The sequence below is a fragment of the Meles meles genome, chromosome 9 (genome assembly GCF_922984935.1).
Source record: "Meles meles chromosome 9, mMelMel3.1 paternal haplotype, whole genome shotgun sequence".
NCBI classification, from domain to species: Eukaryota; Metazoa; Chordata; class Mammalia; order Carnivora; family Mustelidae; genus Meles; species Meles meles.
In genome coordinates, this window is record NC_060074.1 from 112,003,426 (window position 1) to 112,073,482 (window position 70,057).

The 70,057-nt window shown below is 56.2% G+C and overlaps 1 protein-coding gene across 16 annotated transcripts; it reads right to left on the bottom strand.

Moving 5' to 3' along the window:
• Positions 1-2,095: 2,095 nt before the first annotated feature.
• On the bottom strand, positions 2,096-57,297 carry BIN1 (bridging integrator 1). 16 transcript variants are annotated; one of them, XM_046018740.1, is made up of 19 exons: positions 56,936-57,297; positions 30,137-30,217; positions 23,970-24,024; positions 23,617-23,711; positions 23,167-23,262; positions 22,199-22,306; positions 21,289-21,381; positions 17,520-17,605; positions 17,243-17,318; positions 15,805-15,887; positions 12,394-12,541; positions 10,978-11,106; positions 7,708-7,815; positions 7,174-7,197; positions 6,097-6,204; positions 5,112-5,201; positions 4,747-4,857; positions 4,345-4,446; positions 2,096-2,736 (listed from the first exon to the last, which is right to left on the bottom strand). In XM_046018740.1, the coding sequence occupies exons 1-19, from the start codon at positions 57,017-57,019 to the stop codon at positions 2,629-2,631; spliced, it is 1,785 nt and encodes a 594-aa protein (XP_045874696.1). In that variant the 5' UTR covers positions 57,020-57,297; the 3' UTR covers positions 2,096-2,628. The 16 variants fall into 16 exon arrangements, with proteins under 16 accessions (XP_045874696.1, XP_045874697.1, XP_045874701.1 ...); XM_046018741.1 differs by lacking the exon at positions 56,936-57,297 and adding an exon at positions 35,616-35,671; XM_046018745.1 differs by lacking the exon at positions 56,936-57,297 and adding an exon at positions 34,856-34,907.
• Between the last annotated feature and the right edge of the window lie 12,760 nt (positions 57,298-70,057).

Genomic DNA, 70,057 nt, shown 5'->3' on the forward strand with positions numbered 1-70,057 from the left:
CCAAGCTACAGCCCGAGTGCCCACTTACTTTAGATGCCAAGAATGCCCAGCCAAGACTTGCTGAGCAAATGAACCCTAAGTTTGGTCACAGTGTCCCCGTTCAGACCTGGTATTTGGGAATGGGTGACACTGGGAGTGTGAATACTTAAATTCCCAGAGGCAAAAACCACAGGTGATGTCAGGGCTGGCGGGACCAAGAGAAGCACTGCCAGTGTGGTCTCCAAATCCAACCGAGGATGAGGAACAAGAGGCCAGCCAGAGCTGACCAGTGTCTGAGTCGCTGTGGAAGAGCTTGGGAGCTGGCAGGAGGGAGGGGAGACCAGGGGGACCTCCCGGGATGGTCACTGTTTGTGCAGAGTCTGTGGCCTTGGGCAAGGAGAGGGATCATTAGCCGTGACAAGGCATGTGCTGTTCGCCTCTAAATTTTGAATTTCTCTCAGACAGACACAAACCTGGTAGTGTCCCAGCTCCCAGACACTCGGCCGGCTCAGGCTGCAGGCCGACTGCCTACCATTTGGGCAGGGGTACCGCACCCAGGCTCCCTCCCTCTGGGAGCTTTCTGTGCAGGGTCCGCTTCCTCCACTGCCTACACAGAGCTCCCTGCAGGCGCCACTCCTGGGAGCCGGAGCAGGGCTTTTCCTGCTGAATGCAGCCCCACCGCCAGGGGCAGGACCTCCTTGAGGGTCAGGGGGTGAAGCTCAAAGCCACCATTTGATACATCCATGAATCTCATACTGAGACAAACCGGAGGCAAATGTTTTGTCCTGCGCGATGTGTTTAAATTTCTTCTCATCATGAAATAAAAGGGAAGCTTCTCAAGGCACACCCCACACCGCAGATTCTGAAGCACAGCGGAGCGGACCAAGCCTGAACTTCAAGCCCACCTCTGCCAGCATGAGCGGTCAACGTGGGAGGAATGGACAAATGAATGAAAAGCTAAAGCTTCCGAAGCAGGGGTCACTGGAAATGAGCTCGGTGTGCCCCCCGCCCCCCACCGTGCTCACGGAAACCATGGTGGGCAGAGCCAGCACGGTCAGCCACAGACAAGGAAAGGCCACTGCAGTGATATATCCCCCGAAGCAAAGCTCAGGGGTTTTACCCAAAAATCAATCTAAGACTCTGACATTCATCTCCTTCACTGGCTTTTCTCCACCATCCAAAGTTACATAGAGAGACGCCCCTTCCACCTGGAAGTCCAGCGGGTCCCCAGGCCCGTGAGCACAGCTCCGGACCCAGGCCACCGCTGTGTGTGACACAGGCTTGTTCGCAGCGGCCCAAGCTCGCTGGAAACTGAAGAACTGGGCCGCATGCGGTGGAGACCTGAGCGCTGGAAAGCGAGGCAGGTGGTGTGAAGAGGGAGAGGCTGGGCCGCTGTGCTTTTCCTTCCTGGCACCAGGCTCAGGCCTTTCCCATGTCCCTGAGGCCAGTTGTGCAGATTCACAATCCTGTCCCACTCACCAGCTAGCCACCCACCCTCCTCCACTTCCACATCCGGGAAATGGAGTCCTAGCACCTGAGCCCAGAGTTCTCACATATATTAAATAATGTCACTTAGGGCGGCACCTTGGCTCTTCAGGCCCCTTCCCTGCCTGTCTCTTGGCTCCCATCACCCACACCCCAACCGATCACCAGTCTAACGGCCGGGGGCAGGGGCTGAAGCATTGGGTGGGGCCCAGAGCAACTCCATAGGCGATGGCGAGCACACCGCAGCTGGTGGGGCGGCTGGGAGAACGGAGGCTCTTGACCAGCAGCACCTGCCCGGGCAGGGGGTCAGGGGGGCCGACTGCCTTGGTAGAAAACCCACTGATAGGGACGCCTGGGTGGCTCAGTTGGTTAAGCAGCTGCCTTCGGCTCAGGTCATGATCCCAGCGTCCTGGGATCGAGTCCCACATCGGGCTCCATGCTCAGCGGGGAGCCTGCTTCTCCCTCTGACTCTGCCTGCCTCTCTGTCTGCCTGTGATCCCTCTCTCTCTCACTCTCTGACAAATAAAAAATAAAATCTTTAAAAAAAAAAACCCACTGATAATCACGGTGTGGTCACGCTGTAGACAGGAAGGGAGTGAGGACAAATAAATGAACACAAGTTTTCTGCGTGTCGTTGTCAGTTGGTTTCCTTTTGTTTGGAACACTAAGATTTATTTTCAAACAGCACACAGACGGTCTGCAGGGCAGGGCCAGGCCAGGCCGATGTCTGGGCCCTGAGGTCTCTAGAGAGACCCGACCCCACCCACAGCAGCTGCCAGGAAAAAGAGGACCCTTGCCCGGGCTGCTCAGCCGAAGCTTCAGGCAGGCGTGGTGGCTCGGCAGCCCCCAGGCCCCGCCCTGCGGCCAGACACACATGCGGGCACAGTGTGGGGGCGAGGGAGACCGGGCTGGCCGGGAACCTAACTAGGGGACACAGCAGCTTCAGGAACACTGGTGATTCCACTGGACTTGCCGAAAACAGGCTCTTTGGAAAACAACCTAATCTTTGGGAGAGCACCTCTTGACGTAGGTCTCTCCTCTCAATTTCCCTTTTCTTTTCAAAAGTTTAAAAACAAAATCAGGAAAAAAAAAAAAAAAAAGCCCACACATTTTTCGGGAAAAGGTGTTCTTCACACGCCCAGAGAGCTGCACCAGCTGCTGCCCTCACTGAACCCGCTCGGTGAAGTTCTCGGGAAAGACGCCCCGGCATTTCTCCAGCTCCTTGTGCTGGTTCCAGTCACTCTCCTTCACGCCCATGAGCCAGCCTTCATCCTGAGAGTGAAGCGGAGCACCCAGGTCACACAGGGAAGGGGACAGAGGGCACTCAAACCCTGCAGGGCATGGGTCACACTGGAGACGTGCTGGGAGGATATCCGCTCACTCTTCCTGATCATTTCCTCCAGCCTATCACACCCACCTGAAAGAATGCCTCCTCCAGGCAGCATTCCCTGCTACCCCAGACTCAAACCAGCCCAAGCTAGGAGCCATCTGCCTTTTAGCAGGTGGATTTAACTCTGGCATTGGGGCAAGTCCTCCTCTCTCTAGAAAGGCAGCCTAACTGCTGCTCTGGTCTGAATGTATCTGAACACCCTCAATCCCAGCCAGGAGCTTCCCACTGTCTGGTGCCCACAGAGCACATCAGCTGTCCTTCCAGACTTCTACAGACAACACCAGAAATTTCTGGTGAGCATTGACCAGTTAAAGTTTCTCAAGTGACTCAAGGCCACCCCCTCAAGCCCTCTACCACACACCTGGCCTTTGCTTTCAAACGGACCCCTCACAGGGACCACCTACCCAACCCCTGACAAGGTCCCTAGCCCCAGACCCTGACCCCTGGGCCTACAGGAGCCATATATCCCTGCCCATGGTGGAGGCCATCACTGACCCCACTAAGCCAGGGATCTCCCTCGGTCTTCGTTATGTCATGGCCTACCTGTCTATGTATGTTCTCTCTCAACAGAGCCTATGTATGTTCTCTGACCCATGTCCACCCACCCACATGACTCCCACTACGGGCTGGGGGCCAGGATTCTGCTTCTTAAAATCCCACCCAGTCCAGGGCTGGCCCTGGGAGGACATGAGTGGAGAGCTGGGGGTTGAGGGGAATTGGCAGGTTTAGCACTTGGGCCCAGGAAATCCTTGTTACTCAAACCTCCTAGCCCTTGTGGCCTCAGTCGATACCTACTACCCTCAAGTCTCAGCACCCACAGTGAGCTCCTGCTAAGAACCCACAGTTACCCAGAGCAAGCAGCCTGTGGGAATTTAGGAGGGCAGTCCCTACTCTGTGCCAGCCCCAGGCTCTACCAGGAGCTTACTCTGACATGGACTAACGAGGAGAAGCCACCGCAGGGAAAGGTATTGGCCTGGGAAGCAGCTGGGGACACAACTGGGGGTGTTTGGGGGTCCTGCAGGAAACCACACACTGTCCCTGTGGGCAGGGGGCAAGGCCAGCCTGGAAGACGCAGCCCAACATGAGGCTGATGAGAGGACACCTCACCAGCTCACTGCTGGGCCAAAGGTTTCGCGGAGAGGTGGCCAGGGATCCTGTCCTAGGAGGGGAAGGAGACTTTGAAACGTAGGGGAGGAGGAGGGGAGAAAGACACCTAGATGCAAAAACCTGAGAGAATGGCAGAGCCAAGGAAGGGAGGAAGCCAGAAAGAAAGCTGACAGCCCGAGGAAATGGACAGAGGGGACATGGAGACCCAGGGAATGTGACAGAACGGGAGGAGACACCAAAGGGAAGGGAGAGACAAGGGAGAGAGGTGAAGGGAGGGGGAAATGAGCGAGGGGAGGAGAGAAAACGAAAGAGGAGAAGGAGGGGTGAGCAGCTGCGCACCGGTGGGTCTCTGCTGCCGCCTGCTGGCCACTCCTGCCCCTTACCTGCTCCTCAGGGTTCTGGAAGGGGATCACCAGCACCACGTCACCAGCCTTGAGCTGCAGCTCATCCGTGTCGGTGGCCACATAGTCGTGCTGGGCCTGCACCTGCAGAGGTTGGGGGAGAGCTCAACACCCCATCCTCCGAGGCCTCTGGTCCCACCTGCAACCTAGCACGGTGCACCAGTCCTTGTGGTGGCTTCAGTGTGCCCTGGAAACATGGTGACTGGAAGCACGGGAAAGCAACAGGACCAGGGCTCAGGATGCCACCCTGGGTAGCAGGGGTAGTGGGGCAGGGGAACTTTGAGCAAACCCACGTAGTGTCCTAGCTCAGTGCCCTCATCTGTTAAAGGGCACTGTCGGGTCAGATGATGGCAGAGGCTGTGGGGTCGGCTGGCCAAGGCTTACCTTGAACATGAACCCCGGGGGCAGGTCCAAGCGTCCCGCCCCGCTGCCACCCTCCACGGTGCCATTCACAGTTGCTGAGAAGGTCTCTACCACCACCGCAGGGAGAGAGCTCTGAGGGGAGGAAGCATAGTCAGCATGGGCAGGAAGCTGGTCCCAAGAGGGCAGGGGCCACAGGGGCAAGGGAAGGGGAGGGTCTCTGTGACTGATGCCAGACTGGTCTGCCTCCGGGTTCCTCGATAGGAACTGTAACCTGGACCAGCACAGAGCAAGGAGCATAGGCAAGACACAGGGCTGGGGAGCCACAAACGGGAGGGCAGGTGGACAGCAGGAAAGAAAAGACAGGGCCTTGGCCCCTGTCGTCTTACGGAGGCCGCTTCACTTGCTGCTGTCTCCCCGGGCTCCTGGGCTCCAGCCGCAGGTTGGGTCCCACCCGCCACCTCCGAGGCCTCCGCTGGCTGCAACATAAATGCCGGCATGGGGTCAGACACAGGACAGACGCTGTAACCAGGACCAGGAAGGGGGCCATGGAGGGCAGTACCCCAAGTGGTGTCTAGAGCTCGCCAATGCTGCTGTGTGGTACAGGGAGCCCCTGGAGGAAAGGCCAGCTTCCTGCCACGGGAAACAGCCGGAGAAGCAGCTGGAGAAGGTGCTGGCAGCACAGAGATGCCAAGTGACCTGCCACTTGGGTGCCACCAAGACCCTCCCCCACAGGCCCTGCCCTCTATGCCCAAGACCTGGCCAACTCTCAGCTTCTTCCCACCTGCCTGGCCTGGTGGTTGAGCCAGGAGGCCCCACACTCGGGGACAACAGTAAGCCCCTGTCCCAGCCCCAACAACCCAGGGCAGGCCAAGCAAACCCCAAGAAGGGGGCAGCACAGAGCTGGGCACCATGGTGGGGGCCCAGCCAAGGCAGAGTGGACACTGCCCAGCCTCGGTCAGGCTGACCTGGGCCAACACTCACACTCAGCCAGTTCCAAGCTCTGGGAGCAATCACTCAAGCTTCCTAGCCCCCACCTTCCTCATCTGTAAAAGGAGGAAATGTCTAGGTTAGGGAGAAAATTAAATGAGAAAATTCTGGCAAGGGCCTGCCATAGGTCAGTAGATGCCCCCTCCATATGCGGGAGGACTAAGGTGGGAGGCTGGGGCTGGCAAGGAGAAGAAGGGCCCATCTGGCCTGAATCACTGCAACCAGGAGTGACAAGCCCCGTCCTGGGGCCTCCTGGCTCATGGCCCTGGCCTCACCCTCAGGCCCAGAGGCCTCGTCCATCCTGTGCCCCCTCCTCGGGGCTCTTCCTCACTGCTACACCCCCAGAGACTGGGGACAGGTGGAGGCTGGCAGGTGCACACTTACTTGGGCAGGCCCCGGCTCGGCTGTCTGGCTGGGCCAGGCCACAGCAAAGGTGCCCTCGGCAGCGCTGGGCTCCCTGGAAGGCAGGCTGCCAGCTGGACTCTCTGTGGGCTAGTGACGGGCCACCAGGGAGAACAGGGTGGGGGGGGGAGCGGGGAGACCAGGGAGGAGAGGTTTTGGGCAAGGGCACGAGACAAGAGAAGAAAGTCGTGAGCAGCCCGGTGTTGGCAGAAGGGAGACCGGGTACCTGTGGCAGGCAGCCTGGCCCAGCGGGGCACAGACATGGACCCATGAAGAGAAAACCACGCCCACTTCCTTGCTCCTAGCACTGCCAACGGGACGAGCAGATGCAAACGAGCCGCACTCAGCTCAGCGCCCACCAAAACCCACTTATCAAGGTGGCTGCCCACAGCAGGCTTTCTCTGGCCTCCCCCAGAGTGAGGTTATGTGGAGCCTTGGAGCTGGCGAGACTGTGCTACCAGCACTTCCACACCAGCTGCCCCGATCCTGCAGAAGCCACACCGTGTTTGCTGATGATGTCCCCTTCCCTCCCTGAGCCGCATGCCCGAGCCGCCCAGCGATGACGACGCCCCCCAGCAGACCTGCTCACACGAGGACACCTGGCCTCACCCTGTTCGTCCTGTATCTCAAGCCACCCTCCCTCTCCCCCTGTCCCAGCAGCTCCCTGATGCCACTGCCCTGTAGGGCCCCCACAGATAGACAACTCCTCAAGGACAAACACCCTCCATCCCAAGGCCCCCCTCACAGGCCTCAGCCCAGCAGGAGGACACCACACGCCTCCCAGGCAACTGCTCACAGATGCTGACTACGGAGCTGAACCACGGAGGACCCTCTTCTCCAGCTAAGCTGAGGAGCCCCTTCCCCACAGGGCTTGGCTGAGAGGAGCTTCTCCACAGACGGGAAGCCGTGGGACAGCTGGAGACAAGCAGTGACGGCCCGCTCCCTGTGCGCACAAGCGCTCGCCTGTGCATGTACCTGTGAAAAGGCCAGGGCGGGACCCGACACACATAGAGAACGGCCCCTCCCCCCCGGGGTGGGCACAGAGCAAACACCGCTTACCTCCCAGAGGTCCCATGGAATTGACTAAACGCAGCAGAGAGGGAGAAGGAGAGAGTTAGTACAGAGGTTAGTTGGGGAGAGGGGGGAAGCTGTCCCCAGTGACCCCCAACCCAGGTCCCTACAGCTCAGCAGGGACAGGGCAGCATGGAACCAGGCTCCCGAGTCTCCAGAGGGTCGAGTCCGATGCCAGCCAGGGGGACGGAGACCCCAGGCCAGCGAGCACCCAGACGTGGGCCTGCTACAAGGAGAGGGGAAGGATGCCGACAGGGGCCCTAAGTTACCGAGTGAGTATTCAGTTGACCCTCCTCTTGAGGGCCTTCTCCCTGACCTGAGTGTGCTCTTACCCTCCTCCTGCTCAAGGCTGGAGGAGAAGACAAGAGCTGTGGGCCGGGGGAAGGGCAGTGAGTGTCAGATCCTGCTGACCCCACGACCCCAAAGGCCTGGCTCAGATGGGCACACATGGCCAGACCTGAGCCCATGACCCAGCGCCCCAGAGACCCATGGGCCCACAGGTGCTGGTGGACTCAGACCAACCTGACCAGAGGGTGTGGGTGCCTTCACAGGGCTCGCCACAGGTGGGAGGGGGTCAAAGTCCAGGTCCAGCAGACTGGCCTGCTCCGAGAAAGGCCCCGGGGCCTCAAACTTGGCAGCAGTAGCAGAGGAGAAAGGCAGTTAGTGACCAGCTGGAGCATTCTGTGGGGCACACACGGTAGGTGCACACACTCACAGACACCTCCACCTCACACACAAAGGAGCACGACCTGTGCACAACCCCGGCGTGAGCTCCTCGCGCACAAAAGCAGCCCCCACCACCCACCTCAGACACCAGCAACAGACCCACCGGGGCAGTCACCCGCCAGCATCAGCCCCGACTCTGTCCTGCACCGAGATGGTCTCCCAGCGCCTGCTCCTCCTCTCTGCTCCCCACATCTTCAGGCTCTCCCAGCCTCCCCACCCCCACCCCAGAAGCAGCACAGTCCACGACCCCGGGCTGGACAAGACCACACACACTCCCTCTAACTGAGAAGGGGCCCCAGGACAGACCCTGGCCAAGCCTCGCTACCCCTAGACAGACAGGTCATCTGCAGGGACACCCAGCTGCCCGCCAGCTCCTCAGAGGGAGGACAGGGCTGAGCCAGAGCACACTGACTAGGAGCCCAATCTTAAGTGTGGGTTCCCCAACACTGGGGCCACCTGTGCTCAAACTACAGGTCCTACCCCCAGCCACCCCCAGAGACTCCCATTCAGGGGGCCTGAGTGCAGCCTAGGAATATGCTTGTAAGAGGAGACGGTGTTCACACTGAGAAGCTGGGTCAGACAATGGAGGGAGAGCTACCCTTGAGGAGGTTAGGCTGGGTCAGGCGGGGCCTGCTCAGGGGCACCTCCCATTCACGCACAGGGTTGCCCTTTGGGGGTCAGAGAACACTTTGCCTGAGAGAAAAGGGCCCTGGCTTGGCCCTGGGTCCTCCTGCCCTCCTTCATGCGGTGCCAGGAGGGCCAGCCCAGCTTCCCATGTCTCCTCGCTCTTGATGGCACCCAGTGCCGAGAGGAGACCTTTCCCGCCTGTGTCCTCCTGAAGTCTTCCATCAACAAGGACCCAAGGCTTTGGTCCTAGGGAGACGGTCTCCCCAAAAAGGCCTTCACACCTGAGCTGTGGCCTACCAGGAGAGACCCAAGACTCTCAATTCTGAGAACCCAAAGTACCAGCTGTCCCATGGCTCGGAAGATAAGGCATCCACTGTGGGCCAAGCCACAGACCTCAGAGAGCCCAGGCCAAGTGGTCTCGCTTCCTCAACATGGGTCCCGATCTTCGAGCCTCTGCCCTAGGCTCACCCCCAGCCACTAACTTTCCTTAGGTTGGTCCTTGTCTAATGGGCCAGGGCTGCGGCGGGAGGGGGAGGGGGTGTCGCTGCTCTGACCCCCAAACCCTGCCCTCTCTAAGCGAGAGAGTGCTCAAGACTCCATGAGTACATGGTTTTAGGTGGCCTCCCACTTGTTGGCGGCAGCATTTCCCTCCCCCAACGAGCCCCAGCACCAGCCCCTCGTCAGAAGTCCATCAAGCCCAGACAGCTGCCCTCTCATGCTCCAAGGGGACAAGGTCACCAGGCCAAAGGCAGACCACATTCTCCTGCCCTACCTCCCAGCTGGCCAGCTTCCCCCTCATGGAGGATCAGAACTGTCCTTTGGTGCAGGGACACAGGCTACTCACCTGAGCCCTGCAAAGCAGCCCTGTTAGCACAGCCTCGCCAACAGCCCACCCCAGCCCCAGGCAACAGCACCCACAGGGTACGCATCCCTCCCCGGGGACAAAGATCTGGCCCCTGGAGTGGGCAGATAGGGCAGCAAGGCAGGCAAGCAGCGAGTGTGAGAACAGAGAGGCCGACACACTCGGTGCAGGCAGTCTGGCTGCAGGGTGGGCCCGTGGGTTCCTCACCTGTTAAATGGGGACAACGACCCCCTCCTGGAGTGTAGATGAAAACCCAACAAGCTCGCATAGATAAATGGCTGGCGCCATTCCCCGCTGAGTGTTTACTAGCGCTCCGCATCCTCCTGTCTCCCCAGAGCACAGCGCCAGGGTGAAGACCTACTCCAGCGTTCCAGCAGCACATTGCCCGAGACACTGTGCCGCCAGGTTTCCTCATGGCTCAGGAGCGCCCCTGGAACAGCGCAGGCCACCATCTACAGAGGGGAGCTCGCCTGCCTCCCAGGGCCCTGAGCCAGGGTGTCACCCACCTGCCCACTAGCCACACTGTATTGGAAGTTCCTAGTCCTAACTTGGAGTCTTCCTGCTGGGGCTTAAGTAAGGCCCACTCTCCCCAGGCCCCTCTGAACAAAGACCACTGTCCTCGGTTGCCAACTGGCTCTCCCTCCACACTTACACTCTCTGGCCCTGCCCCTCCCCTCCAGGAATCTGAGCTTGGGCAAGGGAGCCTTCAGGGGCAGAGCACAGAGGCCGTGAGCAGAGAACTCTGTGGCAGTGCTCCAGAGCAGGGGACCACAACCTGGGATTAGCCAGCCTGCACCACAAGTGAGCACCCTAGTGGGAAGGGCCTTGGCTGCAAGGCCGAGAGACAAGACTCGGAGGGCCCAGTGTGGCCTCCGCGAGCTGATCTGACATGTGCAGCCCACTCCCGTCCACCTCCCCAGTGACCTTCTGTCCATCTGGGGACAGGCATGACATACCTTCTCGGGGCACTTACCAGCAGCAGCCCTGCTCTAGGGCCCAAGCACCATCCCACCTCCAAAGCCAGTGAGCAGCTGTGGGAGCTAAAGTCTAGGTGCCTTGGCCAGACATACCAGGGTCTTCCCAACTATGTTCTCACTGCCTCCTCTGACTGCCACACTGCAGCACTCTGCAGACACACTGAACTCCCAGAACCATGTCTTACCCCTCCTGGCCTACACACATGCTGCTTTCTCTAGGTAAAGCAATGAGTCTGCTTACAGCCACCTGGCAATGTCCCCTGCTCCAGGAAGCCTTCCTTGATGGCCCGAGTCCTCCCCCATCTCCCGCTCTGCCCTTTGGCCATCGCATCAGTGGAGGTACGAAGCCACTACTGAGCTGACCGGCTCCACAAGAACCACCCACCTGTGTCCCTGTATCTGGCCACAGTACATGCTCAGAGATGGATGAGGGAGGATGGATGGAGGGATGGATGAATGAGCAAGGGGGAGGCTCTGGGCCATCCTCTAGGGCCAGATTCTGGCTCTTGAGGCAGAGGCGCAGGGCATGGGATGACGGAAGAAGGCCATGCACACCCCGAGAGAGCAAGAGAGAGCTGGGCCGCGGTGGCCGCGGCTGACCTGGGAGGGGGTGGTCACGCTGATCTCAGGGACAAACGTGTCATCAAACAGGCTGAGGATCTGCTCCTGCTTGACCTCCTTGGACGGAGTGTGTTTGGGAGGCGGAGGGACTGGTGGCCCTTTCCGGAGCTGTGGGTCCGCGGGTGAGGGGCCGCACGGGGAGGCCCAGCAGAGCATGGGGGGCAGGGCGGGGCAGACAGACAGACAGAGACAAAGCCACAGTTAGTCACACTGCAGGCAGTGGCCCCACCCAGGCAACTGAAGAAGACGAAGCCAGAGGAACCACTGCCGCCCAAGGCACAGACACCAGAATTACAGGACCACCCCCAGAGGGAGACTGAAGCAAGAGGTCCAGAAACAATGTACAGAGAGAGAGGAGGAGAGGAGGGGACCGAGGGGGAGGAAGTGAAAAGAGAAAGACAGGGAGAGGAGAGGATAGAAAGGAAAGGAGAGAAAAGGGAGAGGGTGCAGGCTGCCTAGCGGCCCCTGGAGAAAAACTAGGCTGACACCCAGCTGGGTGAGAGACGCCGTAGAGAGGAGCAGATAAGAAAGCCTCCCTCCCAGCCTGGGCTCTCCACCCTCCCTGGACCCTCCCTGCACCTCCGGCCCAAGGAGCTTTGACTCGCCTGTCCCCTGTGGCGGAGCAGGAGCCAGAGGGGGGACCTCAGGCAGGTCAGGAAACCCCCAAGCCTCGGTTTCCTCAGATGCTGAGCTGGGCTGGGCCTCACAGAGTGGTCATGAGGATTGAATGGATGAAAATGTAGAACGCAAGGGCACAGTGTCGGGCCCAGAGCAAGTGCTATTCAAGTGTGGGCTCTTGTCACACTCTTCACGTGGTTATCCTAATCAGCTGCAGGGCGGGCAAGGGCCCCCCACCAAGAGGGCTGCTGCCAGGAACTGATGGTAGGGGAAGGCTGACAGCTCAGAGCTGCTGGCCAGCTCCTGGAGACATGGCTAAAACCTGGAAAAATTGGCAGGGGTGGGGGCCAGGCTAGGCTCGGTGGGGGCCTTCTGGAAGCTCACGGCCAGTCCCTTTGGCTACTGCACATTCCCCTCACTGAGCCCATTCCCTTGCTGGCCCTGTAAAGGTCCTGCGTGGCCCCTAGAGAGAAGAGGGTGAGGAGGAGGGAAAGCAGCCACCTCTACAGATCTCGGTGCCCTGGGGCTGAGGGCCCTGGGTGCCCATCAGGAAAGGAGGAGGAGGAAGTCAGCAGCGCCAAGGGTTAGGGAGAAAGGGAAGGAGAGGGTGCTGTGGGGGTAGAGGGAGAGACACAGTCACAGGTGCCCCTGAGAGAAGGCAGGGCTCCCTCACTGAGGGGAGCCCAGTCAGTGTTGGGGATGGAAGACTGGGAAGGAGGGGGACACCGGGAATGCAGGAGGAGGATGAGGAGGGGGAGGAGGGGACAGGGTGCCTACCTGAGATGGGGACTTGGGGAGGGATGCCCCGGCTGTGGCCGAGCTAGGCAGCTCGGGCTCGTGGTTGACTCTGATCTCTGGGGTGGCAGCCGGGGAGCCATCTGGCGGAGGCGAAGGGCTCTTGTTCCCTTTTGCAGGGGCGTTGTCACTGTGGAGGTAAGACCAGAGAGGAAGCCTGATGGAGGGAGGTCACCACTTACAAGAGGCAATGTGGGACTCCACAGGTGTGCATGGGTTGGGATGTGTACCCCAGGAATCCCTGTGTGAAAACATGTGTCCATGTGGGTATGTGTGTCCACCAATGTGTGAAAAGGAGGGGGTATGTGTGTCCACATAGATTTGCTGTGAAAATATCATGTCCACGTGTGCATGAGTGTGTGTCCCCATGCTTGCATGTGAGAAATGCATGTGCACGTGTATCAGAGTGGGGGGAAATGAAGGGGTGCAGGCACAGGGCCTGCCTCAAAGACAGTGACAGCCCCAGGCGGAACTCCAAGCTGGAGGTCATCGGTCCCTAGGGAAGCCACCCCACAGGCCGCTGCCAGGCTCCACCAGGGAGCCCTGCTCCACAGCACAAGAAAGCCAAACATCCTAGAGGCAAATGAGTTTCATCCCACACGTCACGCAGCAGCCTCAGTGCCCAGCCTGGGCCCCACTCCTCAGCCAGCTCCCCAAGGCCTCAGCAGGCCTCCCTGCCTGTCCACCCACTCACACCAGGACACCAACCACTGCCCCGTTCCCAGGGTCCACACTGCCCACCCACTCCGCACCCACACCGCCGTCACCATCTCCACACCTTTGCCCCTCCCCCAGGCCCTTTGGGGGAAAACGGAAGAAGCCAACCAGAGGCACAGCCAGAGTGGCTGCTGGGGATGAGAAGGGGAGGGCTCCCAGCCACACGGTCAGTACAGAACCGAGAACAAGGTCCCCCAGCCACACGGTCAGTACAGAACCGAGAACAAGGTCCCCCAGCCACATGGTCAGTACGGAACCGAGAACAAGGTCCCCCAGCCACACGGTCAGTACGGAACCGAGAACAAGGTCCCCCAGCCACACGGTCAGTACGGAACCGAGAACAAGGGCAAACGGTGTGCGTCACCAGCCACTCGGGTACAAGGGGGCAGAAAATAAAAACATGTATTTGTCCTTGCATCAGGAAGCTCTAGACCGGCCCTGATGAGCCACCCACCACAGGCAGCTGTTTGAATTCATATTCAACTTAAGTAAAATTAACAGTTCAGTGCGCAGTGGCCCTGGCCACATTTCAAGTGCTCCCCAGCCTCTTGAGGCGAATGTCGTACAGGGCAGCTCTGGAAGGCTACAAAGAAGCTAGCGACCACATCACCTGGGGAGCAGGGTGATGATGGGACAGGTGACCGGTGTGAGGGACATCATGGTCTCACCTCATCTCTAGTCGATTTGTGTTTCATGGGAATGTGTTTGCCTCCTTAGAGCATGTATAGTAACACAGTACACACACACACACACACACACACACACTTTTTAAAAACCCCACCTGCTACCAGAGCCCTTCCCTGGAGGCTCACCAGGCCTCCTTTCTGGCTACATTCCCCCATTAACCTCCTGGTCTGGGCCACAGTCTGGTGAACACACTGTGGTACAGAGAGGAATAGACTCAACTGAGCTCCAGCCACATGCCCTCCTTGCTCCCACCCAACAGACCCCAAGCCCTCTACCCCCACAACACACACAGGACACAGCGCAGCCTGCCGCCCTGCCGGCCCCCTCCCACCAGCAGTCCCGCCCATAGCACGGCACACGGGAGGACAGGTTAGGGGTTAGTGGTACCCTTCGAGAAGGGCCTAGGCGCATGCACGGGGCCGGACGGCCGGGGTGCTGGCCTCGGACACCCCCACAAGACAGCACTCGGTGCTGGTACCTGTTCTTCTTTCTGAGCAGCCGGGAGAGCAGTTTAGTTTTCTTTCTGTGGGAACGGACGGGACGCAGAGGCCTTCATTTCGGGCATGAATCATGCCTGATTCGAGGCTGGCTGGCCTGTTCCCTTCCCTCATCAGCAACCCCTGTGCTCAGAGGAGTGCCACAGAGCCAAGCTTCCCCTAATATTCAAAGACCATGAAGAGGGCCTGACCTTGCCCTCAGAACCCCATCGCCCGGTCCTGGGGACCCCACTGGCCTCGGCCTGCTGCCAGGTGCCCTGGGATGGAGCTGAAAAAATGAGCAAAAGGAGCAGCCCCAAAACAGAGCTGGAGAAGACTGCTGGCAGCAGCCCCAAAATAGAGCTGGAGGAGACTGCCAGCCACCCACCCAGCCTATGGCTCAGCACACAGGGGCTCTGGGGGCCCACAGTGCCAGGAGGGAGCGGGCAGGGTGGGGCGGGTGAGAGGAGGCAACCAGGCACAAAATGGGCCGCCGTGGTCAAGGAGTTTCGCGAAGTGCCCCACACTCCCATCAGCTCAGACCAGGCTTCTCCCACAGGAAGCACAGATGTGGCCGCCCAGGCCAGCTGCTGCTTGCCACCCTCCTCACCCATCCTGACCCTCCCACCATTACCCAGAGGCCAGGCAGGAGCAGCGCAGGGACCTGGGAAATGGCCTTCTGGCCTTTATCCCCACCCGGGCCTGGCCCGGAGGCACTCCTCGGCCTCACGGCCCCCTCAGTCACACGTGTCCGGTCTTATTTTCAGGGAGAAGAGAGCAAGAGAGCAGCAACACCCACTCCCTTCTCAGTCCTGGGGGATGCCCCAGCGACCCCAGGCACAGACAAATGCACCAGTTTTATGGACAGGACAGCGAGGTTCGTCCACGCTCACCACACTGTGCCGCCACAGGTGCAAGCCAGAAAGGAAGGAAAACCCCAGACTCGCTATTGTTTCCCCTGAGCCAGGGCCAGAGGGCAAGGCACTTCCCCGCTCCCTCCTCCCTCGTGGCTTCCCCTCAGGAAGCAGGAATCTCCTGGCCACTGGAGGGGCCCTGAGAGGTGGGGCCAGCCTGAAGACAGCAACCGGGATGCTTTTGTGGGTATGCAGAATGCCCCTCTCCAGGGACTCGCCCTCTCCCAGGAGCCGGAGAGAGGGAAGGTGTGGCACTGCCTCCCCGGGGCTCTGCACCAGCACTGAATCACCTCGTTCCTGGGCCGCCCCTCCAGAGGCGCACAGTGTCCCTGGCTACTCCCACTCCACCGATGGGAGAGGCAGGCCCAGGCTCAGGGCATACACAGACTGCCCACAGTGCTCTTTCCCAGTGGGACACACCGGAGGGACGGGGCATGCAAGCCTCGCCCTGGTCTGGCAGGAAGGAGCCACCCAGGACCACACCCCCCCACCACCCCACACACCCCCACACACCCCCCCACCCCCACCCACCCCCCACACCCCCCCACACCCCCCCCACCCCCGCCATATGCAGCCAGACTGCAGTGCGCGTCACACACCTGGGCTGGGCCTTGACTGGGAAGGTGTTGCTCCCGTGCTGCTTCTCCAGGCTGACCAGCACCTCGTTGAGGCTCTCGTTGAGCTGCAGGAGGAACAGCAGGCATGTGAGCGGCGCCTCTGGGGCCACCAAACAGCCCCGCTGTCCCCAGTCACATCCCTGCTTCTCCCACACGCTAGCCCCTTCCTGGCACCCCGGCCCTAACCAGGAATAAGCTTTCCTTACTGTATCAGTCGGAACTGGGAACCGCACACCAGACCCAGAAAACCAAAGGGGAAAAATGGAGGAGATGGGTTCCACTGCTAAATCGTTACTGTTTTGGAGGACTGTCTTTTCTCTGGACTCGTAGACATTTCCTAAAATGCCTCCCACAGCATGTACTGTTTTTAAAAGTTTTTCATTGTTTCTGCAAACTAACTTCGGATTCTAACTGTTAAGGTCATTTTGCCAAGATGTTTCCAGGCCACATTCCGACTGCCAGAGATTTCACCAAAAGCACAGGCAAGACAAGAGGTGTATCCTGTGTATAAAGAACATTCTCACGACTGAGAAAATTTCCTTCTTTTGCTTTGGCCACCAGGAAACTCAGAACTAAATTTTCTTCCTACTTTATGTAAATGTTTCCTTTCCCCAAATGCCTTTTTCTGTTTGTTTGTTTGTTTGTTTGTTTTAACTTTTCATAAGTTGTCTCAAATCTTTAAAGGGAGGAAGGAAAAGAAAGGGAAGACCTAAAAGGCAGGAATCCATGGTCAGGGTGGTGACTCAGGAGAGGCCCCAAGCTGCTTTTTCTCCTCCACCCTGGGCTTGGAATCAGCTACCATCACTTTGTTCCTCTGGGGCCAAGAGACAGAGGCAGAACGGCCGACAGCACAGAGGGAAAGGCTGCCAGCACTGGGTTTCTCCACCTCTGCTTTGCCAGTTTAATTGCCAGTTAAGTCAAAATGAACATAACACAACATAAGAATTTAAGCTAATCAGACCCCTTCTTACACCAGATTCTGGCAGATAAAACGGACATGTTTCAATGTCTTAAGAAAGATGAGAGAAAATTCCAGTACTTCATTATTTGCCTATGAACTAGGAGAGGGTGCCACCATTCTGTCTCTGAGCTCGCTGGGTCACCACTGACAGCTGGAGAGTGGCTGGCTCTGTCCAGGCAGGAGGACTGGACTGGGGACTGGAAGGAGACAGGGGCTGGGCCTAGGGGTCCTGCTCATAAGCCTCTCCAGCACTTCTGCTGGGCCTGGATCCTCTAAGAATGGAGAGCTCCTGGAGGGCAGGGCTGGGTGGCTCCTCGCCAGGGCCCAGAGATGGCACTGTGTACCAAGCCCCAGCCAGAAAGCGGGCACTTGACCGGCCCCTTGTATGTCTCTGCCCCTGGCCCTTGGCACCAGAGCACAGCCCAAGGCCTGAAGTGCGCAGGGGTCACCAGGACCTACCTTACTCATCTCCTTGTGGAAGTTCTCCTCCAGGCCCGCAATGCTCTGAAACGTGTTCACGTAGAAACCCACACGGCTGCAGGAGGGAGGAAGGGAAGCAAAAGGGCGAAGTGAACACACAGATCAGTGCAGACAGCCCAGAAGAGCCCCACTTCCACCCGCCCCAGAGACCCAAACCATGGGAAGGCATGGGGCCCAGTGGACAAACACAGGAAGCCACCGCCTGAAGCCTCAGGAGGGAGGCCAAGGCTCAGCCCCAGGACCTCCTGGGACTTACCTGTTCCACAGGGACGGCAGCTCTTCCTGCAGGTCCACGTTCATCTCCTCAAACACTTTCTGGGCTTTGATGAGCTCCTCCTCTGCCTGAGGGGCGGGACTGGTCATTCCCCCCTGCTGGGCCTCAGTCCCAGCCAGCCCAGGCCAGGCCAAGCCCACCCCCAAGACCTGCTTCCCCTAACCTCCCACCCAACACATTAGGACCAGGGCTCTGGGCAAGATGGGTTGAACCAGATGAGGACACTCAAGGGGACTTCCCCATGCGGCCCCTCTCGGGGCACCTGCCTCCAGGTCTGCTCCAGGAAGGGGAAAGGAGAGAAGCCCGTTAGCCCCGCATGGGCCAGGAGAGAGGTGAGAAGTGAACAGGGCACTCCGAGAAAGCTCAAGACAAGGGGCTCAGGGGCTGGGGCCCAGGAAGGAGGCAGAGGCAGACCCCAGATCAAGCCCAGCAGGGATTCTGCCCACTTACCTGTAACCCCCTCTCAGGCTAAGCATCAACCTGCTGCCCAGCTCCCTTGGCCTTGTCCTTGCTGTCCCTGCCTGACTGTCCCTTTCTCAAAGCAGGTCCTACTCTGCCTCCGCTACCTCCCTGTAGGATGTGGCAGCAGTATTTCCTATCCCTACTCCTCTCTCCTCTGTGACCTGTCCCCACCAGCGGGAGGCCAGAGGCAGCAGCTCAGGCACATCCAGGAAAGGCAGGGAAGAGGGCAGGGCCAGGGAGGAGGGAGCTAGGCTGCTGGGCAGGATGCCTGCGCTCACCCCCAAAGCCTTCACCCTTCCCAGGGCAGGCCCAGCGCCCTCCAGGCCTGCTCACGCTCACCATCAGGTGGCGCTAAGGCCCCATCCCACAGCCAAAGACTGTAGGGACTAAGGCAGCGGGCTGAAGCTGAGGGAAGGGTAGGGGTGAGTCACAGACCCTGGGCAGAGAAGGAGCTCTGCTAGCTCATTTGGAAGGGGCTGCTGGAAACAGTGACTCAAGGGGGTGACTTGGATTCAGGGTCTGAGTCACAACCCAGGAACGTGGCAGGCCCCTCCCCGGAGAACACTTCCCGCCAGCAGCCTTCCATTCTCAGGCCCTCTGGCAAAGGCAAGCCAACTGGCCAGAACGCCAAACTGCCACAAAGCACAAGATTTCCCCGGCCCACCCAGCTGTCCCATCCAGCTTCAGGCACCAGCCCCAGTCAGCCCAGCCTCAGTGACGTGGGTGGGTGGGGCTGGAGGAGAGAGACGCCACCTTCCTCCTGCCTACAATTACCTTCATTATCAGAACTTGCTAGAAGGAACATAAGCTCCACGCCTAACTTTTTAAAATCTAATTTAAAATCTAATTTAAAAATTAAAGGTAGAGGAGGGGGAAGGAAGAAAAGAAATGTCTGTTTGAACATGCATGCCTGGTGCAGCCCCCACAGAGGATCGGAGCCAAAGGGCCTTCCCCGCCCTACCCCACGGGGCATGCTGGTACCTGAGAGGAGGCCACTAACACGGGTCTACACCCCGAGAATGAGGGACTCGCACAGGGCACCCAGTGCGGGCACTGTCACACACCCCTCCGACCCAGCTGCCAACGGTCTGGCTCAAGGCCCATGTTCCCCAGGAACCTGCCTTGGTCTGGCTCCCGCACCCCCAGAGACCACCTCAACTTGGGGATTCAGCCGCCTCCCCCAATGCTGGTCATAGGCCTCAGAGGAACATCCACGACAATGGTGACGACTGTGGCACAGCAGCCCACGTGGGTAGCCCAAGCCCTGTTCACACGCCCAGCGATGCTGCAAAGACCGGGCTGCCTCTGTTTTAGTGTTCCTGGGACTCAGGGCCTGTGTCTGTTATTCCCTTTGGGGCCCATTCCTCATATTCGGGCTGTTTGAGAAGCACCTGGGGTGGCAGGAAGTGGGGGGAGAGCTGTCCGTTGTTGGGGAGGCTTTGCAGCCGCAATGGCTCAACTAAATGCAGACGGACATGCGGAGCAGCCACAACAGGCCACTGACCAGGCTGCGGGGCACCGGGGTCCTGCAGGCAGGTTTGAGGGGACTGTGGCCAGTGTGGAGAGCAGCTCAGAACGAGCCCACGGGGTATGTGGTGCTGGTCAGCTTGAGAGAGCACAGCTTCATCAGGTCACACTCCCTCCCCAAAGTCAAGTTAACCAGCAGGACCGTCTCAGGACCCCAGTGCCCCAGCTCACAGCCAGCCAGCTGTCCATGGGAACGCGGAAGGCTCTCCTGCTTCCAGCCAGGCGTGAGGCAGGGTTGGGGCAGAAAGAGGATATGCTCAAATAAAAATTGGGTCCAAATGGGAAAGCCAATTTGGCCGAAAGGCCAAACATCTGCAGTCCCACATCCAAAAATGAGATCACATGCGTTAGCTCCCTAGTGGCTCCCCTGAGGTAGGGGTGTGGGGCCCTCCCAGCAGGATCCCCCATCCACACGCATCTCAGGAGCCCAAAATCAAACCATAGGCACTACCCCCAAGCCCCTACTGTCCCTGTCTCTGAGGGACAACAAAAATTTTCAGCTGGTCTCCCACCAAACCCATTTTAGGGAAAATTATGCAGACACCCTGGCGCTGGGTCAGTGGCCCCTTCTCCCTCCAGCCAGAAGTCCTGGACTCTACAGGTCAGGCTGGTGCTCCAGCCCCAACTCTTCTCCACTTCCCACGGACCATCTCCCCCAGACTTTGGAGATCTAGGTTACCCCAGCCTCAGGGTGGGACTGTCACCAACTCCAAAGTCAGCCCATAACTTTGGCCTAAAAGAAATCAGGCAGCAAGTCAGGTAAGAAATTGGTCTGTGATCCCATGCTGAGCCCAGAGCTCTCCACATCACGGGCATTCAACACATGTGGGTTGAAGATGATGAAATCAGGAGATGGTCCAGAAAACATGGGGCAGCTGCCCAAAGAGAAACCCAGCCTTGTGGGTCAGGGCTCTGTTGGCCCATCCCCACCTCAGGACCATGAAGGGGTGCTGGAGTCCTGTCAGTTTCACTGGAGAGGAAACCATGAGGCAACCTCTCCCAGGGTGTATATAGTGGTCCTCCAACACACTGAGCTCACCCAGACCCCAGCCCGTCCCAAGGGCAGAGAGCTGAGAAGAATAAAGTACTGTCAGAGTATTAGGACCAGTCAGGAGTTTTGTACAAAGACCCTCCTCCGAGAAGCCCACCAGAACCACTGTGGTACATAGTTTGCCCTTTATGGAACTCCTAACGGGCAGACCATTCAGGTCCCAGGTCTCAGCATCCCAACCACACTTGAAGAGCTCTGCCAGGGCTCCCCATCCAGGAGCATCATGAGGGTCCCCAGGTCCCAAGGGTCCCTTTGAGCTGGGGATTTTGCCTCTCTGGACAGATTTGTCTCTTTGGTAAATTCTGGATAGCCTCCCAGCTTTTATGAGGCTCGAAGGACCATACATGTCAGGACAGGAGCCCTCAGAGAGGACAAATGGCTCAGAGGCTTTCCTGTGTTCCCAGAGGCTAGGATTTCACAGAGTCCCACGACTACCAGAGACCTGGGCACGAAGCACTTGACTGGGGCCCAACCCAGGTTAACCAGCGCCCCAAGCCTCTCTCATCACCTCCCCCGCCACATTTGACCTCAGGTCTCATCTAAATCAGGTGCTCTCTCAGCAGAGGCATTTGAAAACGGCCCTGCCCCCCAACCCAGGAGAGTGACCGAGCCCTCCCCCCGCCTGGGCAGCGCAAGACCGGCGCCCAGCGCCAAGGACAGGACAACAGACCAGAAGGCGCCAGCACGTGCAAGGTTAGAAGCCGGTGTCACCTGATTTCGGAGCAGGTTAGTTTGAGCTACGAGATGAGCCTGCAGTTTGCCTTGGCACCACTGGGGGGCAGCTTTCTCAAGCAGCGAGACAGGCTGGGGGTGGGGAGGGGAGGTCAAGGCAAAGGAGAGTGGAGAAACAGGAGGGAGATGGGGAGAGAGAAACAGAGACACAGATATTAAACACCAAGTCCAAACGTCCCAAATGCAGTGACAGACAAGCCGGCCACCCCTCCAGGGGTCCAGCCCCCCAGCAGGTAAGATCCCTTGAGGCTAAAAGAATTAAGGGGAGCCCTGGGGAAGGGGCAGAGAAAGGGGTGAACTCCAACTGCAAAGCAAAATGTGAGAATCGTTAGTGGGAGCTCAGCAAGCTTGGTCCTGCCCCAGGGTGGACTGGGGAGGGGGATCCACCCTCCGCCCCTCACTTGTGGACAGTGTGACCAGCTTAAGCCCTGTGCCCTCCGGCTTGTTCCAGCGGAGACAGGGTCACGTCGGCTCCCATGACAGAATTCCACTCGGAGCACGCGAGGTCGGGAGGGGCCGCTCCAGTGAAACCCAAGCCAGGCCTGTTCTCATCCTGGAAAGTGGCCTCAGAAAGTGGTAAGGGCAGAGGGCCCAGGACCCAGGGCAAGCACCATCGGATGGGCAGGGTGGGCCCTCTCCCAGGTGCCCACAAGTGCTTTTCCCTCACCTGCCGTAGGCCCAGCAGCATCCCCTACCCCGCTCTCTACCTGGGACTAGTCACCAGCTGTAAACCCATCTGTGAGTGGGGTTGATGATTCCTGCCCCAGGGGAGCAGTGAGACCCAACAGTGCAAAGGGGTGCGGTGAATACGGCCCAGGAAGAAGGCCCCTCCAGGGTACCTGGGTACCCACCTCTAGTTTCTCCCCCAGCCCCGCCCTCCAGCCCTTACCTTGGCAATTTTGGCTTCATCCTTCTTTTTGGCGGTTTGGAGGGACTCGTAATGGTGCCGGGCACTGTCATAGTCCACCAGCTTCCGCCCTCGCTTGGCAATGCGTGACTGGAGGACAGACGGAGGTTGGGTGGGGGGAGGGTTGCTGAACAGGGCCTGGCACCCACGCTGGGATGCCGACCCAGGCTGGGCTCAGAGAAACTGGGCTGTGGGCACTGGGAACTGGATGAAGCCGAAAGGCGCAGGGCAATCGACCCCAGGCTCAAAAGTGCATCTAATGCATGCTTGACTCGCTTGCTCCAACATTTCTGGAGACAAAGAGCTCACCCCTTCACAAGGCAGCCTATGGCCTTGGGGACCGCCCTTATCCAGAGGTCAAACCACTGCCTTCAATATCCAGACACTTTTGCCAGCAACGTGTCCACAAGCGTCCTCCCTGCGGGACCCCAGGCTTCTGTACTCCCAGGCTGGCACCGCTGCCTCCCTCCTGCCCTCCCCATAAGGATCTCGAGGAGCCCAAAGCATCTGCATTGGGTGCCATGGGCGCCCACATGGAGCCCAACCCCCAGGGGATTAGGTCTAGCACAACCACCACCAAATGGCCTCAACGCCTCTGCTTCCACGTCTGCAGCGCCCAGGGCCCATCGGCCACAGGGGAGGGCACCTATCAGGCACTCGTGCTCAGGTCTCACCTCCCCTTACATACTTCCTACAACCCTATAGTTGCTCCACAGTGACACGGTCAAACAGACACACGTGCATCATGGGGTCTCTTCCCGTAGTCTGGAGACCCAAAGGCCTCAGCTCAGAAAGGCCCAGGTCTGGGGGCCGGTGGCTGGCCTCAGAGGGAGGGATGAATTGCCTGGTGAGAGAGGTGCCCGCCTTCAGGCAGGGTCACCTCAGCGCCTGCCTCCCCTGCACAGGCTACCGGGCCAGAGCAGGACAGACCTACAAAGGGTGCCTCTCACCTTGATGTCAGGGAACTGGCCCAGGTAGGTGTCCATGGTCAGCAGCGCCTGGTCCACCAGCTTCTGGTGGTAATCCAGCCAGAGGAGGTCATTGTTCTGAAGGAGGTGAGGGCTCATAAGAATATGGCCAGGGGAGCTGGGCTATGCTCAGTCCCCCGCTCTCTCCTCCCAGAAACCTGGGGTTCACAACCCAGAAGCTTCTCAGAACCTCAAGTAAAACAGAGGTAGTAACTCCTGCCCAATAGCCTCTTCCAGGGCCACTGTAAGGAACAGATAAACCCGGGGCTGGGAGGGTCGGGGAGGGGAGGGGATTTGCCCAAGGGCACACAGCATGTGAATGCCCAAAGACCAGAAGGGCTTGACCCAGAGCACAAGGCAGGGCGGGATGGGTCTGGGGCTGAAAGCAGAGGGCCCTCTGGGAAGGACGGAGGTCACCTGCCTCACGCTCACCTCAGCGATCTTGTTGGCTTCATCCCTGCCAGGCCAGTCGGGCTCGTACACCTCCTGCAGACATTCATTCAGTTTCTTGGAGGCCTCGTGCATGGCTGTGGGGCAGAAGGGCCATGCTGCAGCCAGGGCCATGGGGGGACGAAGATGGGGGCAGGGACGGGACAGGGAGGGTCGCCCTTGCCCCCAACTCGAAAGGCCCAGGAGGTATGTGGGTCCCCACTGCCAGCGCTTACCCCTCCACCACAAACCCTGGTCCCCATCCCAGCTCTGCCCCCATCAGCTTCATGTGGCAAAGGCCCCTCAGTGTCCCATGAAGCCCACCTACTCAGACCAGGTCCTCTCCTGCCCCTTACCCTTGACTGAGGCCAGGTAGGTCCGGAGATCCTTCTGCAGTCGAGTGCCCTCGGTCTGCAAAGAGAAAGATAAGGCCAGGGTGAGGGCCTGGGGCACACGCTGTGCCTGACTCTGTTCTTCCTACACTCCCATGTGGAGAAACGCAGGCTGCACCTGATGGCCGCCCCAGATCGGCTGCACTCATCGGGGCACTGGCCGGACTGGGGAAGACAAGACCTGTGCAATGGTTCCTGGGCACGACCTGGTCCAGAGCACCCCTTGGAGCATGGCAGCTCCTTCCTCTCTGGATGCAAATGTGTATGGAGCATCCCATGCTCCTCATCGCCACCCCTGCCTTGGAGCCCTGAGCGCCATGGGATATTCCTCCTGGCGTGGCAGCACCTATCTCTTCCCGGCAATCTTCTCTGTCCTGTAAGGAAGGCAGGAAAGTGGAGACCCCGCCACCCCAGATAAGGCACAGACTGAATGATACAAATGACACAGCACCCATGTATAGTGGGACTGGCGCATGTCCCAGGCATGCCCTCAGACAACCACGGAGCAGGGGACCAATGAGCACAGAACAGGGGAGTGGAACACCCAACACCTTGCCCCAAAAGCTTAGGCCAGCAGGCTCCCACTGCCTCATGCCAGGGACGGAGGATGGCCCTGGAGGTAGACTCTAAAAGGTGGAAGGGAATGGCTTAGCCAGGCTGCACAGAAGTGGGGGGTGGGGGTCATGCCCATGACTCTCAGGACACTGGCCCAGCCAAGGGAGGATATGGGATATAAGAGGAAAAGATGGGCCAGGAGACTGGGCCAGACGAGGAAGGCCCTGAGCTGGGGAGGCAGCACCAGGGACTTGCTGAGACAGCAGGACAAGCAGAGACGTCACACCCATAGGCAAAACCTCCAGTTCCTCTGGGTTATCAGTACCACACAAGGTAGGAACAGCAAAACTGAGCCCCGGGTGAGAGAGGGGGTGAACAGGCTGAGCCCACAGGTGAGGTATGGGAGCACCAAGAGTGAGATGCTGGCGCTTCCAGAAGTCACACACAAAGCGGGAGAGAGCACACTGGCTTTGAGGTTATGAAGACCCACCCAACCCTGGCCATCACTGGACATGTAGCCCTGAGCAAGTGACCAAACTTCTTTGAGACTCAGTCTCCTCCTCTGTTAGCTGGGATGAATGACCCCTGCCTGGCAGACCACAGGCTGATGCATGCTCACAAAGAACAGCACAAGTGAGCCAGGCCTGGCCCCTAGCCTTGAAGGCCCACTGCAGGAGATGGGCCTTATGCTGAGGACGGTGATATGGGGCAGTGGGAGGACAGGAGGAGAGAGGGCTTCTGGGGGGCCAAGGACAGCAGTGCCAGAGGCTGGCTTCTGCAGGGGAAGAGCACCCTCCTGGAGTGTCCCTGCCTGAGGCTCTCACATCTCGGCAACCCCCCTGCCCTGGTAGAACACTAGGCAGACACAGACCCAGAAAGATGCCACAGTCCCCCTCCTGGCCTGTGGCGCCTCTACAGGAGGTGAAAGGTGGTCTCCACGGCAAGCAGGGGCATAACCAACCTTCTGGGCATGCCCGAGGCACCCTCAAACCTCTGCTGCCCCTGCCTCCCCACTCCCTGGAAACAAGCTTTCCCTCCTCATAGACAGGTCCTGCTCTTCCTCTCCTGGTGTCCTCAGAGTGTCACACAGCAGTGGCCCAGTGGGGCTGGCTCTTGCCCTGTACTCGTCTCCGTAGCATCATTGTCCCTGCCTGACCATTGAGGGAGCTGAGAGGTTCAGTGACCTGCCCGGGGCTACACAGACTGGTAGAACCAGTGAGTAACCCCACAGCCTGGGCACTCAGGCCCCACAGGCAGCGGCCTGCTTATTATGATGAAGGCTTCCAGAAGACAGTAGAGGTTTTGTGCAGGGAGGGCTCCAGGGTGGCACATAAGAGGTACAATGGGGGGGGGGGGTTGCAGGGGAAACAAGGGGTGGTGGAAAGGAGAAAAAAAAACCTCCAAAATTCCTTCAATCCCCACAGACCACAGACTAGCCTCTAGAACCCTAGCCACACGGAATTCTGAGGAACTTCAAAGCTTGTGGCCTGCCGATTAAAGATAAAGGAAGAAACAAGGGCCAGTCCACAGCATTGAAACCTCTCTGGAATTCCACCCGGGATCAGATGTGGGCCCTGTGGGACCAGGAATGGGGAAGGGCCCGTCCCACTTTTGATGCTTCAGGGACGGAAACGAGGATTCAAATGTGCTTCTGACTCGAGGCTATTGGATTCATCTGATGCCACAGAATCTTCCAGACTCGGTTTCTCTTCCTGCCAAGCTACCATCATCTCCCTCCCCTCCTCACCATCCTACGAGAGCCTGTCTCCTCTGCACCCCGATGAAGGGGTCTCCCCAGGGGCGGGCTGCTGTGCTTGCCCAGGGCCTCAGGCCGTACCAGGGCCCCTTGTGCTTCCCAAACAAGGCCATGCTGTGATCAGGGCACACTGGGCACAGATGTGCAAGGGGCCACCCCCAGAGCCCTGCCTCGCACGTGCCAGCTGCAGCTGGGCCCTCAGCCGCACTCCACAGCCAGTGCCCAGGATGAAGCCCAGCCCTCCCCCAGGCAGCTGCCTCTCGCAGGGCAGCGCCCAGTAGGCCAATGCAGACCCTGTGTGTTTGCTCCCAAACTGGCTCCCTTGGCCCCCCACCATAGGGCACCTGAGAAACTGCTCTCTGGAGGTCCCTGGGGCTTTAGCACACTCCTTGCAGAGCAGCTGAGGAAGCAATAAAGTTCTGGAGCATGATCCCTTCAGCCTGCTCTCCTGCCTCTGGACTCGGAGTCTGGAAGGACACCACAACCCAGTACCAACACCTAGTATAGCTCCACGGGGGTGACTTGGCCCACACCCCACAACCCTGCTATACCTCCCTTCAAAGGGTGCTCCCCTGCCTCCCCTGACACCAGCCCCCACCAGTGGTCTGAAGACCCAAGCCCTCATCTTCCCAGTGAGTCTAGGGGGAAAGGACATCCCTCCTGCAGGACTCCCTCTGGCTCCAGCTGACTCATGCCCTCGCAGTCAGTCCCAGAGGGTCTTCACACAATAGCCAGGGACCCCCTCTTCAACCAGAGCGGGCCCTGAGAACAAGAAGGAGTCCGACCTAGCGCCACCTCGGCAACAGACAAGTCAAAGCAATAATGAGCCCCTGGGTGCAAGCTACAGGTGGTCCCAGGAGGAAGAGCCTGGTCCACTCCCCTCCCTTCCACAGCCCCTCAGCTCAGGTCCTACTCAGGCCTTCCCGGGAGCCATCCTGGGTCCTCTGAGTGGGCCAAGCTCTGTTTCTCTGTGCAGGGACAGAGGGCAGAAGTGCCAAGACTGATGCTGAGTGCACCCAGGAAGGGCTATGAAACCTGCCCCTCGTGCTAGCCAGCGACCTACAGCCTCACCTAGGGCACCTATAGGAAGGGGAAGCAGATTTGCTTCCTTGAAGGCCATATTCCCTGCCATCCCAGGCCCCAGCTAGCACGCTGTATGTAGTCTTCACAAATAAACGAGCAGAACACTCGGCTTGCAGACTTCCCCTGCTCAGCATCCACTTCATCTTCCCCAGGGTCGCCCAAGCCCGGGGCCCCAGCCACGCCCACACACCCATCAAATCCAGAATCACACGGCTGCCTTAACCCCCAAGAGAATGTTACCCCAAGTCTCAAATGAGACCTCCAATCTACCCCTTCTTACTTGGCCCCTGAAAAGCCAGCCACCCCACCCGACCTGAAGGCAGACAGAGCCCCAGCTCAAGTGACCACTCCGTGCCACCTCCGGGGGGCCACCAGCACTGTCTGTCTTTAGTGCTGGCCTCACTGCCTGGTGGCTCTGCCCAGGATCAGAGTGACTCCTTGTCCAGAACCGGGGCCCAGCGGGGGTGACTCTGAGGGACGAAAGCAGGGAGTAACGCTCTGGTCCCTGTATTGGGGCCAGGCCACGTGGAACCTCAGCTCCCAGACGCATACGTTGCTCGCCTTCCGCCAAACAGTCCAGCTGATGAGGCAGCCCCATCACCCCCTACCCAGATCAGGAGTCGCCCCAATCTCTCTCCCCAGCCCAGCCAGTCGCCCTCAGGACCGGGGCTCAGCTCCAGAGAGGGAAACTGAGAGTGGACAGATCTGGACACCATGCGTTGTGTGTCCTTGGAAGAGTCGCTGGACCCCGCTGGGCTTCAAGCGCCTACTCTAGGAAGAGTATCAGCACCTCAAGAACACAAGGTTCGGGTCTGTGACACACAAGCAGTACCTCGTCCACAACAGGGATCAGAACAGTGATTCCCTAAAGGACTTTCAGAGCATCCCACACAGCCTGAGGAAGCCAACTGAGCAGGGGACCTACCCCAGGGGCTTGCAGCAGAAAGAACCAGAAGCAAAGACATCAGGCTTTGCTTGTCCAAGCCTCCATTTTGCAGGTAACAAAACTGAAGCCCAAGGAGCAGGACACCCAAGGGCACAGGGGCCATAGATGGTTCTGACATGGCACATACCTGGGCCTTGAAACCCCTCCCATTTGTGGCCTGGGGGACAAGCAGCCTTGAGGGCTCCCATCCCTGCCCTAAAGAGCCTCTCGGTGAGCTTCACTGGCAGGTGAGGGTGGGCTTGGCCCTGGAGACTGTCCCAGCTGCTCTCTAAACCCCTCTCTTCCATCGGGCATCTGCCCAAACCCGGCACTCTACCAGCTTACCTCTTACTATCTCCCAGCATGCCCCTCACTCTCACCCAGCTTGCCCCCTCCTCTCTCCCAGCATGCACCCTGGGACCTCTCCTAGCATACCCCCCGCCCCCGTCTCCTAGCATACCCCTCCTAGTCCTCTGCCAGCATGCCCTCTGGCCCTTTCCTAGCATGCCCCCCACTCTCTCCCAGCATGCTCCCCAGCAACCAGCTCCTGGCCAGTGAGTGGACTGTCAAAGTTCTCCAAAGAAGGCCCCCTATCCCAGGTTCCGTTCCAGCTGCAGAGGCATGGGTGGGCACCTTCACTGCTTTCAGAGGCCTCAGGCATGAACGAGGAGCAGGGAGAACCTGGTCCTTCCCAGCCCAAAATCTGGGCCTATTTGGCCCCTTTCCTAGCACGGCTTAGACAATGACCCCACCCCCCATGCCCATTCCTTGTGGCCCCTGCTTGCCTCCATCCCCATCTGTTACTCACTGAGGGCTGGCCTGCAGAAGTCACAGGGCCATGGCCCAGCTCTCCCTCACTTCCTGCCACCAGGCCCTTCCCAGAGAGGGCAGAATCACCAGGGTCATCTCATTCCCCTCTTCAGATACAGCCACAGAAGTGGCTAATTCTAGGGGCACCTGAGTGGCCCAGCTAGTTAAGCATCTGACTCTTGATCTCAGCTCAGGTCTTGATCTCAGGGTCATGGGGGGGGGAGGGGGAGTGGCTAATTTTAGACTTAGCAGATGTATGTGAGGGAAAAGTTTTCAGGGACATCCCCGTTAAGGTATTCAGGGTCCCTCAGTCAGGAAATCCTCCCTGGTATCTAACCACCGCCCCCAGGCTGCCCACCTGATTCAGCCCCTCCTGTCACTGGTCTCTTAACTATCTAAAGGAGCTGGTAAGGGGCCATTGCAGTCTCTGGAACCAAACAAATATGGCTCTAAATCCACTCCCAAAGCAGGATGGCCCTGGGCAAATTACCAACTTCTCTGAGCCTCAACTGCTTCATCTATAAAAGGGGAATGATGATACCAGATACCTTAGAGGGCTGCTGGGAGGCATCCAGAGGCCACACTCAGCAAGTGCTCCAATCAGATCCTGTCTGCTCTGCTCCCACAGTAAATTCTGCAAATGCGACTCTCCTCACAAGAAGCTTCTTTAGCTCCCACTTGCCTTGGCATTCGAGGTTTTCCAGAATTTGGCCAAAATCTACTGCCCGCTCCAACCCAAACCCTCCCAGCCCCCAACAATCCACCCCGTGGGCCTTATCAAAGACCTACAATACACCCCCCAGCCCTCCCTCCTATTTCCCTTGGTCCACACCCTAAGCCAGTATTCCCTCTTCCAGGAAGTCTTCCATGACCTTGCCAGCCCACACTGGCCCCTTCTCCCAGCTCTCTCATTCCACAAACTCAGCTCTTGACATTTTTTACCTGGCAGCCTCACTTCTACTTTGCACAAGCTCCCTAAGGCCAAAGGTCAGCCACACTCACCAGCTGCTTGTTGAAATTCTGGACACACTGTTCAAACTGCTCATCCTTTGTCTCATCCGCCTTTCCCAGTTTCTGGAGGACCTGCCAAGGCAGCGGGAGAAAGAGTTACCATAAGAAAGAGGGTGGCCAAACCAAAAGCGCCCAATCACCAACACCACAGAGGGCTTCCCACCCCAGCCAATGTCCTGGAGGCCCACAGCCAGCATCACACAGCCCAGGGCACTGGGACCATCAGAAGGTCTCGTGGCTGCTGTGAGCCCCAAAAGCAACTCAGTCCATCAAGTCTTGAGTCCTCCTCATCCTCTATCGGCCAAGAGGAGGAGCTTAGGTCAGGCTTGCTGGAATGACTGAAACCAGGAGGAGGGGGACATGCTTAAAGAGAGTTTGAGGGGTCAGGCACCCCTCCTTGCTATCTCACACTGCACCCCTGGGGGTTCCATCCAATCCTGGTGGCTAAAAAGTGAGCTGAGCACAAGAAGGGCCAGGTAAGAGCAGCCACACCTCCCCACATGACTCCATTTCCTGGTCCCAAGACTCTTGAATACCAGAGGGAGGAGCAGAGCAGCCCTGAACTGGGAGGTAGCCACCCCAAGACACGGAGGGCAGCGAGGGGTGGCCAGGGGTCAGACTGTTTGTATCACTGGGAGCCAGCTCAAAATCTGACTAGATTTTCAGATGTGACCTGCTCTAGCCACCCTGCTCCCTTCTCTACAACCCAGCAGGCCATACTGGGCCCACTCGTGGCACTCACACTCACACTAACACACTTATATTCACACACACACGCATACCACATACAGCTCACGGTCACCCGCTCTACTCCCAACTAGACATCTCAGAGGCAGACTCTTCTGATGAGTCACAACTGTGCTTTCTCAGCTGTGTGGGGAGAGCAGGAGGGGAGGACAGATGTGCAGAGAGAGCTGGGTAGAGGCAGAGAGACCCCAGACCAGAAAATGGGGAAAGACCTAGAAAAAGAAGGAGCTGGATCAGGAGCCTGAGAGGAAGTATCATGAGAGAGATAGAGTGGTGGAGGGAAGAAGGGGTAAGGGCAACAGGGGAGGAGAGGGCAGGGAAAGAGAAGGAGGTTTACAGAAAGGCTGCAGAAAGGGGAAGCTGAGGCAGAGATGGGGTGGGTTTGCAGGAAGAGAGGGCAGCAGAGACCAAAATGGAGACAGAGACCCCCACTCACAGCATCTCCACAGGAAGCAGAAGGACAGCACTGAGATGCTCAGCAAAGGCAGTGGCCAAAGCCCAAAAACAAGGAGAAGAGAGCCTGGGCAGCTCAGTCAGTTAAGTGTCTGCCTTCAACTCAGGTCATCATCCCAGGGTCTTGGGATCCAGCCTGGCACCCGGTTCCCTGCTCAGTAGGAAGTCTGCTTCTCCCTCTCCCTCCACCCCTCCCCGCTGTTCACTCTCTCTCTTTCTCAAATAAATAAATAAAATCTTAAAAAAAAAAAAAAGAAAGAAAGAAAGAGAGAGAGAAGGAAAGGTGGCAGTGGGTGGGGTGGCAGGCAGAGGGAAAAACGGCAGCCTGGACCAAGGGATGCTCTGCCCCAGACAGAACCTGGACCCTTCCCAGCCCTGACTGGCTATAGGATGGCCCAGGCTGCCACGCTGTACCATCTCCAGCAGGCTTGGGGGCCACAGCCAGGCCCGTCGGCTCTCAGACCTTCTCTCGGCGTGTACATTGAGCGTATCACCAAGCGCCTGCTCTGTGCACAGCCATGGGCACCTCTGCTGTGGGAGCAGATGCTAATCAGACATGGATCCAGCCAGAGAGAGGGCAGCGTGTGGTACTGCAGGAGCCTGGGATGGCTAGCCATATAGCCCGGACAATCAGAGAAGGCTTCCTGGGGGAAGCGGCAGCTGCTCAGACGGCAGGGAGAGAGCATGCAGCAAAGGCGGGGAGACCAGAGAGATGTAAGGTATGTTACCAGGGAATTTCAAATAGCTTGAGGTGACCAGAAGCCACAGAGGATGGTGAGGGAGGATATGGGCAACAGAAGGAGCAGGAAAAGGCACGGGAGAGCAGCCCGCCAACAACTTTGTGCTGTAATGGTCACAACACAGTTTACTGGGCAAGGGCAGCTGTAGGCCAAAGGCTGACACTGAGGTGAGAGGCACAAAGCAAAACAAAACAACCATGAGCAAGAAAATCAGCACTTCCCGCCAGCCACGGGCTCCCACCACCTCCCCCTTGGCAACCATACCCCGATGGTCCCATGGAAATGGGGTGGAGCTGTGGAAGCGCCTGGCCCTCTCTGCACGGAGCTTGAGTGGGTGACTCACCCCCCATCAGACACCAGCCCCTTGGCCCACCACCTCCAAAGACAGAAATGGAACACCAGGTGGGAAAGAACTTCCAGAAGTCAAAAGAGGTCACTTAAGTGAGCACGAAGCTCCAAGGAAGCAGGGTACTGGGAAGGTGGACTTGTCCACTCCCTATCTCTCTTCTCCCTAAGGAGATGTACTCAGTCGGCCAAAGGTCCCTAGTCCCAGTCCTGCCACCAGAGCGCCCGAGGGCCCCAAGCCCCCAGAACCTCACACACACATGCACACCTGGCCCCAGCTCCCCAGCCGGGATGTAGGTTGCACCAGACAGGTCTTCAGGCCAGCCACAGTGAGCAGGCCAGGTGGTGAGAAGACCACTGAGAAAAGGGACTTTCTCTGAGCCTCAAGGGCATTGTCTGGGAAATAGAGAGAACATTAGCACCCACCTTAAGGCTCGTGTCTGTAAAGTCTATCTCTGTGTGTGGCACACTCGAGTAATCACAGTCTCTTACCGGGCCTTCAGAGCTGCTTTCAGACAACGGGGGGCCAAGCCTGACACCAACCTTCCTCCAAGATGGATAGCAAACTCCTATTATCCTTCAAAACTTGGCTCAGATGACACCTCCATGAAGCTGCCCCCGCCCCCTCTCTCCCCAGCACCTCCTGTACCACTACGGCCAGGGACCTACTCCCCTCACTGCTGCGCCATGTGCCCAAGTGTCTGCCTCTGGCTGTCCCGGCCCATGAACAGTCTGAGGTCAGAGACAGTGTCCAGTCCTTTCCATGTCCCCAGCTCCTGCAGAGGGCTGGGGACAGGGCAGACACACAACTTGCTCTTGGAGGCTGCTGGCTAATCTAAACCATGAGCTTTGAGGACAGAGTCAAGACCTTGAACAAGACATCCCATCTCTCAGGCGAAGTATCCTCTTATGCAAAAGGGAAGGGCTGTGTCAAGTACTCAGCCTGACACCCGGACAGAAAGCTGAAGATCACCCTTAGAACTAGGGTTAGAGGGGGCACTTCCATGAGTCTGAAGTCTGGTCTAGAGTGACATGGGCCAGCGCCAGGGGGGCCCAGGCCTGAAGAGCCAGGGTACAGGGGGGTGATGAGCACAGGAAGGTGGGCCCGGCTCCCCACTCTGCACGACCTCAGGCTAACAGCTTAACCTCTTAAGAAAACACCCGGTGAGTGCGTGCTGGCCTTGGCCTCATTAATCCTCACTGCACCCACCCCCATTTAACAGATGGCAGAAGGAAGGACACACAGCCTGGGTCCCCGACCTCAAAACAAGCCTCAAAACAAGCTGGGCATGCCTGCCTCGGAAGAGAGACCAGGACAAAACTCGGTCCAGTAAAATCCCACAAACTCCCACTACCAGCTTCCATTTTTTCCAACCGCTGTAACTGGAACTCCTACCACGGCCCAGCCACGCGGTAAGAGGCCTTTCTGGTCAGCTGCTGGCGAGTCCCAGACCATGACCACGGCCAGTGCCCTCCTGACCGTGGCCGTGGGCTCGGCAGCACCGGTGCTCCAACCATTCAGCACGCGGTTAGTGGGGCCTCTCGGTTCTTGTGCCAAGCTCACTCGCAGACCACTGAGAGCAGCAGGGGGACTCTGGCTGTCCAGAGGGGCCTGCTCCCAGGGGTTCAGAGAATGCGGGAGAACCAAGGTGGTTATAAGGGATAAGCAGGAGTTGGTGGGCAGGAAGGCCTGGTGGCAGAGAGGCCGGATTTCCACTGTCTGCTGAGGGTTACGTAGGGGAGAGCCCCAGACACTCTGGTGTCACACTTTCACACTATGTCACACGCTTTCACACTATGTTTCCCTTTGCAATAAAATAAAAGGGGAGCCTTCCTGACTATGGGACAGAGGACAGGTGCACAGGCCCTGCCACACCTCGGTGTTAGCCCAGGGCGTGGGAGTAGAGACGGTTCAGCAGCCCAACGGCCAGCAGTCCAGAAAGCCTCATCAGGGCCACCGCTTCTCAGCACGTCCTCACCCCAGCCAGAGAGCAGTGGAGCCCACATGCCCCAAAGGGACCATGCAGGGCAGGGCAGAGACGAGCAGCTGGTGGCAGAAACAAACCTCCTTCTGAGAGCATCCACACTCCCACCTTACTGAGCCTGGGCCATGACCCGGCCCTGCAGCCCCTCTCTGAGCAGCGGAGGAGGCCCACCAGGGCTCAGGGGGAGCTTCAGAGGAACGAGGTGCCCCTCCCCCAGTCTTTGTGCTTTGACCTTTCTCACAGCCCAGAGCATCCCACTCCCACAGCCAGCATGGGGCGTCTGCCAAACCTCAACTCTCCTCCTCCCAGCCAGCACACGGCCCCTGGGACAAAACGCCTGTGTCTCTGCCCAGCCATGCTTGCATGACCACCAACCCCAGAAGAACAGGAAAGCCCCTGGGGGCCAGGCTGGTTTGAACTAGGAGCAGTTGATCACTTACTTCTCACCGAGCCGAGCAAAGCACATTATAGTCACCAAGCGCCCCCTCCTAGAGTTGAGTGTCTTCACCTCCGTGTGACAGATGACAGGGGAGTACACATCAGTCAGGACACACCGCCTAAGGTCTTACAGTTGGGAGTAAGCTCTGAGTTTCTCTGCTGCTCCCGGCCCCCAAAACTTGAGGAGGGGCACCCCATAAGCCTCACCGGGCACAAGCCACTCCAGCCCAGCAGATACAGTGTGGGTGAGCATGTCTGCGGGCCCTCACCCCCTGGGCAGACGGTGGGTGGCCCTGCTTGGAGCCCTGAGGGGACAGTCCCCTCCCAGGGGCTCTAAGCCCTCCTTCCTCCAGAGAGGGACTGAGTTCTCCTGCACTGAGGGGACACACATTCACATCTGAATGGCACGGCACAGGGCAGGAATAAGTGCTTTCTAGAACCGAAGGCTAGAGAGAAGGACCAAGTCCAGGGGCCTAGGAGGGAAACCCCAGGGAGGCAGGGCCCATGTTCCCAATCAGCCCTGGTCCCCAGGCTCTGGGTCAGAAAGAAAAGCTAGGGGGCCCCTCCAGCATCTACGGCACACCGTGTCATGGCTGCCGCAGAGGCATCTCACACAGCCAGCCAAGACGGGGACCCGCCCACACCTTACCCCAGTGTCCCCAGAACCCCAACCCCCCCACACACACACAGTGGAGAGAGGCCTCATCCAGCTCCCCTCCAAGGACCCACCACCCAGCTGCTAAGACCCCGCCAGACCTTCACCTTCCTCATCATCTCCTCCTGGCGCCTGCCTGGTGGCTGCCTCGGTCAGGGTTGGGGGAGAAGTGAGCTGTACCCGGGGGGCTGGGCGTCACCACTTCACTGCTTCCTCCCAGGAGAGCTTGCGGTCCGGGGGGACCACAGCAACAGGATGCACGTCCTCGCACCTCACACAGAGGCTCCCAAACAGGCAGGACACACGGACCGACACACAGAGGGGCAGGCAGGTATACGGCCAGATTTTCCCACAGAGCACTCAGCACACACAGCCGGGCCCTATTCTAGAAAGACACCCCAAGAGGGGAAAAGCCACACTGCCCCCTCCCCAGGCAAACATGCCAGTTTGGCATACTCTGCCCCCTCTCCCCAGGGGCCTCTAGGTTCCTGGCTCACTGCCTGTCACCCCAGGGCTTTCTCTCTGTGGTCAGCTCTGGCTGCCTCCCTCTGCACCATCTCTGCCACACACAGTGGCCTGGGTGGGCCAGGCATGGCCGCGGAGCTCTGTGGCCCGACAGACCCGGCCCCTGTTCATCCTGCTCCTGTGCTGCAGGGGCCCTCGGCCCACGGACGGACTCTGACACTCATGGTGTGAGCCTGCGGCCATGCTCCTCTGAGACCCTCTGGCAACCCAGGATCTGGGCGGGACCCCAGCAGCACCCACGAGAGAGCACAGGAGAGGAAGGACGTAGGCCCCCAAGCCAAACACTTTGCGTATGCCTCACGGACACACTGCAGATGACTCCAGAACGCGCCATTTCTCTAAGGAGCCCTGGCTGTCTTCAGGGGCAGGTGTGTTCATTGCTCTTGGGTATCCTTGCTCCTGAGTATCTCATTTAATCTTGAGGCCATGTCCTGAGCTACATATTCTTACCCCCAGCTTTAGAGATAAGAAAAGTAAGGCTGAGACATTAAGTAATAAGGCCACATGGCTAAGAAGGAGCCAAGCCAGGACTCTGTGGCTTTTCGGTGGCCGTGAACAAGTGTGGCTCAGATCTCAACTGCTGTGGCAAACGACCTAGACCTCTGGGTCCATCATTGTGTCCCCGCTGAGGCCACACAGTCCATGGGCTTCTCTGGCCAGTGACTGAGTCAGGGATGGGGGTGTGATGGCAGAGACAACTGGCTCCAACAGGTGAATCTGGCCTGAGGATACCCCACCAGCCTCGCCGAACCCTGCTAGCTGCCCTCCTTCCCTGCCCCCCCCCCCCCGAAGTGGGCACCTGGCATTCTCACTTAATGAGAAAGAAGACAGAGGTAGCCTGGTGCCTGGCCAAGGCTAGAGCCAGGGCTCCTGACTCCTGGGTCCTTTCTCCTGGGCCCAAGGAAGTAGCTGCCTCTTCCCTTCTAGCATCCAGCCCCAGCAAAGTCTGCCCCCTCCTTCCAGAGAACCCCATGAACTCACTCACAGAGCAGTCAGTCAGCTTTGCCTTCGGAGCAAGCCGCTGTGCTTCCCCCAAAGGCTGGGGGTCTCCCAGTGACCAGTTTGCCACTGAGCAGCCCCAGGCCTGCTGCTGTGCCTTTGGTGTGTGCCAAGGAGGGGGGGAGAATGAGGGGCCTGACCTCTCTGGGAAGGAGTCTGGCCCCACTCCAGCCCCACTGCAACCAGCAGTAGGGAGAAATCCCTGAGGCTCCTGCCTGGGAGCAGAGCCCAGGGTCTCCGAAAGGAAATCCAACACACGGCAGAGTGTCCCTGGCCAGCAAAACCCCTTAGCCCTCCGGCAGCCCCGGGCTGGCCACACATCAGGCTTTCCCTTACAACTTCCCAGAGGCTCAGAGACTTTTGAAGAAAGATAAATGTTGAAACACGAGCCTTGGGCAAGAGCCAGGAGCAGGATTCCATCCCCGGGAGGAGAATGCTCCCCAGCACCGAGGCCCCCCCACGCAGCACCCGGCTGCACGCGCGCAGGCTCCCATGCACAGGCGGCAGGCACACCCACTACCCTCGTGTTCACGTGCTGATGCTCGCCCACGTGTCTGCGCACACACGCTCACACACACTTCCTGATGGGGCCCTTCAGTCGCCCCCAGGCACAGCAGGAAGGCTGCGGGAACCACAAGAAGCCCCCCCCCCCCCCAGGAAAGAAGCAGAGACCAGGAGATGCTGTGTAAGGAGAAGCCAGAATGAGGAAGGGGAAATGGAGAGAAAACCAGAGAAAGGGAAACCAGCAGTAGTCCAGAGAGCACAAGAGCAGGGCTCCAGGCCAGGGAAGGGCCCAGCAGCTCCAGGCAGGTGGGTCTCAGGGAGGAGAGAGACCCTCCAACTCCAGCTCCCTCTCCCCACCCCAAACATAGACACACTCTCTCTCTCTCTCTCTCTCTCTCTCTCTCAAGCACACGCACACATTTCTGCCCCCAAAAGACAAGCCTGACCAAGGGGCCCTAGTCCCTTCTCTTGGTCTCACTGCACCCCCATCCTAGGACCTCCATTTCCCCAGGCTGGCTGCAAGATGTTGGCAAGGGAAGCTGGCTCTGAGGACTGGAATCTGGCATCCTGCCTTCTTCCCAGGGGAAAAGTGATGCCAGCCCACCTCCCACTCCGGAGGGGTCCCCTCACCATCAGATCCCAGCCCAGTGGGGCTCCCCGCAGGCTCCAGCTGTGGGCACTGCAACGGCCCAACTCCTGAGCTCCACAAAGATCACACTACAAGGCGTGACCCCAGCAAGCCGGGTCCAAGGACCCACATTGAGGGAGGCCCATCATCTCTGACACCCGCATTCACTGGGCTTATCGGACCTCCTGAGGTGGGGACTGTCATCTCATTTTACAGATGAAGGAACTGAGGCTCAGAGAGGTCACTTAGCCGCTAAGTGGCAGAGCCAGGCCCCAGACCCAATGGACTCCAAAGCCCAAATTCAACTTGTAATTCTCCAGTGAGGACTGCACAGACGCCCAACAGCCACAGGCAGCACACTTAGGGTTTACTACAGAAGATTCATCTTGCTGCTACTCCATCTTGCTGCATTGCAAAGATTTAACTGGCAAAGAAAGCACTTTTGAAGGAGCACCTGGGTGGCTCAGTTGATTAAGCATCTGACTCTTGATTTTGGCTTAAATCCTGATCTCAGAGTTGTTAGATCAAGCTCTCCACTGGGCCAGGCGTTGAGCCTGCTCACTATTTTCTCTCTCCTATTCCCTCTGTCCCCAACTCTCACCCTTTATTTTAAAAAAAAAGGGGGGGGCACTTTTGTGACATAACCAACACAGATGGACAGATTGTGTAGCAGAATGCAAAGTTTGCAAAGATTTTTGCCATGAAATACAAAACTAGAAAAACATTTCCAGGTTCCCGCTGGCCCACTGAGGTTGGGCTAGGCTGGGCTGGGCACACCCCTGCCCCTCCCCCAACCCAGGAAGCTCCTCCTCTCACCTCCGCTTGGTGATCTGTTTTTTTTTTTTTAACAAGTCCCGGTGCTCTGGAAGTCACTGTTCCCTGACACCAGTCTGCAAAGAGTGACTGGCTGAGGAAGCCAACTGGCCTTGCTTGGGAGATGGTCACTCTAAAATTACGTCCTTCCTCTTTTAGTGATTTTCCCTTTCCTTTATGAAATACTGGTGAGAGTGAAGAGTGATGTTTGGTTCTCTCTTTTACATCCCTAACTGAATATATAAACACTTTGCCCTCACGGATATCAGCCCCACCACAATGCCTTCAAATATGACTGGCTGGTCAAAAGCCAGAGTGCAGAGAGCTCCGTGGCCCATGTCAGCTGTCTGTCCGTCAATCCTTCAGTCCCAGGGCTGGAAGCCTCACCCCTGAGACAGGTGGGGGGCTGGGGTCTGCTCTTCCTCCATACCCACCTCTCCAGATGGAAGGGAAGGCTCCCTCTCCAGGTGCCTGCGTCCAAAAGCCACCCCTCTCCCCTCTCTCCTGGGAGGGGAAATTCCAGCCGGTTCAGCAGATAAGCCTATGGCCAGTGGCCAGGGTAGGGCCACCCAGAGCCCAGGGGAAGCTAGGGTACAATGGGGCGGGGAGGCAGGAACAGCCCACAACAGAGCACAGGGGAGCAGAAGCAGCAGGGACCCACGTCAGAATGGGGAAGGGGTTAAAGACAGCCCAGAAGGGCCCAGCTGAGCTGGAGTAGTTGAGGTGGAAGACATAAAACAGCAGCAGTCACTCATCCGAAGGCGTCTAAAAGGCTTACAGGAGTTCCCCACATCTGTGAGAGGAGGGAGGTGTTCCACAGATGAGGAGACTGGGGCTCAAAGCCCAGGATCTCAGGGCGAAGTCAGGCAAAAGGAAGTTTAGGCTAAAAGAAGCACCGAGCCCCAAGGGAGTGCTGGAGGGGCCCTGGCTGGGGACAGGCTCCCCTCCCCTCAGGGACCACCCACCAGGTTGAGCCCATCCCTAGTCAACAGCAGAATCAGACTTCCACGTGAATAGTTCTTCTGGAAGGGCCAGAACCACCCAGATGGAGGCAGGCCACCCCCTTCCACAATCAGAAACCACCCAACTGACCAGACCTCCCCAAAGAGCCCTCCACTCCTCCCATCCACACTCCAGGGGGAGAAAGGAACTTTTTACCAACTTCCCAGGAGGGCTCAAGCTGCTCTCTTCTCAGGAGCTCCCACTGGATTTTGACCCTCACATATAGTCCGCAGTGAGCAGTCCCTACTCCTGGACTCCAGGACGTGGCCTCCTGGGCTCCGGGACGTGGCCTCCTGGGCTGGGAAAGCTGTGGCGGGGGCTCATCTTGGACACCCTCCCCCAGCCTCCCTGGCTCTGTTCTGCAGGGAGCAAAGCAAGATCCTGAGCCAACACTTGAGAGAAGGCATGACTAGTGATAATACAAGCCTCTAAACAAAAACCCAGCAGTGCACAGAAAGAGCGAGGCAAGTCAGGGCTGTTCTTAAGTGGCTCAGGGAAGTGACAGCTGAGACTTGACGAAGGAGACAGAGCGTGCCAAACAGAGTACAAACAAGTGCAAAGGCCCTGTGGTGGGAAGAGCAAGGTCAGTGCAAAGGTAAGGTAAGAGGGTGGGTGAAGGGGAAGAAGTCCTAAAACGTCATGCCGAGCACTCCACACAATTTACCTATCAATCTCCCGGAATCCTCACAAGGGAATGGTAGTAGGATCCCCCACTTTGCAGATGAAGAAACTGAGGCACAGCTTTAAAATCTCCCCAGGGTCACAGAGCCAGTCAGCAGGGTGGCTGGAATCCAAACCCCAAGCCTGGTTCCAGAGGCCACATGTTCTCATCACTGCACAAACTACCCTAGCAGCCAGGACCAGACCACAGGGCCTTAGCTGGGGGCCCCTGCTTTGAAGTTCTGCATGGAAATAGGAAGCCCTGGGGAGCTCTGCTCTGACCCACAGTGCTAGAACACTTAGGCTGCTGTTGGGGACAGACCCAAGAGCAGGATGAAGCAGGGAGCCCATTTAAAAGATGTCCTCAATGACCCAGATGGAGCCAAAGACAGGAAATGCCAGGTTTGGCAAAGGCAGGAAATGTGAGCAGTGGCTGAATATGGGATGACAGAGAGAAGTGAAGGAGACTCCAGGGTCTGAGCGACAAAGGGAAGGAGTAGTCATTACCCAAGATAGGGACACGGTGAATCTGAGGTGCCCAGAGATGTCTGGGAGGGCAGGGCGGTGGGGACACAACAGCCAGGACCCCAGAGCAGCCAGGGCAGATCCCACCATCGGGCTCCTGAACCCCCCCCCATTCCTTATCCACTTCCCCCCCTCCGTCACTCCTGTTCTGGGACGTCCAGCTCAGAGTGTCTAGTCTGGACAGCTGCAGGGGAAGGGGAGAGAGGGAGGAACATCTCTCGCTCAGAACTACTTCTGGTGTGAGAAGCCCCACGGCAGAAGATTTAGGGAGCAGGCCCAGGCTGTGCAACCCTGGGCAGGGAGTACGCCTTTTTGAGCCCTGAGCCTCATCAGTAAACACCGAGCAAGACAAGGGAGGATTAAGTTCGGCTGAGTAGATAAGAGGACCCAGCCCGAAGTGGTAGCTGATTTCCTTTCTATTCCTTCGCCCATAACTTGACCTGGGATCCTTATACCCAAGCCAGAAAGTTCGAGCAGCCTCTCCCACCTAGTCCCCACCCTGCCCCACCCTCTCACCCCCCGTCCACACATGCCTTCCATGGTGCCTGCCACCCAGTGCACCTGCTCCCCATGACTCACCCAGGCACTCCTGGTGGACGGCAAACACGAATCCACCCCACCTCCCTCAGCAGCCTCCTCCACCCCACCGCTCTGCAGAGACCCTGCAAGCCACCCCCTTGCCCGGCCCCCTGTGGCAATAAGAGGGCAAAATGGCAGAGCCCGTGGAAACTAAGCAGCAGCTACGAGCAGTGGCAGCCCCCACTAGCAGCCCTAATGCGCTTGACATTCCCGGCATGGAGCCTCTACAAAGTAGGTCCAGAGAAGGCCCACAGCCATCCCATCTGAGTGACACAGGGCCTCCTGTCATGCTGCGCGGGGCCTGCAGAGGGCGGGAACGACCCCACCCTTGGCTCAACACCCCATACCACCTGTCGAGAGATGTCAGCACAACCACCCCCAGAGCCATCAACCACCCCATCTGTCCCCTCCATGCAAGTGTGAGGGCTATTCTCAGCCCCAGGCTCCAGGACAGAGGAGGGGAATCTGGCCCTCCAGTGGGCCATGGACAGAGGGGGGAATCTGGCCCTCCAGTGCACCGCCTCCCACAGACCCCTCATCAGCTGCTGCTTTAGCTCAGTGGGGGAACAGCCTGCGTGCAAGAGCAACCAAGCATGGGCCCAGCCCACAGCTCAGCAGAACACAAACCCAGAGCCGGGGGAAGAGAGGGTGAAGTACCCACATGGACTGGAGCCAAGGAAGTTCAGCCCTGGGCACCCACAAGCTCCACAAGGAGACCCTGCTTCCTCACGATGCCAGCCCATGTTGGCCTTTCGCATCACCTCTTCCAGGCAGGCTTCCCTGACTCCACCCCAGCCACAAGGACTCACTTGCCCCTCCAGATGGCCTGAGCCCTTCGCATATGTCTGTTTCTATCAGAGAAGCTCGACCTAAATATGCAAACAGGTCATTCATTTATTTCACCAACTGGAATCCTCCATGTCCACATCTGTGAAATTGTAACTATTAAACAGTACTTAATGGAGATAAGATATGTGATATTTTTTCCAAACACATTATTGCTACTATTTTGGTTCTTGTTGTTATTTTTGTTACTCAAAGAAGCAATGCCCACGATCACTTTTAAATAACTCGCACCCAGTCCGGCCCGAGACTTCCCTGCTTCAGCCCTGGACTGTCCACAAATCCCCAGTACCTGTGAGAGCACCACAGGGGCCGCCAACTTCCCAGATGGGGAATCAGAGGGTGAGGACTGGCTGGTTCAGTGCTTCCCAGCAGAGGAGGGCTAGCTCCACTGCATTTCAATAGAGAAGGCAGGGGGGAATTTGGGAAGGAACCCAAGGGGAAGAGGTGTTTGACCACTTGGTAAACCGGTAATCTGGTAATCCCGGTAATCTGGTAATCCCGTTGAGAGTGAGGCTGGGGTCAGGGAAGCAAGAGGGACCACCAACAGACTGGGGGTCACATGGCTGCCCCTGTCCCTGGGAAATGGAATGAATATTCAGGGGCTTTTGCAGGCTTCCTTCTGCTGATCCTGCATCCTGTTTTTCTGTGCTTCTGGGGGGAGGTTAGAAAAATAGGGTGGGCAATGGGCAGGCTGAAGGGGAAGGCACCATCCCCCCAAGCCCCAGCAGACACAGGAGGTCAGTGCACAGGAGCAGAGCCCTGGAGGCCTCCCTGTTGCTACGGACAGCTGGGGGGATGATGTGGGGCCCACCAGAGGCCTGGGCACGTCATCACTTTCCAGGTCTCAGAGTCCTACCTCCGTAATAAAAGGAGGGAAGTAAGGACCAAGTGAGCATGAAAGTGCTGTCCATCTCGGCTTCCCAGGGCGCATGCAGACCACCAGCCCTGGAGTCCCTGTCTCACCAACTAGGGAGGGACCCCAGGATCTGGCCCACATCCCTCCACTCAACACATCTAGGCTCCCACCAAGGTTCCAGAAGGGCTGAGACAGTGAGGACAGGGAGGTGTGGCAGAACCCTCCCCCCACACACAAAACCACAGCCCACACCAGAAAACCCTGTGTGCCTGCTGGAGAGGGGTTCATGCCCACTTCCCCTTCCTCCCCTGGCGCTCTCCTTACCAGAAGAAACACAATTCAACACAGAGGGTAAGCTGAACAGCCAGACAGAGTTATGAATCTTTTTTTTTTTTAAATGTTTTTAAATCATGGGAATGTGCCCAAGGAGGCACACAGGAAAGATCCGAGTAGAGCAAGGCCTAGGGATGGACACCCGATCCCAGATTCTGAAGGTCAGCCCTGGCCTTCCCCTGCTACAGCTCTGGACACTTCTGGATCATCTAAATGCTGGAAAGGATTCTGCCGCCTACGGGGAGAGGAAATCAGAGTGGGAGAACTGAAAGAGTGTGAAATAAAGGGAGGAGTCCATGCTGTCCCCCGGCGTCCCACCCCTGCCCTCAGGAGACCGCATCCAGGCAATGCCTCCTTCCTTCCTTCCTCCTTGGAGGCCTCAGACCCACCATTCCAAGCTGGGCTGGACTTCTGTACCACCAATGGGCCAAGATTGGCCTAGACTTGGCCAGGATGGCCCAACAAGACACACACAAAGTGCCAAGGCACAGTCGAACACCCACACCCACACAAGGCACCTCAGCACCCCCACCCCAGAATACAGCTGGGTCCACGAGCTGGCATCCCAACTTTCAGTGTCCTTGGTGTGAACTGGAGACACCATTCTCACATTTAATCCCCACAAATAGGAAAACCGAGGCTCAGAGGGGATAAGTAACTTGCCCAAAGTCAAGGGCTTGGGAGGAGCAGAGCTGGATTTGAACCCGAGCCTTCCACCTTGCCACACTGCTTGAGGTACTATGCGAAACATTCACCATTGCTTCTGCACTGAAGCCTCACACTCCAACTCCCTTAACATTAGGTGTCTACTATGTGTAGGTGCCCAGGTCACAGACCCACCATGGGACCAGCCTCCACCCTCAAAGACTCCGGATCCAGCGGGGAGGATGGTTACCCCATTCTACAGAGAAGCAAACCAAAGCAGGAAGGATTAAGTAGCTAGACCAAGTCCTAGATAAAAGAAGGAGACCAGGAACTGGAATCCCAGGACTCAGGGCATGCTGAAAGCACTTGACTGCCTGGAGGCTTCTCTCTCTACCGCATTGCTCAGGAGCAGCACTGCACTGGCTGCAGAATGTGTTGGCGGCCTCCCCAGCTCTCCTGGGGTGCACAACGTCCAGGGTGACCTGTGAGTGCAGCGGCACAAAGCAGGGATGCAGGCACTGGATTCTGTCCTGCTGCTGACCGTGGGTTTCCCACAGTGCTGACTCAGCTCTCCCTCCAGGTAGCTTCTGCAGTGCCCTGGGCCAGAGGTGCCAGGATCAGACACCCCCCCCCCCGCCCCTGCCCCCAGTCCACCAGATCCAGAAAGGGCCTCCCCCAGCGTCCTCAGGAAGGGCCCAGGGTCCCGCCTTGGTCGTGGCCTCCTCCAGACCCACAGTCCACTCAATCAGTAGGGCTAAGCGGTCAACTTGGGGAAGGTGGTGACATTCTAGCTGAGCCAAGCCCACTGCCCAAACAGACTGCTAAACTGTCCTGTTATGTGTGGAGGGGAGGCAAATAAATAACACGCTAGCTTAGTTTCTATTTCAGAAAAATAACAGTTATTTGTGTCCTGTCCCAAGATCAGTAGATGTATCCAACTAATTGTTGATTTTGTTTCTCATTTTGGATCAGGACGCAGCTCACACCCCAGCTATTAGCTCATTCTTAAGTGTTCCCTGCCCCAGGATCCCCCAACTCTTTCTTCATGGGAGGTGTGAGCTACGGGGCCTGTGCTCAGTTCTTTCTCTACCTTTGGGTTCCCTGATCAGGCCAGCTCTGTCCAAATCTGACCCTCTAGGGTCGCTTGATTCCTGGGGGCAGCCAGGTTCCCACCTCCCTCATGGAGCAGGTTGGTGGATGCCTGGCTATGAGGGAACCCCAGACTTGCTTTCTCTGCAGCTTCACCTTCTCCTCTGATGTACCAGCCTCCTGGGGCAACCAAGAGTCGGCTTCCCCACCACACATAAACGCATGCACACACACACACGGCACAGGCATGAGCATTTATCTACACTTTAGTGGTCTCCCCCTAGGGGAGCCTAATTGATCTGACTGGCTCAGTAGCTAGAGCTCTTGACCTCAGCGGTCGTGAGTTCAAGACCCTTAGGTATGGAGAACATTAAAAAAAAAAGTCTCTCCCTACCCCTGGATTCGGGGATGAGGGTGGCAGCACCTGGGAAAGGCCAACCTAGAGCCAAGTCTGACAGCAGGAAGGGAGGAAATTCCAGGGTTTCCCTGAGCCTCGGTGCTCTCATCTGCCAAATGGAACCATAATCCAGTCCTGCCTACCTCACAGGTCAGCAAGACAATGAATCAAATGAAAAAAAGGTGGGTGGGAGGGTTCTGCATAAATTACACAATGCCACAAGGATAAAAGACTTTGTCACCCTCCCACCTCCAACCCTCTGGAGCCAGCTGGACCCAGCAGGGACACAGCTCTGCCCCAGGCAGCGTTCACCTTATCTCATTGAGAAGAGGATCTCATGCTTCTCAAATTCCCAGATGGGCACGCTGAGGTTTGGGGGCAGAACTGGGGTTCAAGCCAGGTCTCTAAAGCCTGTGTTCTTCTGTTGCACATTGGGCTCCCTGAGTGGAATGATGGGAGACCCCTCACCACTGTCCCCCTGCTCCACACGCCTCATCTGGTCCCTGGAAGCACAGCCCACCTGGAACCCTGTGTCCTTCCCCGACCTCATTCAATGGGGCTCTGGCTCAGGGGCCTCAGAGTCCACACCACGACCTCCCAGTTCAACCAGCACAGGAAAAAAGAGGGAAAAAATGTATACCGCAGTTCAACTTCAAGAATCCTGTCATAAGCAAAACAAATAGTTCAAAACACAAAAGCCAGAATGGTCCCTACCTGTGGGTTCACAGGGCCTTCCCCAAATGCTCCCCAGGAAAAAAAAACCATGTGCCGGTACCCACCAGGGACCAGGCATTGGTCCCATCACTTCCTCTTGTTCCCGGGTACAGAGGAGGAAATGGGGGTGCAACTTGCTCCAGACCTCAGAGGAGCCAAGTTGTCACCGGGGCCACACTCCACCCTCTCTCTTAGGGTCTGTCTTCCTCCCATACACACCTCTTAACCGTGGATCAATCTGTCCGCTGACCCTGCCCAGCTGCCAGTGTCCCGGGGCCCCGGGTTAGCATTTGCACCTACCCACCACCTGTATCTGCCCTGGAGAGAGTGAACACGTCCTGGAAGTGGATGTTATCCCAGAGAGAGAAATAGGGCACCACGGCAAATGGGGGTGGGAAGTGGGGGTCCCCTTGAGGGGCCTCTCCTGGCCCAGGTCTCCTGTGCCCTGTGCCCTGGTGCCCAGTGGCGGGCCCAGGCTCGTCCAGTCCTCAGTCACGTTGGCGACGATCCTGGGGAGATGCTGAGCTGACCAAAGGGTCCAAAGAAAGTAGCAGCAGCTGTTGGAGAAGGGGCCAGTCTGACAAAGGCTCTGCTGTCACCGGATACCCCCATCCAGCCCCACGGCCCCTGACGGCTCCTCCAGCCACAGGCCTGAATGGAAACCCCCAGCGAGCCAGAGCTGCCCCCAAGCCTCCTTCCGGACAATATTACCAACATTACTGTTCCTGTTGTCCACTCCTCTCCCAGCAGTCTGCACTTAGAGCCAGAGTTCCCCACCCGCTGGCATGACCCCTTCTTCCCTGAGGATGCTCCTCTTCTGATGACCCTCCCCTGCTCTGACCCCGGAGCTGGGGGAGCCCCACAGGGCCATCTCACCAGTGGCCTGGCCGCGAAGGGCAGAGCACACAGGGTGCCTGGAAGAGGGGTGACCGGATGCACTGAGGGCCTCTCCCTGCTGTCAGGCTCTCCAAGCTTAGCAGGGTCACCCCTCAGTGCCACCTTGGGACCCCAAAACAAAGAAGCAGGTGCACATGTGGGGTGGGGAGTGTAGGATGTTGTGTCTCTCTAGCAAGCCTGGGGAACAGACATCACCCAGACCTGTAATCCCAGCCCTGACAGGGTAGACTCCAGGATGGCAGCCCGACCCCAGACCCCACTGTGCCTTCCTGGGCACAGCAAGATCCTAACCTGGCCAAGCCTGGGGACATTCCCTCGGGACTCAGGACTCACCCCCTCACCCCGGGTCTCCTCCTTTTCCTCAGAAAGCCCGGGGTTTCCTCGGCCCTGGACAGTGAGACACCGGGTTCTCGGCTAAGCCCAGACCGGAAGACAGACAAATGGACCAATGGCTCGGGCGGCACACGAGGAAGGAGGGTGAGCAGGCTGAGGCACAGGGGTCTGGCGTCCCTCCTGGCCCTCCAGGGCCTGCTCTCCCCCCACCTACCCTTTCAGTCTCGGGACGCACCAGACCAGCCTCACTCACACACATTCCAGCCACCCCAGAAAGGCTACCAGAAACATCCCTGGCCACCCCACAACCCACCTCTTCTGCCTTTCAAATCCAGCTCAGGGTTTGAAATTGCCTCCTCCAGGGAGACCTCCTGATAGCGTAGGCTGGACGAGAAGCACTTCCGGCACCAGCATCCTTGCTTTGATCTCTCCCTACTGCTGTGATGGGCCCTGGGAGCTCCTTGAGGTCAGGGGCAGGTTCTCTCTTGGTACCCGCAAGCACCTCAGCATCCTGGCCCACCATGGGCAAGCCACAAACAAGGGAATGACAAAATAAATAAGGTCACCACAACCTGAGGGAACTAATTCAATGTAAGTTGAAGCATCTAAAACAAGGAGCCAGCAGAGATGTCCCTACGAAGGTGCCCTGGGAGCTCCAGACAGGGAGGCCTGCAGGGGCTCAGAAGGCCCCGAAGCCCTGGCCTGGCACCAGCCGGTACGAGTCCCTCCCTGCAGCCATGTGGTGGCGGATGCTGGCAACCGCCCACTCACTCCCCAGCCCATGGGGCTCAGCCCAGAGCCACTGCGGCCCTCGAACTGCAGAGGAAGGCACGTCTGCCTCTCTCCACCCTTCCGCAGAGGCAGCGGTGGGGGGCTGGCCCATAACCCCAGGCTTGCGCACTGCATGTGAGGCACAAGTGCCCAACCCCAGGGCACCCCAGCTCTCTGTTCCTGAGGCCACTGTCTGCAGCCAGTCTCCAACTCCTCCTCTTGGTGCATGCTGGGGCTCCAATCCTACCCCATCGGCTGTGCAGCAGGGCTGAAAGGGAGATCCAGAAAGCGGAGGGCAGAAGGCCTGCAGACAGTCCAGTGGAAATGGGTCTGAGGGCAGCAGCTCACTGGCCCTAACAGTGAAGTCATGGGTCCAGCAAACCACACAGACCCCCAGGTCAGCGATCCCTGGCATTTCTATCACCCAAAAGCTGTTTCCGGTTGGAAGAAGGCTCTGGCAGAGAGAGAGTGGTTAGGCCAAGCCCTCTCTGGCATCTGGCCTAGAGCCAGGCAGGGCTCTCCAGCAGGGCCCCAGCCCACTCTTGAGAACCTCAGTTTCTGGGATCAAGCGCCGCGGCCCCCATCTCAGGGAAGCTCCACCACAGTCCTAGGCCATTTTACTGTGGGAGACGGCACTTTCCAGTGATGCCTAAGTCCCTCAGAATGTGGCTGTGGCAAGGGGGAGGTGCCCCAGCCATCAGACTCCAAGTCCTGAGCTCTAACTATGGCCTCTTCTGCTCCCTGAAGTCCTGAAATCCTACAGCCCCAGTTGCCCTCCCCCACCCACCCTGTACCCTGAAAACCCAGGGGATCTCCCAGGCCTCTGCCAGCCCTGCCCTAAGAGTCCATGCATCCCTGCGAGCACACACCCAGTCACTGAGCTGGGAGAGGCCACAACCCCTGCAGGAGGCAGGACTCACCCTCAGGAAGCAGATACTCTAGGGGGCTGGTCCCAGGCTACCATGGGCCAGACTCAAGCCTGAACCCAGGAGAGCTGCCTTCCCACTCCACATAGCCAGTCTGCAGGGGCGGGCAGCAGGCTCCCCAGGGGCAGTGGGTCCCAGACTTTTAGATTCCACCCTATGAAAATACTGAGAGAGAGAGAGAGAGAGAGAGAGAGTGTGTGTGTGTGTGTGTGTGTGTGTGTGTGTGTGTTTGGTGTCTATGCATGTGTGGTCAGTTGCATGACTATTTCTTCCCCAAGAACATTAAGAAATAACTAGTACTGGGGCACCTGGGTGGCTCAGTGGGTTAAAGCCTCTGCCTTCGGCTCAGGTCATGATCCCAGGGTCCTGGGATCGAGCCCCACATCAGGCTCTCTGCTCCTCAGGGAGCCTGCTTCCTCCTCTCTCTCTGCCTGCCTCTCTGCCTAGTTGTGATTTCTCTCTGTCAAATAAATAAAATATAAAAAAAAAAAGAAATAACTAGTACTAACATCATTTCATAAAAGAAACACTGTTGCAACAACATAAACAAAAGTAGACAGACTCTAAATAAAGAGGGTTTCTTTATACTGAACGAACTGGATGCAGCTTTTATATTTGGGAAAACACATACACTCACATACACACCACATTGCCTCCTTTGTCCTCATTTTCTTGCAGAAACTCTTGCATTAGACTGCATCAGGAAACCTCAGGCCATCCCCTCACCCCAGAGCCCACCACACATCCCAAAAGGGTAGAGGTCACACACAGGTGCCCTCAAATCTCCTTTAATGGGGGAAGAAGACCCCTCCTTTAACTTGGGGACCCAAATCTGTCAAATGATCCCCCTCATAGGCAAGGACTTCTTGGTCAGGAGGGGTCAAGAAAGGTCACTAGAGATTCCCATCTCATTTGCATGGTTCCACCAGAGATGTGGTAAGCCAGACAGTTGACCGGGAGAGCCCATAGCCAAGTCACACCACTGCTCAGCCTCAGTTTCTTCATCTGCTCCAGGGAAATCATCATGACCTCACCTGGTGGAAGTCGGGATGAGAATTTTTACCAAGTACTTGGCACTCAGCACGTATAGAATAAACCATGGCTGTTATTGCTAAGTTAATATTTGACAAAGGCTTCCCTTGGAGCAAGAAGAGTCTGCCTTTCCCTTTTCAACTGCCCAACACGGACCCCTATCCGCCCTCAGCACAGAGCCAGCTTTGCTGCTCAGTCCACAAATGGGTGGCCTTCTTGGGAGATGGCAGCCTCTTTGGGGAGGCCCCAGGAACCCCAGGTACCAGCCAGTTCCCACGAGAGGGCTCCTTCCATGGCACAAGAGCAGCCCTCTGGGGGATGATGAGCCCTGCCCTTTGCTTCTGACCACCAAACCTGCACAGCATGCTGCATGCCATTTGTCCCCGACAGCAGGTGAAGAAGCAGGCTCAGAGAGGTGAAGCAGACTTCCCCAAAGGCAGGAAGGCCTGGGGAGCAATGCAAACTCAGTTTTCTAAAAAGTCTTACAAGTGCCTGCCCCCAAGTCTGGGCCATATTCCGCGCCTCCCTCTTCCTCTTTCAGGGCCCCCCTGCTCTCCATCCTCCAATCCTACATCCCACATCCAGAGCCCCTGCCCAGGCTCCTCCGCAACTGTCCAGGCCTGTCCTCTGTCAGGGCCCTGCTGAGTGGTTTTAGCATTGGCATCCTTTTCTTCGTACCTTTAATCCCAAAAGGAGACTTGCCAAAGAGGCTCTAGAAAAACACAACAGACCAGTGTGACATCCAACAGAAAGCCTTCCTCCCCCAGGTGCCCTCTTACCTGGAGACCAGACGCTTCCACTCAGCCTCTCTCTGGCTGATCCTATGAACTGCATGAGCACCCACGTTCACAACCCCGCCTGAGTCCTCAGCAGGGGCACTACAGATGCTCAGGAAAAGCTGCACCCATTAATCAGACTCCCCCGAGAAAAAGTGAAGGGTCAGCTCCTGCTTCACTAGCTGCCAGCATCTCCCCCACCCCACCTTCACCCCCACCCTCGCTCCCTGATGGGTCAGTTCCCTGAGGGTGGGGTGTGGTTTTGTTCAGTCCTGTACCCTCTGTCCCTAGAAGAAGGCCCAGCACCTAGTGGGTGTTCGATGTTCATTTAATGAGTAGAAGAATGAATAAGCAACCCCCATCACTCTACTGAGGGCCAAAGTGAAGAAGCCCAAAGTGGTGGGAGGGGAGGACTTACTCGGAGCCACGGAGTTTATGTGTAAGATGAGTTAAGATTCACTCCAGAACTGTCTGATTCCCTCCCCTGCTCTAGGCTGCCCCTCTACGTGCACACGCACACATACATACACACGCACGCCGCCGCTGCCACCACCCTGGCACTGGGCATCATAAGCCCTGATCAGCTAGGGCTCAGCAGGGATTAGCTGTCTATAGAGGCCTGAAATGGACACTCACAGGGGCAGGGTTGGGAAGCAGGCCTAGGCAGGGATGGCAGGCTCCTGGGAGGCTTCCTCGTACGGTCCCGCCCCCACAGAGCAGGCATCTAGGGAGCACTTGCCATGTGCTGGGCCCTGTCCAAGGCTTTGCTCTCCAAAACCAGTATGCGCAGAGGAACCATTATTGCCCCAGTTTATACATGAAGATCCCGCCACTTGCCCAAGGTCCTAACTAGACAGGGAAACTGAGGACTGCCTGCCTGCCAAGCCCACGCATGTTCTTCGCTCCGACGTGCCCTTGTACTCTCTTCTCCTGTGGTGAGAAAGACGCCTAATGCTGAGGGTAGGCCCCAGGGATCCTAGAACCTGATGGAAACAGAACCACGCCAAGGCTGGCCTTGGGTTAAAGCAGCAGGGAGAGAGAGAAGCATTCTCTTCACATTGTCCAAGTCACACAGCTTGAAAGGGACAAGTTGGATCAAGATTGCCTGCTCCAGAGGCAGGGATCTGGTCGGCTGCCAGAAATCAGAGGTGGGAAGGGGGCCCCTGATGGGGTCATCTGCGAAGAAGAGAGGAGAAGAGTTCAAACCTCGGCTTCTCTGAGAATCCAAGAGATACAAAGATTTCCCCACAAGACTTGATCAAATATGACCCAAATCTACCACCCTGCCACCCTTCACCACTCCCAACCGTGACCCTTTTCTTCAAAGGAACTAATGGCCTCCTGTGTTCACTCTTACCCTGCACCTTGGCCAACATGGACCCTTCGGAAACACCTTCTCCATGTCCCATGCAGCCCAGGAAGCACGCCCTTCTCTGCACGCCCCTGGGCAAAACAGCCTTGGCCTCCCTCTGAGTCCAGGCATAAGCCAGCAGACTCTCCTGGGTGGGGACTCAGCTCCCCCCTGGGCCCCAGCCCAGCCAGGGCACACTGGAGCTCGGGAAAGTCTGGAGGCCATATTTCCACCCTCTCCATGCCCACATTCCCCAGCCAAATGTCTCCCACAGACACCCTACCAGAGATGATGGCTAGCTCAGAAGCCTTCCCTCAGCGAGCAAGGGGAAAGACCCACACGGATAACTCAGATTCAGGGAGAAGCTGCTCTGAGGGAAGAGGTCAGAGGAAAGAGACACAGAGCAGGGAGGTAGAGAGAGGCGGAGGAAAAGAGGACACTGGGTGGGGTATGGGCAAAGAAAGAGGGGCAAGAAGAGTCCTCAGATACCCAGGGACAGAGAGAGGAAAGATGTGCAAAGAGAAATGCAGAATATAGGGGGAGCACAGGCCCTCCCCCAGACCCAGATGGGCCCCCTTCCAGGGCACCTGCTCTTCTGTGCCGCGTGGCTCCTCTTACGGCTGTCGTGAGGGTAAGGATTGGTTGTACAGGCCTGGCACCAGCTGAAGCCGATGGGGCTACTTTGTTAGGAGACCTTGACCAGCAGATGAGCATGGTGCCATCATGGCGATGTGTCAGGGTCCTATAAATAACTGCCATTGCGCCTTCCCTCTGCTGAGCATCTACTCCAACTGGCCAGCCCTGGGCCCTGCCCCCTCCCAGCTGGGCCTCCCCACTCGCACCAGGCTCCACTGGCCATGAGGGACAGAAAGAGTGCATACTCCCACCCCTGCCAGAGCCTTCTTCCTTTGCTCATCATCAGCCCAGCTCTGGCCTCCCTCTGTGAGGACTCCTAAGCAGTGGGCCTCAGGGGCAGGGCCCAGCAGGCCAGAATCCACCCCCACCACAGCTGTCCCTTCTCCCCCACCTGCCCCTCCCCCAAGGGGCCCAGCCAGCCAACCGCTAATCCTCTGTCATCTGACCCAGGCTCCACCCTACCTTGGCTCTGCCCAGCCACCCTACTGAGGCCCAAAAATGGACAAAGTCATTCACAGAGGGTCCAACAAGCCAAACGTAATAGGAAGATGACCTCATGACGCCCAAGCTCCAGGCCCACGCTCTGCACCCCAGCATTCTGGGGGCAGCAGGCGAGAAGTGCGGTGCCATACTCAGACCCTGGTGTCCCTTCCAATACACTCTTATGTCTCCTCAGGGCCAGCGGCAGTGGGATCTTTCGACAGTAAGCTCCACAGCAATCGGAGCCTCACACATCCCGCTCTGCACTGCACCCAGGGCTCTGCCCAGGCCCAGGCACACACCACATGTCCAAGGCAGGAGTTGCTGAAGTAGGGAAAGCAGAGGAGCACACAGCACAAATCAGCCCACCCACAGGCCTGCATCAGGGCTCCCCTGCCAAGCCACCAAATGCTCTTTTGTTTGTCCATAAACAGTCACTCTGCTCCTGCTGGGGCCAGGTTAATGCCTGGAGACACACACAGATCTGCCCCCCCCTCAGGGGGAGCACCCAGACCAGTGATGCAGGGCCAGGGTAGGATGAGATGGTAATGCCAAGCCAAGACCCATGGAGAGACATACTCAGCGGGGGACACAGGAGAGCTGGCCCCATGGACACCAGAGGGCAAACTTTCCTTGACCCATTGTCACCCTCTGAGTCCTGCTGGATATTTGGGCTGAGAGGGGAAACTGGGAAAGAAGAAAAAGAGAGATGAGGCCCTTCTACCTATGGGGATATTATCCAGGCCCCACACCAAAGCTACCGCTTGTCTCTGGTCAGGAAATGCCCTCCTATGGCAACACAACTGGAACTGTCCCCATTACTCATTGGTTTGGCCGAGACGAGGCAGGGGCAGGCTGTGAGACCACTGGCAATGTGAATTAGGCGGGGTGCTGGACACCACCGAAAGACGCTGGGGAGGCAGCCTTTGACCCATGCTGCAACAAACTCTGAACCACAAGAGGGCAAAGGGGAGAGGCTGGTGTGCATTGAGGCCTCGGGCTTCCCCAGAAGCGGGTACTGCAGCAGGGCCAACAAAGGAGGGAACTGAAGGAAGGCTACTCTCTGGCTCCCGAGAGTAGGGGAGGGTCTCCTAACCAGTGCGCAGTGCCAGAAGGGAAGACAACAGCAGTACCACTAACAACTCCAGTCCCCTGCAGCTCAGGCTTGCGAAGGGCCAGCCCTTGGCCAAGGCCAGCATCCATGGCCGACCAGCTGTCAGCCAACTGCCCATGCCACAGAGGAGCTGAGGAGGGAGCGGTGGCAGCTCAGCGGAGTCAGTGATGACATATTGCCACTTACAAGGAGGGGACAAAGCTCATGCCCACTGCCCCTAAAATTAGCGAAAGATGCTGCTGCAGAGACAAGACAACCAGGGCAAAGGGGACACCAAAAGAGCAAAGGGGAGCCAGAGAAGAGTAGGACCTCAGTGGAGTGGGGGCGGGGAACTTGTCTCACCTAACCTGCTTCCCATTCATCTTCCTTAGCCCCTGAGGAGCAGGAAGCCGGCTTAGCCCAGAGCTGCCGGCTCCAGGCACCGGTCCTGGGCAGGAGGAGGATGGGGGGAGGAAGCAAGGGCAGCAGCATCTGCCCCCCTCCACCACCACCAGAGCTTACTGAAGTCTACCCAGCCCCCAGCCAGTATCTGTGGTGCTCTAATCCCTCCTCCCGCCTGGGGCAGGAGGTGGGGGAGGGGGGTCGGTGGGAAGGGTGTGCAGCTGCTGGGGCTGGCCAGATCTGGAGCTTGGCCCATCGCCCTAACCTCCACGCACACCACCCATCTGCTTAGCCTGGGACTACAAGGATGAGCAGCGGGACTCGCAGGGAGGCGCTGAGGAAGCTCTAACCGCTGCTCCCCACCCCCCCCAATCACGTGGCTGCATCCTTAGGGAGCCCGAAGGTCTCAGCTGCAAAAGTCATTGTTTATAAACAGCCACAGACTGGTTGGAGGAGGCCGGCCTATCCTCGGGTTCCCACTCTTGCCTGAGTGTCGGGTGGGAGAGACTCCGCTGGGGGGCACTGGGGGACCACCCTGGCTGGAGCACAGAATCTGCAATCCTAGATTTCAGAGTCCCAGTCGGCAGGGGAAGTGGCGTCAGCAGCTGGCGTGATCCAATTCAATGAACCAGAGGTGGCTGGAGATAGAAAGCTGAACAGGCGCGGACCCCCGCCCCCCAATACTGCATTTCCTGCACTGTCAGGGTGCCACGGGGAGCCCAGGCTCCATCCCCTTCGCCTGCTGCCAGTTGCTCTGGACACTGAGGGGTCGGGTTTCCTGCGGCGCCCCCCACGCCCCCGGTGTGGCCCCAGCTCCTTCGGGCCAGCTCCCCACCCAGGTGGTGGGCTCCCGGAGCCGAAGCCACCACCCCCTTCCCAGCCGCGGGAAACGCAAAGCCGGGGCTCGGAGGAGGGCACCTCCCGGAGGGGCGCGCAGTGCTGTGCTCCCCGGGGGCCGAGCCGGAGCGTCCAGGCCTCGGGCACCTCTCAGGAAAGGAAACCCGATCCCTCCTTCAGCCCGCGGGGACAGAAGGTGGAGAGGCGGGTGGGGAGGAGGGAACGGCGGGCGCAGGAAGCGCCCAGAGGCCTGGAGCTAGACCGCTGGCACCCAAGGGCTGAGGGACAGCCTCGGGATTCCCGGAGCAGAGCGGCCCTGGGACACAAGGGGCAGGCTCCCTCCCCCTAGCAAGGGCCCAGCCCGCGTGGCCCGCGCGAGGCTGGGGGACTTGGGCGCCACCTCGCCTCCCAGCCCCCCGGCCCTTGGCCTCCAGGGCAGGATTTACTGGACCTCGCGCCCGGAGAAGAGCGTGGGCCGTCTCTTCTCCGCAGACAGGCAGAGAATATACAAAGCTGGGGGTGGGGAGAGTGGGGGTGAGAGGACAGCTGCGCCCTTTTCTGCCCCCGCTGGGGGTGGGGAGACAGAAGACGCGGACCGGAGAGGCGCCCAGAACGTCGGGGGCCGCAGGCTATGGAGCCCCGAAGGCCCTCGGCAGCGGTCGTGCGGAGGTGACAGCGCCTGATCCCGGGTGAGGACCAGCCCCTGCGGGGGGAGGGACGGGAAGGGGGGGGACAGGTGGCTTGGACCGCGCGGAGGCCGGGGATCGGGCTCGCTCACCTTCTCCTGAGCGCGCGTGAGCTTCTTCTGTACGTTGCTGGCGATCTTCCCTGCCGACACCCCCTTGCTGCCCATCTCAGCCATCGCGGCTCAGGCCTGGCCCGGCGGCGGGCGCCGATCTCCCAGCCCCCAGCCCCTAGCCGCGCGTCCGGCCCCGGCTCCGGCTCCACGCCGCGCGCTAGACAGCCGAGCCGACTGACGGAGGCGGAGCGTGCGCCGGGCGAGCGAACGAGGGGGCGAGCGACGCGGGGACCCAGGGAGGGACGGGCCGAGGGAGGGGCAGAGAGGAGGGGCCGGGCCTCGGACGGCGGTCAGCGCCCCCCGCCCGCCCCCTCTGGACTAGACTCTGCCTTTTAAAGGGCCATTGCGGGCGCGGGAAAGCTTGGCTAAGAAGGAGGGAGCGGTGCGCGCGGATGCCGGGAGCTGCGGCGAGTGGGACTCCTGGGACACTCCTATGACACCGCCCCGGGGCGGAGACTAAGGTGCGGGTCCTCCCCGGAGAGGAGGCCACTTTGAGACCAGTGCGTTCAAACACCCGGGTTTAAGAGCTACGATTGGTGCGTGTCCCTGGAATCAGAGAAACGCCGGCTGCGAGCGCGCGGCAGAAACCCGCTCTCCTGCCTGGGGCTCGGCTCTGGCCTCACGCCGGACGTTCCGCCTCCTCCTGGCCTATAGACTCACCGGTTTCCACCTGGGTTCTCTGGGGGCCTCTGGGACAACTTCACATCTCTGTCCCTGGAACCTAGTTCCATGCCAACCAGGATCTCCATCTTACCATTTGCTGATAGTTATTATTATGATTACTACTGCTACTACTACTACTACTACAATTTAACATTACTAAGCGCTTACTGTGTGCCTGGCACTCAGCTAAGTGCCAACACGACAGCCCTAAGAGGTGGGCGCTATTATCATTCCCCTTTTACAAATGAGGCACATGGGGCACCTGGGTGGTTCCGTAGGTTAAGCCGCTCCCTCCTGGGATCAAGCCCCGCGGGGAGCCTGCTTCCTCCTCTCTCTCTGCCTGCCTCTCTGCCTACTTGTGAGCTCTCTCTCTCTCTCTCTCTGTCAAGTGGATAAATAAAATCTTTTTTAAAAGGGGGGGGGGGTGCCTGGGTGGTTCAGTGGGTTAAAGCCTCTGCTTTCGGCTCAGGTCATGATCCCAGCATCCTGGGATCGAACCCCTGCTTCCTCCTCTCTCTCTCTCTCTGCCTGTCTCTCTTGCCTACTTGTAATCTCTGTCTGTCAAATAAATAAATAAAATCTTAAAAAAAAAAAAAAATGAAGCACAGACTGGCCTGAAACCAAATCTCTTGATTCTGCATTCCAGGGTCTCAAACACTACACTGTGGGCTGTCTTCTCTTCGGTGCTGGAGAAAAAAAAAAAATGATTGATGATCATTATTCAAAGAGAAGATAAAGTTATTGCTAAGCAGCTTTGTCAACAAATCAATGACACTCATTCGAAATTTATAAATATATATTCAATCTACTGATTCCTCTCACACCCCTTCCCCAAATCATATCAGATGCTTTGAAGGATGCCACAGCCCTTTGCTGTCCTGGAGGCCAAGGACAGCCCTGGAGGATTTCTCAGGGAATTGGTGGAGCTGGGTGGAAAAAGGAGTTCTGGAGGCCCTGCTGAGGACAATGGACAGAAGCCAGGGAAGGGACCCCTGCGAGGCTCCTGGGATCATACACCAAGACCCTTCCCCATACAAGTGGAGAAACTGAGGCCCAGGAAATAAGTTTCTGGCTTCCCTCTGCCTGGAAGTCCCCCTGAACTCTGGCTGCTCCTCCTGGTTCTTCCCATTACTGCTCAGCACCCACAGAGGATGAGTAACCTCCCTCCTGGCCTATTATTACTCCTTTTTTGCAGAAAGATAGACTGAGGCTTGCTGAAGGTCACAAGAGATAAGCAGATATCCAAACCCAGGTCTTCTGGCACTAAAGCCCTCAGCTGAGACACTGAACTGCTTCCCAGAAAAAACACGAAGCACTGCACAAATGGAAAGCATTTTGTCAAAATTATTATTATAAACTCATGATCAATTCACAAGTTACAAAAACAAAACCTCAACGACCTGGCCTGAGTAGCTAAAGTAACTTTCTTCCAAAAGCTCAGCATGCTTTCACCTCATGGTCTCTTTTCCTAATTTTATGATTGCCATTTTTCTAACCATTCCCTAAGAGTGATTTCCTCCCAACACTCCTCTGAGGAAAGGAGGAAATGAGCAGAAAAGTCAAACTGTATTCCAGCTGGCTCCCAGGGAACAGTGGGAGATTCTGTTTTGATGGACTTCGGTGTTTCAAAATATCACTTGACAAAAAAAAAAAAAAAACAATTAGAAGCAACTTACACGGTTATCAGCAGAACAGAATCAGTTAGCTTGCACAGCAACCGAAGGGGCCATTGAGGGATCATTCTAAACAACCGTTACAGGGCCATAGCAACATGAAAATAATGCTTACGGTATAATTGTGAGTGAAAAGGAGAAGACCAAAAGCTGTGCACAATCCTTGCAACCACTAAAAATAAATACAAGTGCTCATGATCCAAGACTCAAAAGGACCATGCATAAAAGAAATAGATGTGTTTAAGGTTAAAGCATTATGGCTGATTCTTTCCTTTTAATTCCCTAAATATTCCGTAATATGCTATTTGGCTTTAATAACTAAACACATACACAGCTCTATCTTTAAACACGGTAATTCTTTTTTTTTTAAGATTTTATTTATTTATTTGACAGGCAGAGATCTCAAGTAGGCAGAGAGGCAGGCAGAGAGAGGGAGAAGCAGGCTCCCCGCTGAGCAGGAAGCCCGATGTGGGGCTCCATGTGGGGCTCGATCCCAGGACCCTAGGATCATGACCTGAGCCAAGAGCAAAAGCTTTAACCCACTGAGCCACCCAGGGGCCCCCTAAGGAAATATTTCTGAAAACAAATAGAACTCTCACAATACACAAGAAAAACACTAAGATCCCAATATAACTGGGCAAATAGCACAAATGGACACGTCACAAAAGGAGATTCAAATGATCAACAAACAGTTTTCAAAAGTTCAGTCTTGGGGCACCTGGGTGGCTCAGGTCATGATACTGGGGTCCTAGGATCGGATGGAGACTGCGTCAGCTTCCCGCTTCTCCCTCTCTCTCTACCACTCCCCCTGCTTGTGCCGGCACTCCTTCTCACTCCCTCTCTCTCTCATAAATAAATAAAATCTTAAAAAAAAAAAGTTCAGTCTTGGGGCACCTGCCTGGCTCAGTGAGAGGAACATGTGACTCTTGATCTCAGGGTCATGAGTTCAAGCCCCCATTGGGTATAGAGATTACTTAAAAAAAACAAATAACAAAACTTTAGATGTCCAGTCTTACCAGGAAATTTAAAACGCATTCATTAAATCAATGAAAATATCATTTCTTCCTCCACTTTCATCAAATCAGTGAACAGGTTTTTAAATTACATTACTTACAACCAGAAACACAGACACTCACATGCACTCTTCTGAGAGTATAACAGAAAATGGAATTTCTGGAAAGTGATCTTGCAGTATGTATTAAGATTCATCAAAATGCTTTCATTCTTCAATCCTAGAATTTCAAGTCTAGGAAATAAATAAACATTCAGCAAAGTTTAGTCACACAGATTCTGTCACCTTGATTTATGATCACGCAAAATTGAAAACGTGAGTGTCAGCTATTTATTGCCATTGTTTGCTGTTATTATTCATGTTTGCTCTGTCCCTCAGTCTCCAAACAGTTCTGAGCACCTCCTCGGTACCGGTCCTGAGCTGGGCTTGGCAGAAACGGTGGTGGGTTCCATAGGGCTCCTTTCCCAGGAGTGCACCACATCTGGGACAGGATGGGATCTGGGAAGGGGCAGGGAGGCTCTTTAAGGGAGGGATGTTGAAGACCTGAAATGGGCATTGATAGGAGAACAGGAAGGGAAACTGGTGCCTAATGGAGCCTCAAATATCAAGGCAAGAATGAATGAACAGACAAGTAAATATGCAACGTGTTCTGGGCCTGCTTTTCCTTCTGCCCCTTCAGGGCCCAAGTCTCCCGCCCCTGCATCCCTCCAGCTCTGCACATAAGACCTTGAGGGCCCAGCTGTCCAGCCCACTCCCAGACCTCTGCGCAAAGGCCTGATACCCTGTGCAGTTAACTGTAGTACAGCAATGCAAGAAATGTCTGCCGAAACAATGTTCATGAAGTTTTTTGTGATGGGGAAACGCCGTTAATGTGCTGGTAGCAGAATAAAGCAGGATATTAAGTTGTTATGATTCTAGTGTCAGTTGTTATCCAAATGTGTTTTGTATCTCTGGGTGGAGCAATTCGGGTGAGGGTTTTTTCCCTCACTTTTTTATTTTCCAAATTTTGCACACATACTATTTTTGTGATCAGAAAGAAATGCTATTAAAAATACGAATTGAAATAAGGAAGCTGTCCCCTGGGGTGCTGGTTGGGAAACCACAATACGCAGCACAGAAAGAGTAACCATAAAGACGAAATACGTGTGCTCTGCCTGCCGACCAGCACGGCTGAACTGTGAGGTCTGGGAAAATGATTTTCCAAATCGCCAAAAACTCACACAAGCAAACAGCAGTCCTCCTTTCCCTTGAAGAGAAAATAACACCGCCTCCACGTTTTCCCTCTGTTCTTCAAGAATCAAATAAGAAGCTCTCATGATCGTCATCATCATCGTTTTATCTTACAAAACAAGATTTTTTATTTGTATGCTTGTGACTGTCAGAAAAACCCTGTGGGCAATAGCAGTAAGATTTTTGCCAACATTGTATAATGATGGGGAGTCAGACAAGATAGGGTGGGTTTACGCAAAGGCACAGGGCACCGTGTAGGTCCACGGCTGAGATCAGTCAGTACCTGGCCATCTCCAGTGACTGGAATGAGCCAGCTTCCTACCTCCCTCCTGGCACAGCAGCCTTTGTCCCCTACAGAGATGGAGAATGCAGGAGAATCTATAGGCAGAACCAGAGGGGGATTTGTCTTTCCAAAAGCATTATTTCAGGGCAGCCTATGTGTGATCTGTGTCCAAGAAGCCCCCCTGACAGATTATCCTCACTCCCTCTCACCTTGTACAGGCCTCTTACAGGCCACCAGGATATCGTAGAAAGAGCAGACAGATCTGGAGTCAGAAGTCAGGTCTTCCGTTGACAAGTTTTCCATCCATGGCTATATTATTTAAACAGTTCAAGCCTCACCTATAATGTGGGGGTGAATCTTTTTACATAACTGTGAAACGATGAACATTGTACATAAAGCCCCTGAGGATCAAGAGGTGACCATGTGAATGATGGCTGTATATAGTGGACAGCAGATGCAATTTGGTCAGCTCAGCTGACTGACCTACTTTCTTTAGGGACTCTTTCCTCATTTGGTGTGGTGTGGTGCAGCCGTGTCCCTTTGCCATTATGTGTAGGTACCCCAGGCAAGCCACTCACCCAAGCGGTAACAACTGGCTCAGGATGAGCACATGACTCAAGCAGAGCCAATCAGAGCCTTCCCTGGGCATGAAGGGATATACGCCTGTAGGAAAGGAAAGTTCCTCTTTTCAGGAAACTTGTTAAGACGAGAGGATGTGAGTCTAGAGTCCTCAAGGGCCGCTTTGCCTACCGTGTGGACAATCCTGCCTAGAAGATGAAACTGACAAAGAGTTGGAGAGTTGGGGACAGAGAGAGAAATAGAGACAGAGAGACAGATGTAACAACGTTATTTGAGAACTTGGTTCCAATCAGCCTTGGGTCCGGCACCCCCCTCAGCTCCAACAGTCTAGCTACATGAACCAATACATCTTTTTCTTGCTGAGGCCAATTGGAAGTCACTTACAATCAAAAGAGTCATGGCTAATGTGTGTTCTCATAATAAGGCCCTTCTGAGAGGCAACCCTAATGACTCCCTGATGTATCGTCAAGTGAGAGCTTCTCTGAAGTGCCTCTCCCTAATCCATCTGTGTTAATATAAACCTAAAGGGGTGGGAGGTGGGGGGTGGGTTACAACTGACAGTAGACATAAACCAGGAGTGTTCTGGGCAAATCGGGATGTAGGAGTACCTAGCAAAGGAACAGGAAGCAAGACTAAAGGTGGAAAAGGAAGCTGAAGACATGCAGTTCACAATCTCTGCTCAAGCTGGTGCTGAGCACTGACATCTGTCCACCTTCCCCGGCCTGTGCAGCCATAATTTAGGAGATCCTTGCGGAAATGGCAGAGCGACCTTCCAGAAGAACTTCTGACAGGAGACTTGTCCTGGGATTTGCCTCCTGGTTTTCAAACCTACCACCCCAGATGTTTAGCTCCAGCCTTGATCAGATTTAACTAGGTGCTGCAGGAAGAGTCCGGGGAGTAGGGCCATCACTGGGCCACCAAATGCCTCTGAGATATTTCCAAGGCTTCTGGGGAACAAGATTTCCAGTAAAAACCAGTTACTCCCTTTTGCCACCAACAAATGAAGTCTCCAAGAGCAAAGCAAAATTTTTAAGATAATCAACTTACTTGTGCTTCTCCTCCATGTTTTAAACTTTTGCTGTCATGTGTGGTTTGCAGTGCAACTAAAATGTAGTAGAGCAAGAAAATGACAACATCATAGTCTTCAGAGCCAGAAGGCTCTGTCACTGTTAGTCATGTGACCTTGGGTCAGTCATTCCCTGTAGCTTCTAAGTGAAGCAATAATACACACAGTACAAGGCCGAGAATTAGAGGCAACATAGGGCTTAGTGGCCTCAATAAATGGTAGTTACTATCATGACACATTGTCTTAAAGGCCAACAATTGTGTCTCTCAGTTAATCTGGACTGTGGCTGTCTTTGTGGAGACACAGCAGGATGACCTTTGCCAGCTTTACCGACAGACAAATAGAGATGCAGAAAAGCAAACAACCCTTTGCCCGGTGTTCCTTCAATAAATCACTGCTGACTTCCTTTGGAAATAAGATTCCAGACTTTGGAAAGGCTCACTGGAAATTTACTAGCATTGCCTTTGTATTACCTATGAAAAAAAATGGTTTCCCAAACAGAGAGCAGGGACAAAATGGCACATGCACGTTTTCAGACATTTCTAGAGTTTCATTTGTTTATAAACAAACTGACAAGCTATCGGACTCTTAAGAGGGAGGACTGGATGATCCCTTGAAACTGATCTTCATGTACAAGTGACCAGGAATCCCTAGGAAGACATTTCAAAGCAGGTAACAAAAGACTTGCAAGCACTGGCGTCCTGAGAACAGAACACAGGTTTACGTGTAACCTTCCTCACAACAAATGAAACAGTAAAAAGTGGGAAGCAGCCCCAATATCCAAGCATGGGCTCGTTAAATGAGTAAATTTCTAAGTTTTGGCATAGCTATATTTTGAATATTAAGTTCCCACTAAAAAGTGATAAATGGGACTTCCTCAGCATTTACAAAGTCTGTTCTTTCAAAGAGACCATTATGAGGTCATTCAGTCGCATAAAATCCACTCATGATGCATACGAGGAAAGGACTTGCATTGAAAACATATGAACAACTGTTATAGCTCAGTTACAAGAAGGTAAACAGCCTGTTTTAAGAGACAACAACAAAAAGGCAAGCGAATGATCTGAAGAGACTCTTCATCAAAGATTGCAAAATGCCCATGAGAAGACAGTAAATTTCATTAGTCTTTAGAAAAATTCTTCTCCCCTTATACCAGATTCCTCCTTCCTTCTTTACGATGAATTTTTCTCTTCTCATCTTTTTCTCCTACTTATTCTACTCAAGTTCGTCATATATACCTGAAACATAATTGTGGCCCAGCTGAGTTTTGCTTCCTGAGCATCCTTGTGTCTGCAAGCAAACACCTGGGTGGCGGGGGCCTCCTGATGCACGTCACCTTGTCCAGAGAGCCCCCAGCGTGCTGGGCCTTCGAATGTACCCTTCCTAACGTCTCGTATGCATCTGCTGCCATGCCCAGCGCCCAGCCCCGCGTCTTCACCCGGCTACCCACCAACCCCTCCCCACCCTTCCGACCCAGCTCACACGTCATCTCCTCTCGCCAGCCTTCCTCCACCCATCTAACGCAGGCAGGGCTAAGTGACCCTTCTCTGCACCGCTCTGTGCCTGCTTTCTCACATACCTGATATCTCCCGAAAGTCAATCCGTGATTGTGGGGGGAAAACACTTTAGGACCCAATTCTTAATTCTGACGGTGAGCAGTGATGCATCCAATGTGTTCCTCCCAGCCTGGTGGCGACCAGAGCAGAAGTAGAGGTTATGCATCTTCATGGAGAAGAATCATGTCTTTCTCAGATGATGAGCTGAGAAATGACAACCTCCTACACAGAACTGAGTGGAGGCCATGCTCCATTTGAGAACAACAGCCCAGCTGACACTCCTGGGCAGCAAGGACAGGGTCTGGTTAGCTCTGATTCCCGACGCTCTCCGTGAAGCACGGATCAGACACTCAGCAAATCCCTGCTAGAATGTTGCCCCTGCACCTGGCTCTGGGCATGGTCCACCCAAGGTCGCCCAGGCACTCAGCACCAAGGCCGGGGAGACCCACCTGGAGCTGGTGTCTCTTAAGTGGGCAGGCTGTGTTCAGTCAAAGTCGCCTGCCTGTCTGTCTTCACATGGGTCCCACCCTTGTCACTTGTCCCTCTCTAGCTGGCGCTTGCTGCATGCAGGATGCTGTATTTACTTCTGGTTTGATCACTCACTGGCCCTGCTTCTTCATTCACTTATTTCCTGCTGACCCGCATTGCGTTTAAGCCGGTTTCTACCACCCAGCTCGTTCCTGGCCCCCGGGAGCTGGGAGAGGCACGGAGGGTCTGGCCGCGCTCTGACTGGGGGCCTGCCGTGTGGGCTGCGGCAGCGCGGACAGTGATCCACATTCACAGAGTGCAGGTGGCCTGCAGCAGTCTTGACATGCAATCATGTTTCTCGTATTTTGTATTTTACGGAGTGGGACACAGAACATAATAGTTTTTGTTCACTTTAAGTAAACATCTGACAATGTCCAATTCAATGGCTTCTGCCTCCAAAACACAATGCTTCCTTAAATAAAAAATGGCTTAATATATGCATATTCATAGGTAGTAGGGGCAGAGCTCAAGCCACAGTCTGGGCTGTGCAAGAACTAACTGACTTCGTTTGCTCTTCCCTCTCAAGCCTGATTTCACCAAGAAGTCATTCCATCCCCCTTTCTCATTTCTCCAGACTTAGAAAGCTCTAGTCCTCACGTTTGTCTTCTGGCCATTTCCACACCATAGTGTGCCTTCTGCTTCTCTTTCCAGCCTGGGTTCTCTGTGTCACCCACACGGCTGCATCCCAGGTCTGGTCCAGGGCTCGAGAGAAACATCTTACATCCTTCATGATTGAGGTCCCAGGATGCCTCTCAGGCAGTGGGGCAGACATAGGAATCTTTTTGCCTGCCCCTCCATGCTGGGGCCATGGGTGACCTTCTGAGGCTTCCTTAGCCCCCTGCCCAGACAGGACAGCAGAGCTTCCGTGCCTTGTGCATGACTTCTGGGAGGACTCTGCGCAAAGTGTACTATGCTCTCATATTCTTCCAGACCTGGCTGGGATTTCCGTCACCCTCCCTGTGACAGGGCATTGGTCTCCATCAGAACCTAGAGTATCTGATTTGTGTTCGCTTTCCCTCTGACTCTCCACCATCACCATCCCACCCTAAGAGTAACGTTCTGGTCTGATAGGAGGCAGACTTGCTCTAGGCTAACTCATACGGCACTGCCCCCAGTATACTGGCTTATGAACAGGTCCCGGCTTTCAAATGTCAGAAGCCAAAAATTTGACTTGTCCCTTCAAACAATGAAAGCAGAGAGCTCATCTGTCTGAACCAGGAAAGGTCAGGAGCAACAGAAATGCCAAGGGGCAAAGCAGTGCTTAGCATTCCCAATGCTATCCTGTATATATCATGTACAGTTTATGTACATATGGTTTATGCAAATTACATGTGTGGGGGTATATATGATATATATATAAAGTTTATGTAAACCCCGCCATAAACATGAAGCAGGGAGGTGTTTTTTACAGCCTAATTAGACCCCAAAAACAGTCTGCCCATAAGTACCGAAACAAAGGCTGTTGGAAGAACTGTCTGCCCCCCAGGGAGTGAAATCTCCAGATCACCCATCATCAAGCACTAGGCGGGCTGGCCCCAGACACTGGGGACACACACAGCAGAGAATACAGCAGGTCCCTGCCTGCAAGGAGTCCTCAGTCTGGAAGGGTACAAGTAATACTCTACAAACTACCCATAGTAAATGATAATTTGTAGCATAATAAAATGCTGCCTGTTGCCCAAAATTCTGCAAGCGGGAGGGGGGAGGAAACGTGAACTAGGTAGGTATTTTGAATTGATTGACTTTTACAGATACACAAATGTAGACACCTTAGGAGGAAAGCAACTGCCTTGTATGGGCCCTGTGCCTGAGGTCTTCACCAGTGCAGGAGCAGCCCCCCCTGGAGAGGGGGAGGTCCCTGCAGTGAGCACCTTGACATACCCGTTTTAGAATTCTGACATTGGTACACGTCGTCTACAGAAATTAAGACATTCCCAAGCCATGACCAGGCTCTTGGCTCAGCATCTCTGACAATGCTATGAGATAGCCCAGGGCTGGACCCACGCTGCCCCAGGGTCCGGGCGAGGACAATTTGGCAGCCAGGAGGAAGCTGTGTTCCAGAGATTCTTGAAAGGGGCCTGGCTTGGGCTCTAAAGCCATTATAGCCACACTGTGTCTACACAGCCCTGGTTAAGTTTGCCCCTCCAAACCATCTCCCTCTGAATCCTCTTTCCTGTGCTCATAGGCTGTCTTCCTTCAGGCCTCCCACCTCCCATCTGCCTTGCCCTCCTGTCTGGACCCTGGCCTTTCCCCTCCCATCTGCCCTCTCCTCTGCCTGGGGAGACTTTTCTCAAATGTTATTCTGACAGTGCAACTCTCCTGCCCTTCACTGCCTCCTGAGATTCTAAAATAAATTCCAAACACTCTATATTAACATGCAGGGTCTTGATGGCCCAGCTCCCACCTGCCTCCGTACCTTCCTCTCCCTGCACTCCTAGGCTCAAAGCCAGCCCCAACCCTTACCTGCCAGCCCTCCACTATAGACCTTGGCACAAGCTGTTCCCTGGGTCTGACCCGCATCCTCCCCTTTGCCTCACTGTTTCTAACTCAACACTAGACCCAGTTCAAGAATCCCACCACCCAGAAACCTCCTCTGGTCAACCAGGCGGCCAGGTTCCCCTGCTCTGCCATCCCATAGTACTTATTTTGCCTTATTGTTTGTCTCTCCAAGGGCAGGTCAGTGCCCACAGCATCTGAGGCTGAATGCACCCAAATGCATGGGAGAAGCTGAGATGAGAATGAAAGAGAGAGCAAGGGCTCTTTTATTATTTGTACCTTTTTTGACTAGGTGAAGCCCACCCCAGAGCAAGCAGGCAGCACCTGCACATGGGAGGACTCAAACCCAGCCTCTCCACCTCCCTGATTCTCAGACTGGGCTTGTGCACTCTGGAGGGGAGCAAGTATAATGAGGTACACAAGGCAGTCCATATCCTTTATTATCATTTCTTTCTGGAAAAGTCTTGACTTTGCCCCCATTGTTTCTTTACTTTCAACCATGAAATAATGGCAAATTCACAGGAAGTTGCAAGATAGTAGCGAGAGAGCCTGTGTACCCTTCACCCAGTTTCCCCCAGAGCTAACATCTCACCTACAATATAAAATCAGACCCTGGAGCGCCTGGGTGGCTCAGTCGTTAAGCATCTGCCTTTGGCTCAGGTCATGATCTCAGGGTTCTGGGATCCAGCCACATATCGGGCTCCCTGCTCAGAGGGAAGCCTGCTTCTCCTTCTCCCACTCCCCCTGCTTGTGTTCCCTCTCTCACTATGTCTCTGTCAAATAAATAAATAAAATCTTTAAAAAAAAAAACAAACCCAGACCCTGACATTGGTACAACATATGTGTGTAGCTCTTTGTCATTTTGTCACATGTGTAGATTAATATAAACCACCACCATGGCCACACGTGTAGGTCTATTTCTGGGTTTCTCTATTTTGTTGCATTGATCTATGTGTCTATCTCTTCACCAATACCACATAGTCTTAATAACAGTAGCGATATAATAAGCCTTGAAAACAGATGAAGTGGTTCTTCCCCCTTTATTCTTCTTTTTCAAAATTGTTTTAGCTATTACTATACAATATATATAAAGAAATTTATACTATATTATATAATACACTATAATATACAGTATAATATTAGCTACTATATAATAACATATACAGAAAATTTATACTATATATATATGCTATATATATTTATACTATAATATACTAAAGAATTTGACTGGAATCTTGCCTCTTTTTCCTAGACGAGAAAGTTGATCCTTGGAATTTCCAAAGTAGTAGGAGTGTCTGTTATTCATGAACCCTTTGGATCTCCTCTGAGTTTATGCTAAGAGATAAAATGACTCTTGGATAAAGGCTGATCACCGATATCATGCGATTGCAGGCCTGGGGCTTTGGGCCAAATGATATCAGCCCAAACTCTGCTCTCAGGGGAAGCAAGGGAACCAGAGATTGAGCTCATTGACATGGCCAGTGATTCAATATATAACAATACACCAATAAAAACAGGGGATACTGAAGCTCAGTGGAGCTTCCTGAATGGTGGCCCATCGATGTGCCAGCAGAGCGATGTCCCCTGATTCCACAGGGAGACAGCACAGACCCTCCCAGACCATGTCCTCCTTTTCTTTTCATTTGACTGTCCCTAATTTGTATAATAAAATTATAATCTTAAGTATCAAACTTTCCTGAGTTCTATGCGTCATTCTAGTGAATCAGTGAACCTGAGGAGGCTATGGGAACCCTCCAGTTTGCATCCAGTTGATCCGACATGCAATGTCTTGGGACCCCACTTGTGGCCAGCATCTGCAGTGGGAACAGTCTTGTTGGGGACCATGACCTTTAATCTGTGGAGTCCGACTCTGCATAGCCAGTCTCAGAATTGCATTGAGCATCCGCTGCTGTAGAATAGTTGGAATTGAAATGGAAGAGCAACTCTAGCTCCTTTGTCTTTTCACATAAATTTTAGGGTAATCTTGCTTATATCTACAAAATTTCTTGCTGTGA

Coding starts and splice junctions, on each gene's coding strand:
- BIN1 (XM_046018740.1), bottom strand. CDS start 57,019: ATGGCTGAGATGGGCAGCAAGGGGGTGTCGGCAGGGAAGATCGCCAGC. Junction 7,816..10,977: donor GCGTGACCACCCCCTCCCAG/GTCAGCCGCGGC, acceptor ACTGCTGCCAAG/TTTGAGGCCCCGGGGCCTTT. Junction 4,447..4,746: donor CCCCGGGGTTCATGTTCAAG/GTAAGCCTTGGC, acceptor CAACCTCTGCAG/GTGCAGGCCCAGCACGACTA.